Source organism: Miscanthus floridulus, chromosome 2 (assembly GCF_019320115.1).
Source record: "Miscanthus floridulus cultivar M001 chromosome 2, ASM1932011v1, whole genome shotgun sequence".
NCBI classification, from domain to species: Eukaryota; Viridiplantae; Streptophyta; class Magnoliopsida; order Poales; family Poaceae; genus Miscanthus; species Miscanthus floridulus.
In genome coordinates, this window is record NC_089581.1 from 104,278,034 (window position 1) to 104,350,122 (window position 72,089).

The window sequence follows — 72,089 nt, forward strand, 5'->3', positions numbered from 1 at the left end:
TTCTTAGAAGATTTGAGCTCCTTGAGTTTGGATGACATAGCATCATTTGCTTCTCTAAGCTCAACACTAGCCTTTTCCGTTATGTCACATTTAGCTAAAAGAGAATCATTCTTAAGTTCTGCCTTATCATTCTTAGCTCTTGACTTTCTAATGATCTTAGTGTATTGATTTAGCAATTTAACAAGATCATCATATGAAGGTGATTCAAATTCATCATCATCACTATAACTATCATCATTGCTAGCATGTTCATCACCACTACTTTCATCATCATTTGATACCTTTCGTTCACCCTTGGCCATAAGGCATAGGTGTGTAGAGGATGATGGCGGTGGTGTCGGTGAAGATGATGAGGAGTCAATAACAATAGCGGCCACCTTCTCATTCTCACTATCATCATCGGATGAGCAACTTGATGAATCAATATCCGTGAGCCAATCACCGATGATGTATGCCTTGCCATTTTTCTTATTCTTGTGGAAATCCTTCTTCTTGCCATCCTTCTTCTTGTATGGCTTGGTTTTCTTCTTCTCATCTTCATCTTCATCACTTGAGTCATCTTTCTTACCCTTGTTCTTCTTCTTGTATTTGTCTTTCTTTGGCTTGGGGCATTGATGTGCTAGATGACCAAGTTCTCCACAATTATAGCAATCCATCTCGGAGATTGACTTCCTTCTATTGCTAGTGAAGAACTTCTTTTTCTTGCCATCAAACTTGATACTGTTCTTGTTAAGCTTCTTTAGCATCTTGGCGGTTCTTCTCACCATGAGAGCAAGACTTGCATCATCAATTTCATCATCACTTGAGCTCTCATACTCAACTCTTGCTTTGCCCTTCTCCTGGCTAGCCTTGAATGCCAAGTCTTTGTCTTTCTTCTTGGTAGAAGAAGAACCATCTTGTGGTGTGATGTGCATATACATCTTGTAGCATTGATCTTTCCCAAGATTTGAGTTGGTGTAGCGGTGGAAAGATCACCTTGAAGCACGATCACAATGTGTCCATATTTGTCAATGGGTAGGACACTCAAGATCTTTCTTACAACATCGGATGGTTGCATTTGTGTTAGTCCAAGCCCATTGACTTCCTCTACAAGAACATTTAAGCGTGAGTACATTTCATTTGCACTTTCTTTAGGAAGCATCTCGAAAGAATTAAGCTTTTTCATGATAAGATGATAGCGTTCCTCACGCTCACTCTTAGTTCCCTCATGGAGCGCACAAATGTCCTAACCATAGTGCATGGGCGTCCTTGTGGTTCCGCACACGGTTAAACATATCTTTGCAAAGGCCTCTAAACATGGTGTTTCTAGCCTTTGCATTTCATTTCTCATAATTGACCTCATCGCCTTGAAGATGTGCGGGATCCCTAGGTTTTGGGAAGCCTTGAGAGGTGGCTCTAAGAATTCCAACATCTAGAGCTTCTAAGTACGCCTCCATGCGGATTTTCCAATAAGGAAAATCATCTCCCTCAAAGATAGGAGGAGGACCATCCTCGTGGGACATCTTTCTCTAGGCAGTTAAGCCTAATTACGCGAGCATGAGGCTTTGATACTAATTGAAAGGATCAAGATGTCCAAGAGGGAGGGTCAATTGGGCTAATTCTAAAATTATTTGCAATAATTAAATCCTACACTTAGCCCACTTCACCCCTTGTGCCTAGAATATGATTCTAATGATCTACTGCACAAAAGTTTAGCACCCTAAGTTCCAATCCTACTCTAGCATGACAATTCTAAGAATGTAAAGACAAGAATTGAATTGCTCAAAAGTAAATGCTCAAAGTAAAATGGGGAGAAGGAACGCGACGATATTTTACCGAGGTATCAGAGAGTCGTCACTCTCCACTAGTCCTCATTGGAGCACCCGCGCAAGGGTGTAGCTCCCCCTTGATCTGCGCAAGGATCAAGTGCTCTCAATGGGCTGATTCTTCGACACTCCATCGCGGTGAATCGCCCACAACCGCTCATAACTTGAGTTGGGTCATCCACAAGCTCCGTCGGATGATCACCAAACTCTCGATCACCACCAAGTTGTCTAGGTGATGGTGATCATCAAGAGTAACAAGCATGAACTCTCACTTGACCACAACAAGCCTAATGAGAAGGGTGGATGCACACTTGCTACTCTCCTTGCACTAATAAGGTCTTAATCTTGGATTCTCAAATCTCAATCACCTCACTAGGCTCTTGCTCTCCAAAGCACTCTCAAGGGTGTTCCTCAGCTGAACAAATGGGCAAAAGACCTCCCTTGGTTGAATAGAGGAAGTATTTATACCCCCTCATTCAAAACAAACCATTAGGAGGTTGCATCAGCATTCTGCTGGGTGACCGGATGCTCCGGTCAAGGTGACCGGACGCTCCGATCAGTTCTCCCCGCCACAGAGCCGTTAAGTTATGATCGGACTCTGACCTGTGTCCGGTCAGCACTGACCGGACATGTTCGGTCACGAAAACTGCTCTTTGGACCCTTACTGATGTTGACCAGACGCTGGAGCCCAAAGTCCGGTCGCTTCGCTGTTCAGCGTCCGATCGGTAACCGAAACCTAACCAGCGTCTGGTCAGCACTGATCGGACGTGTCCGATCAGGATTCTCCCTCTCTGGAACCTTACTGGAGTTGACCAGACTCTGGCACCTAGCGTCCGGTCACTTTTCACTCAGCGTCCAGTCGCAACCAGATGACTTCTCCTTGATCAAATGAACTAACCGGACTCTACTGCCAACGTTCGGTCACAACCAGTTCAGCGTCCGATCAATATTTGACCCTCCATTCACTTCCAACTCAACAACATATGTGAATGAAGTTTGCTCCAATTGATCTTAGGGCTACTTCGGAGCTACCTAGCACTAGATTTGACAAGTGTGCACCACACCTAACCCACTAGACTCACCTAGGTCAAGCTACTAGTTCATACCCCCCTTAATAGTACGGCCAAAGGAAAAAACAAAGTCCTAAACTACTTTAAGTGTCTCTTCAACACCAAACGACACTTAGAACTAGTCCATCCTTAACCTTATCGTCCATCCTTTAAAAACCGAAACGATTTCCATTGTAGGGGCATGACAACCATGATTGCCCAATCAATTGTCATTACCATGACCTAACTTAATTGCCTCTACAAAACATACGTTAGTCATAGTAATCACGTATTGTCATTAATCACCGAAACCCAACTCAAGGCCTAGATGCTTTCAGTTAATAAACTTTATCTAAATATATCCATGTGGGGTCGTGTTTTGAAGTATTTATTATAAGAAACATAATGGTACAATTGGAATTTAATTTAGATACTCAGTTTAGTAGTTATGATTTTTTTAATTTGTACCACACGCAAGTCAATGAATGGAAAAAAAATAATCTGTACTTACTCGGTCCCTCACTTACTGTGCTCCTAAATGTGATTCCCCGCGCAGCACGCGTTACAGCCTTAGCCAGCCTAGGATTCGGCGAGAATAATTGTGGCGGAAAAGCGGCCGAACGAGTGTTACCATCTGATTGGTTGGAGTCTAGCACACCCCGTGGATGGCTGCCTGTGTCTTGCCTGGGATCCGTTTGGATGCAGCCCTGGCCACCTGCCTGGTCCAGGCATCGGAGTGCATGCCCAGCCATAAAAAAACGAGCACCTGGCGCCGCAACACTTGCCCAGTTCAAGTTAATTAACTACTGCCGTACAGGTTGCTCGCAAACAATTCTAACCATGTTACTGTTCACCAACGCATGGAAGAGATCTTTTATTGTTCATCAATATTTAAGTTTATTTTTTGCAAAAAAGAGTTTATTTTGCAATCTAGATTATGACTATTTTATTTTGCAATATTAAAGCTTATTTAAAATTTTGTCTATCCTCATATTATTTAATCATAAGTGATAAAGTTACATTTTATTATACTAGAAAACATATTTCATCATCATAATAGTTTCTTAGGTCCAGGGCACCAACCAAGCACATTTTCTTTACGCTTACCTGGCCAGGCAAAAACCATCAAATTTTCAAGCAACTCCTAGGCATCTGTTTTTGCTAGGCGAGGTGCCCAGGCCTCCAACCAAACATACCCTTGAGGCTAGTATTGCTGCCTCGCGGGCAGCTTGCCTAGGAACCGGACCAAATTTGCCTCCAACTCTAACTTGCATTCCTACCATATACATCATTTTCTCAAAAAACCTAATTTCAAAACTGTAACACACTCGGTGTTACATTGTACAGTTTTTACTAAAACACTGCATAAGCATCATACTTGTGTGTAAATATGTATAATATAGAGTATAAATCCATGTACGACATTTAAAACGTTCATCTGAAACAAGAAACAAATGTTACATTTCATGTCACTTTATATCGTTTACTATTCTAAGTGAATTTTTATCGAACAAAAATGCTATAGAACGCTTATGCGAAACTTTGATAAAGTTCATAGTACGAACTTCGTAGGCAATGATAAAATACATGTGGTCGAGGACGGGGTCGCTAGCTAGTGTATCAAGTAGCTTGAAAAAAAGGAATTCGATGCGAAATCGTTTGAAGCTTAATCGTTTAGCGTAAGTTTGAAAATGAGTCGACGAAGCCATGTTCGATAATTTTTGTAGAACGATCGGGTTAAGAAGTGGCGATGTGTCTTGGCTTAGTTCGACAGCCCTATGTACCCGCTTGAGGATAGAATGACGGGTTTGGCTTTCGGATCATCGAATTGGTTTTTGTAGCAGCTTTAAAAAGCGTGCACGACACGTTTTCCACCTCCGGGCGCGGTCACCGCCTCTGTTCGGCCTGGCACCGTGGCACTGGCCTGCCCAGCGCACGCTGCCATGCCGACCGCGTCGCCATTGCCGCGCCTGTGCAAGCAAGCCTGCGTGCGTGGCCCTACGCTGCTGGCCACGGCCTCCTACCACCACACGTTGGCGCGTAGCTCACACCGTCATTGCTGTCGTTGCCACGTCCTGGCCGCCCGCTGCGCGCCTACTAACGCTCTAGCCAGCCCTGCCGCTAGTCCCACGCTGTAGCTCGCGCTGTCGTTGCTGCGCCTGGCATGCCACGCACATGCACGCAAGCACGCGCACCGCGCCGGTGGGCCTGGCTGCCGCCTCGCCGAACTGGTGTCGCCGCTCGCCAAGCACGCTCATGCGCACCGCCTGCGCGGCCACTATTGCCGTTGATGCCTTGTGGCTACACGCATGTGGGACGGCTGCCTAACTTCGCCATCATGTCCGTGTCCGCTGCCACGCTACGCCGCTGTCTTCCCTGACCTGCCATCCTCTGTGGCGCTCAGCATCGAGCCAAGCCATGCCTAACTTCCTAGTTCCTTAGTCACCATGTCACCGGGACCGCTCCTCCAATTTTGTCGTAGTGGAGCCATCGCAGTGCAATTAACTCCACCCTCGGCTCCGCTGTGTAGCCAGCCACCCAACCGACCCCACCTTACAGCGAACCTCGCCTTGCCGTGCTCCAATTTGGAGCTGCCGCTCCATCGGGTCCTTAAGACCGGGTTGGCATGCGCCGTCGGCAAGTCACTTATCTAGAGCATCTTGTGGTAATTTCTTGCACCACTGGCCTCGTCTCCACCTGCTAAGCACCCTGCGCACCTCAGCCGAAGCTCTACCAAAGCCCAGCCTTCCCTGACACGGCCATGCCATCACCGTGCGCCGCTGCACCGCCCGTGCGCACGTGGCCAGCTCGGCTCGGGCCGTCTCCGATCGAACCACCACCTCGAGGGGTTCCATGGTGAGTCACTTGATCTCACTAGCTACCCTTTTTGCCCTAGCTTTGCTGTCATTCACTGGAACGCCACCGCCATGGCTGCAGGGTCTCCGCCTCCGTGGTCCAACCTCGCTGCAGCGTCCTGGCTCACGCTTCCTTCGCTCGGCGCTTCGCGTTCACTGCTAGGTAAGGGTCAGCTCTGTAGTTAGGGCGGGGAAGGTCTGATGTGGCTGGCGTAGCCGCCGGTGCCAGCGCTGCCGCGCCGGAGCGCGCGCGGGTGTCGGGGGTGTCGCTGTTGTGAAGGTAGGAGTTTCCGAGGGGTGTAGCTGTAAGATAGTAGACTGGCGAAATAGTGAGCTTAGCGCTCATGTGATTATGGAGTAGTCTGAGGGCATTTCTGCATATTGACCGGCGCGCGTGGGTCCTCCCCACCGCTGGTCGTCGTCGTTCGGCTAGGGCACGCCCCCACGTGGGGCGCGCCGTGTGCACACGCGTTGCGCCAGGTTGGGCTGAGCCGCTCGCGTTGGGCCACGAGATAGAAATTAGTTTTCATTTTTCCAATAAATTCGTGAATGTTTATTCAATATTAGTTGAGCTGAACTTTGGTAAATTGTAGTAAATCTTGTAGATGTCCAAAAATAGTGAGACTAAGTTTGTTAGGTTCACAAAAATACCATCTACATGTTAGTGTAGTTAGATTACAGTTAGCTATGGCAATGGTAGGTTCATAAATTCAAACTAGAGAGCTTAGTATTATGTAGATTAATTTTTGTGGGAATTTTTGTGCAAATTGGTGATAGATATAGCTATGAGATTTTTACAGTAGGTTCATTAGATTATTATGTACTTGTTGTAAATTTTGTAGCCCTAGAGTAGGTTGATAAATAGAGTAGCTATTATCCTTGTTTTATCATATATAGAGTAAATCAGTATTAGGAGTAAGAATATCATTAGTTGCTATGGTAAGGTATGTCATGCTTCATACTTGTTAATGGTAACAGTAGGTAGCTTAGCACTTTAGTTGGTAGAATTCACTTAGTAGTTTCATAGATGTATTCTTATCTTAAGAGTTGTTGTTGCCTAATACAAAGTGTTGCATCATCATTTCATACATATAGATTCATGAGTTGGTAGAGTTCGTGCCGGTGGACGAACAGGAGTACGAGGAGGTCATCGAGGAGTACGAGGAGGAGATCCTCGTGCAGGAGGGAGCCTTGGAGCCTTTTGGTGCTGACCTTGCTGACCCGTCGCCTGCCCAAGGCAAGCCCCGGTGCATAACCCTTATTTTATGATCACTGAATATATATATATGATGTGCATTTAAGTGACATGCATTTTATGGAAACTAAATACATAAATATATCTACCCATGAGTCCTACTAGCATAGGTTAAGTAGTTGCTATGCTCGGGATATCGGTAGCGTGAGTAACCTGCCGTTACTCGCAAAAAGGTGATAAATATGATCGCTCATGATAAAATGGTGGAAAGGAAAATGGTGACCGGGCAGGGATATGGTTTGGGTACTAGTGGGTGTAAGGGGTTATGTGAAAGCTCTAGTTTGGTTTTGGTGAATTGATGAAACCCTAAGTGCTAACCTAGTTTATCAAGTGATCATGACATAGGTAGCACATTCCAAGTGGCGAAGCAAATGAAGATCATGACATGATGATGGCGATGCCATGGTGATGATCAAGCGCTTGGACTTGAAAAGAAGAAAGAAAAAAACAAAAGGCTCAAGGCAAAGGTATAAATGGTAGGAGCCATTTTGTTTTGGTGATCGAGACACTTAGTGAGTGTGATCACATTTAGGATCGATAGCCGTACTATTAAGAGGGGTGAAACTCGTATCGAAATGCGGTTATCAAAGTGCTAGTAGATGCTCTAACTCATTGCATATGCATTTAGGATCTAGTGGAGTGCTAACACCCTTGAAAATGTTTGTGAAAATATGCTAACACTTGGTGGTTGGCACATTTGAGTAAGGGTTAGGAACTTCACCGGCACCCTAGACAGAAAAGACGAAGGTCACTATAAGTGACCGAACGCTGGTCTCTGAAGGATCGGAGCGTCCAGTCAGTAGCAGCAAAAGAAGCGCAGCGTCGATCATCGACCGGATGCTGGCGCTGAAATGATCGGACGCTGGCTGGCGGCGTCTGGTCACACTGACATGGTCATGCACAGGGGAAACGCCAAGTGACCATACACTGGGTGAGTCCGGTCGAGCATGACCGGACGCGTTCGGTCATGAAAAGTCGTCTCTGGATGCTTACTGGAAATGACTGGACGCTGGGGTTCAGCGTCCGGTCACTTTGAGCTGCAGCATCTAGTCGTCTCTTGACCGTTGAGATCGAGCGATCAACATTTGAAGAGAGGGGACACATGGCACGCATCGCGTGACCGGACGCTAAGGTCCAGCGTTCGGTCGATATGAGCGTCCGGTCACCCCGTGTTGTGCCTAGTGAAGGGGTACAACGACTCTATTTCGTGGGGGCTTCTATTTAAGCCCCATGACCGGCTCAAGCTCACTCTCTTGGCCATTTGTATTGACATAGCAACCTTGTGAGCTTAGTCAAAGCTCTCCCACTCATCTCCATCATTGATTCATCATCTTTGTGAGATTGGGAGAGAATCTAAGTGCATTGCTTGAGTGTTTGCATCTAGAGGCACTTTGTGTTCGTGTTTTGCTACGGGATTCACTTGTTACTCTTGGTGGTTGCCGCCACCTAGACGGCTTCGAGCATCGAGGATCGTTGAGCGGAGGTTGGTGATTGTCTCCGGCTTCGATCGTGGTGATTGTGAGGGGTTCTTGACCTTTTCCCGGCGGAGAGCCAAAAGATACTCTAGTGGATTGCTCGTGGCTTGTGTGATCCTCATCTTGTGTTGGTTGTGCGGCACCCTATTGAGGGTTTGGCATGTGATGCCAATTAGCGTGTGAACCTCCAAGTGAGTGAATCGCCACAACGAGGAGTAGCTTGTCGGCAAGCAAGTGAACCTCGGTAAAAAATTATTGTGTTCATCATTTGATTCCGAGGTGATTGGTCTTCATTGTTATTCATTCTTGTGATTGATTGGCTCCTTTCTCAACACGGCAGTATAACCTTCTTGCTCACTCTCTTTATATTACCATAAACTAGTTGTCAATCTCTTTAGTGTAGCTAGTTGTGAGAGCTTGTTAGTTTGGTTAGCGTGGCTTTTTAGTTAGCCTTTGAGAGCACATTAACTTAGTGTAGTGACATAGCTATTGTGTGGATAGAAACTATATCAACTAGAATTGTGGTAGGTGGCTTGTATTTTTAGTAGGCTAGCGCAACACTTGCTTCGCCTCATAATTGTCTAACCGGTTTGCTAAGTGTTGTTGTAGAAATTTTTATTAGGCTATTCACCCCCTCTCTAGCCATTAGGACCTTTCAGTTGTGTCCTACGGCCAATAGGGCATAGCTTGGTTACACTTTTTCCCTGTCTGTGTCAATTAAGGACTGGTCATTGCATATGGCTCTAGGCAAGTCACAGACTTATTATCCCAAGCACATACTTGGGTATGGGTGCAGGGAAGGCTCGTTGCTCTCTTGTCGTGGATCCGACTCTTTTTGGACCGACTGATTGGAGGCGGGGATGGTGGAGGTCCTTGCACTGCACTGAGTCCAGGACTCAGGAGTGGGGGCTTGGAGTCTAAGTTTGGACGGGGACCGGGACACCCAGAATAGGAGGGTGATGGCTTGGTCTTACTTGTGCCTAGGGTACAAACAGGACGTGTGTTTTCGGGGGCATTGATTCATGAATCGCCGAAAAATCTGGTACGGCTTGTATGCAGTTTAGCACCGTAGTAAGAACTGAAAGAGGAAAGGTGATGAAATGGAACTGATTGCTCAACTCTTGCTTGAAAGTAGAACATGTTCTTATATAGACTGGATAGATAATAACTTAATATGGCTGATAATAATAACATAAATAAGGACTTACTATTAGTATTGCTTTCTGCTAAAAGAAAACCAGCAAACTATAAAGCTTATCATATTCCTTGGAGTCGGGAAATTATTCCCCCTAGTCGGATAAGTCTTGCGAGTACATTGTGTACTCAGGGTTTATTTACCCCTGTTGCAGGTGATGCATGAGAAGTACCTTTGTGTGGAGGATTCTTCTGGTGGGCTCAGACGGATCCTCGTTCTTATCGCTAGATGTTTATTTTAAATTCCACTGTTTATCATTCCGCACTCTGACATTTGGTAATGTAATAATGTACTTTTTAAGAAACTCTGATGTATGAAATGGACAAGTATTGTAACTCGTTCTCATTATTGGATCCTTGGGAAAAATATGGATCTTCGGGTTCTCCCTTGGGGTGTGCCCGACGGATACGGCCCGCTGTAGCCTGCTTTTGGGATGCTTAATGTCTGGTGGAAAACGAACACCTCCGTAAGCGTGTTATTTCGGACGTTTCTGCCACAAAAACCTAACCCTAGCTCCAATAAAAATGCAACAAATTTATATAGTGAATCATGACACACAGTTAGTATTTGGAAGGTGTAGTACTGACCTTAGTTCACGGGAACCTAATCGTGTTGTTCGGTTTAGTAGGGATTGGAGGGGGTTGAGGTAAAATCCTTCTCTTGGAAAGGGGATTAACCGAATAAGGCCTAAGAGATTTGGAAGTATTTTAATCATGAAAACATATTTGTATTTAGCTCTTTTGGAACGATAATGCTCTCACGGGGACGTCCGGATGGACAGACACGGCTTCCCACTCGCTACGGCGCCGTCCGCGCTCCTTTAAAAAAATCTCTCTACCTAGGGGTGCTCAGCCAGGAGGGGGTGCTCGCCAGGGTGCTCGTCGAGCAGGCCACTGAGCTCGCCAAGGTGTTCGCGGCCTCTCGTAGGTGCTTGCCTAGGCCGCCGTGCTCACCCAGGGTGCTCGTGGCCTCGCTAGGTGCTCGCCCAGGGTGGCGCAGTGCGTCCGCTTGTAACACCCCAAAATTTGCCACTTTTGAAAATAGAGTTAAAATGATTTATCTGTGAATTTTTGTGTGCATGAAAACATAGGAAAATAAAAATTTTCATTAATTTAAAATTTATTATAAGGTAGAAACGTGTTTGTTGCATTCATGCCGGTCGCACCTTGTGTTTCTATGTGCAACATGTGTGTTTTTATACGTTTAGGAGACGAATATCTATCTCTAGGAATTTTCCAGCTTCTTTCTAGAATTTAATTCCTACCTCCTTCACCTTAATCTTTATGTTCCAAGTTCCCAACAATATTTTCATAAGCTCCAAATACTTTATTTGAGTCCATCATGTTCCAAAGTGTCTCTGAGAATTTTCCTCAAATTTTCGGAGGTCTCGGAGTATTTTTCGTGGCTTAAATATTAATTCTGGACTTTTCTAGAATTATTTTATCCATGAAATTAATTAATTCCGAAAATAATAAATCTCTCATTTATCCCAACGCTCAAAGCCCATGTGCAATAATCCTGATAAATCCTAAAGGCCCATGCATTTATTTACTAATGGGCTTTAATGTTTATTTAGGCCCATAAGTGCAGGTGGATGGTGTAACATCAATTAGTACCATATCGCTAGTTGACGTGGATGTGGGGAGTTTTTCTTCCTATATATATCAACCAACCCCTTGGGTAAAGCACACCAAAACTACCATATGGGGAGCCCTTAGTTTGGGAAATCCCTCGTGTAGTAAATTATATTTTTCTCATCCTTCTCTCGCCGTCGCCCGTTGCTGTCGCTATCGCCGTCGCCGCCGCGCTGCCCAGCCTGGCCATACTCTCCTTGGCAACAAGTAAGTCCGCCGCCGTCCCTGCCGTTCTCCAACTCGTGGCTACATCCTGTCGTTGCTCCGTGGCCATGCAATCTGCTACTCATTGCCGAGCCCTAAGGTATGTGTTCCAACTAGCCAGCAAGCCGTCATGCAGATGCCCTGCAAATCTTTCTAGCTGGACATCATGTTCATATATTCACCTCAGACACGACGGAACAGAGTTGTTCGCTGGCCAGTTCCAACGATGTTTGCACGATGTCTTATGCGTTCTATCACCGCCTGAGCTTCTCTACAAAGATGGACGCCCAAGCCTAACCAAAGCCCTTGCTGCCGATCTGGTGTCCGGTGCCCCGACGTCTACAAGTCACAAGTCATCAACATCATTGATCCACCAGCTGACGGGCACACCTACGTGAAGAGTCGTACCTCCATCGTCGGGCATGCAGTGCAGGCTCCATCAAGCTGCCGAGAACCACCAACGTGAGCTCGCCGAGCCGCTGCCGTTCGTTGCCGGCGTGGAGTCCGACCGGCCTCCAACCAGAACGGCCACCACTGTTTCATCTGCCGCACGTACATCTGCCTCCGGAAATCAGCTTCTGCATGTCGCCGTTGCTTGCTATGCTGCACGCCGGCCATCTACCTCTGGGCACCAGCGTCGTCCTTGCCAGCTGCTACCATCCTCGAGCAAGCCAGGCTCATGCCTCTATTCTCGCCATAGCAAGCACACATGCAGATGCATGCTTACGTGCAAATCTGCATATGAGCGGAGCACAACTGGCCACCGTTTACATGTGAGTATACTAGCTATCTACAAATCATACACTCAATCGCCGTCTGCATCCGTATAACCTATTCCTAGAGAAGATCGCGATCATATTATTTGTTAGCAATTTTTAGTCCGCCTATTCCAGCTCCGTACAAGCTCAACACTTCTTTTTTTCTATATTTATCCAAGTACTGGACGTACTTTTCCTACTCACTAGCACTGATCTTAATTGGACGTGGCCTCATGTCAGTCCATCCAAATTACGTTAGATTTTTGTTGGCTTAATCTACGCACTAGTACTGATGTCTTCATGTGCTATACTTGTGAATTTTATAATATTAAATTGATTAATGTTTATGCAAACATGTTTTTTTTAATAAAAGCAAAATAGGATAGTATCGATCTTTTGTAAGTAACTGTTAACTTGATTAACGTCAGATTAAATATGTTTTTGTTTAGGCTAAACATGGTCATATAAACTCATTTAGATGTTCTCACATGTTTCTTTTCTTTTGCAAAGATAAAGTTTAACTTGTTTAACAAATTATGTGATAATATTTATATGATAAAATATGATTAACCTCAACTTGGTTTTTATATTAAAATATAATTTGTCTAATCTAAATTAATGCTACTCACATGGTTTTTCCTAATTAACATAAATCAAGCTTATAGTCTTCTCTTTTCTTTTATAAAACCCTGCAGTCGCTTCTTTACAACCGTAGTTCCGATTAGCGTGCTTTTCGCGTCTATGTGTTCGTAGCGAGTCGTAGATTCGTTTTACAAACTTTTCATATTGATTTTATGTTTGGTGTACTGTTCTAATTTAGATCTATTGTTTGCTTCGTGTATGATTGTATGGATGCTTGTGTGGTGCTATATGATCATGTCCAGTCGGTGAGATATACGTGGTGATCAAGAAGAAGAACGTTGAAGATTAAAGTTTACCGAAGGATCGGTGTTTAAGGCAAGTATAGCATGGGATCTTCCTTGTTTCCTATTCACTGTTAATCATTTAATTCATACTGCATGTGTCTACCTTGACTGCCATTAAGGAATTCCTAGTACTTTGTACCTCGTACCTTGATACCTTTGGGGTATTGCATTGGGTAGTATGATGCTAGTGCTCAATTAAAGACTATGATCTTGTAACTTGACTAATGGTATATGCAATAAACATTTAAAAGATGCTTTTTAGCAACATGGAATAAGGGGGCTAGAGCATTGGGCTGTTTTTATGGTGCTCTAGATTCCTCTCCCTAAGGACTTATCTGTAAGTGATCATCCGGGACTTACAGTACAGCTGTGAGGGCTACATGGCTCTGGCTTTAGCTCAGTATGAGGACCTTTTCTAGCTTGTTAGTGATTACCTTTATGGCGCAAGAGGGGTGTGTTCCGGGTTGGATATAGTGCGGCCTCTGTCCGTCAGTGTATAGGCTGCGTGTCATTGTGCCTATCGGAAGGGGAGCTCTACATTCGCAGGCCACAGAAACCTAGCGGCCCTAACTTGTTAGACGAACCTTTGAAAGGCTTCATAGTGAACCTTGCCGACCTTCCTTGGTAGTAGGTCAAGAGGTTGGCCACCTCGGGCGAAAGGGTAAATCACGACTCACGGTGAAAGTGTACAACCTCTGCAGAGTGTAAAACTGGTATATCAGCCGTGCTCACGGTCATGAGCGGCCTTGGAACCCTTATGGAATAGATGATGATCACTAATGATATGGATGATGAAGATGCTCGTTAATGATTACTGTTTATGCTATTCATTATTCATGTTTACCTGATCATGTGTTTACATGGGCTTGTGGATAAACTTGTTGCCACCCAATTGCTAAAAGATGACTCATTAAAAGCTAATCGCAGTTAAACCAGTGTCAGCCTTTTGAGCCTCATGAACCCCATGTTATATTTGTTGAGTACGACATGTACTTACGCTTGCTTTATTTTACACATATTTGGAAAATCCCGGATTGGTACCAGATTGCTAGAGTTTGGAGGAATTAGGCTTGTGATCAACCAGTCAGTTGTCCCTGTGGATTTGGAGTCTTCGCCTGAAGATTGGAGTTGTCTTTCCGCTATCTATACTCTGAGGTTATATTCTTTATACTAATACGTTATGTATTTAAGCATTGTCTTTTGATATTACCATTATTTGTAGCTATATGTGAGATTTGACTTCCTGGGCTCACATATGGTGTGTATCTGGTTTTGTTCTTAAAACCGGGTGCTACAAGTGGTATCAGAGCAATGCTGACTGTAGGACGCAAGCCTAGTAGAAACTGGTCGTTTTAAGGTTTATAAGTTGCTACAAAAACCCTTGCTCTATGAACCTTGATATTTTCTTCTCTACTATATCTCTATCCTTGCTATTCATCTCTATCTTGGTGCTTATTTTAAAGTCTTTGTTCTCATCTTCACTCCTTGATTTGATATGCTTTTAGAACTGTTTCTCACCCCCTTCTTGCGTAATCTAAAGATGAGTTTGAGGATTGTTACCCCTAATACAACAAGGATGATAGTATCGCAAGTTGAGTCAATGATTGAGTTATGCACCTTTATTGCTTGTTGAACTGTTATAATGCTTATGATTGTTTTGCATCTTTGTAATGATTGCAATGATCTTGTTGGGTGTTCCCATAATTTCATTTAGTTTATAGGCTTAAGGCATAAGGATCAGTATAATAAATAGTTGGGATATGTTTTTTTTTTTTCTGTTCTCCATATCCTGTCTTTTCAGAGCAGTCTGTATTCTTCGGCTTATATCTCTATTCGTGGATAACCAAAAATCATGAGAAAATTCTGGACAACAGTAGACTTCAATATGTTTCTCTGAGCGTAAGAATCACCCTAATAGCTATTTTGGTTATGGAGATATGAAAATCACAAGGCGATGCGTCTGTGTTGTTTGGAACCTGGAACAGTTTCTGTTGTGCACTATTTTTGACCAAGTTAACTGCAGAATTTAGAAAAGTGTTCTATAAGGAAGTTGTGGAGAATTTGATAAGCTTTCCAACGGTATAAGCTACAACTTCATTGGATTAACAGAATGAGAGTTACAATTGTTTTACTGTGCTGTTGTTTTTCTGTTCGCGAGGAATTCCAGATTTCTTGTTCCTGCTCATATGCGAGAGTATCATTGGGATGTCAGAATGACTTCATACTAGTTAGCTTATCTAAAAGAATATGCAAACTATGCTTGGTGTTCCCTAGTTTATTTTACTTAAGGTGGGTAGCCAAGTGAAAGAATTTGCAAGATGAAGTGTCCTACGTTCTAGTTTGCGCAGCAGAAGCGTGGTGGTACCCAAAGATATGAGAGAAACTTAGAGTTTCAATGGGATTTGGTTAAAGGTCCAAGGAAGGTTTATCCAAGATCATCAAGATTTTGATAGAGCTACTGGAGAAGTTATCAAGTTAGTTTGGATAAAGACCTCAGCTAAGTGTTGGAATGAGTCCAAGAAGAGGTTGATGTAAAACCTATGTATTAGCTTTGCCAGATCTAGACAAGAGTTTCATATCTACAATGATGCACCTTATCAAGGTGTGGGATGTGTCCTTATGCAAGAAGAAAAATATAGTACCTTGTTCATTAAGTCAACTAAGGAAGCATGGGTTGAATTACCTAACGTGTTATCTGGAGTTTTCCACTATGGAGTATCTTCTTGGAAGTAAGAGTGACATCTAGGAGGATCACAAGAATCTACAGGACATCTTCACTAAGCTGGCCTTGAGCTTGTGATATCCTCATTGGAATGATATTTATTATGTCTTGGAAAAGTGCTATCATTAGGAGAAGCAAAGTCATGGCCGATGCCGTTAGCAATGGAGAGTCATGCTAAGAAGGTTCGGGTGACACCAAGGACTAAGAATTGTATTCCAAGTTTGAGCAACTTAACTGGAATCGTTAATGTTTTGAAGATTGGTACTAGAATTTTCTTCTGACCAAGAGATTCGTCAGGCTTCGTTAGAAGGTGAATATTTTAAGAAAAAGAATTGATATAATGGACTAAAAAGGAAAGGCGGCCTAGTGATTGGAGTTTACCTGAGAGTTGTTTGGAGTACCTGTTAAAATCTTGGAGTTAGTCTGACAAGTTACTTGGAGTAAGATTTACAGGTATGCAAAGTAAAGTGGAATCTTTATTATGAGGATGGAATGACACGAGGAAGTAAAGAATTCAAAGACAGAGTATCCCTATCTCTTAGTCGACGTCTTCCGAATCTCGAGGACGAGATTCATCTTAAGGGGGGTAGAATTGTAACACCCAAAAATTTGCCACTTTTGAAAATAGAGTTAAAATGATTTATCTGTGAATTTTTGTGTGCATGAAAACATAGGAAAATAAAAATTTTCATTAATTTAAAATTTATTATAAGGTAGAAACGTGTTTGTTGCATTCATGCCGGTCGCACCTTGTGTTTCTATGTGCAACATGTGTGTTTTTATACGTTTAGGAGACGAATATCTATCTCTAGGAATTTTCCAGCTTCTTTCTAGAATTTAATTCCTACCTCCTTCACCTTAATCTTTATGTTCCAAGTTCCCAACAATATTTTCATAAGCTCCAAATACTTTATTTGAGTCCATCATGTTCCAAAGTGTCTCTGAGAATTTTCCTCAAATTTTCGGAGGTCTCGGAGTATTTTTCGTGGCTTAAATATTAATTCTGGACTTTTCTAGAATTATTTTATCCATGAAATTAATTAATTCCGAAAATAATAAATCTCTCATTTATCCCAACGCTCAAAGCCCATGTGCAATAATCCTGATAAATCCTAAAGGCCCATGCATTTATTTACTAATGGGCTTTAATGTTTATTTAGGCCCATAAGTGCAGGTGGATGGTGTAACATCAATTAGTACCATATCGCTAGTTGACGTGGATGTGGGGAGTTTTTCTTTCTATATATATCAACCAACCCCTTGAGCAAAGCACACCAAAACTACCATATGGGGAGCCCTTAGTTTGGGAAATCCCTCGTGTAGTAAATTATATTTTTCTCATCCTTCTCTCGCCGTCGCCTGTTGCCGTCGCTGTCGCCGTCGCCGCCGCGCTGCCCAGCCTGGCCATACTCTCCTTGGCAACAAGTAAGTCCGCCGCCGTCCCTGCCGTTCTCCAACTCGTGGCTACATCCTGTCGTTGCTCCGTGGCCATGCAATCTGCTACTCATTGCCGAGCCCTAAGGTATGTGTTCCAACTAGCCAGCAAGCCGTCATGCAGATGCCCTGCAAATCTTTCTAGCTGGACATCATGTTCATATATTCACCTCAGACACGACGGAACAGAGTTGTTCGCTGGCCAGTTCCAACGATGTTTGCACGATGTCTTATGCGTTCTATCACCGCCTGAGCTTCTCTACAAAGATGGACGCCCAAGCCTAACCAAAGCCCTTGCTGCCGATCTGGTGTCCGGTGCCCCGACGTCTACAAGTCACAAGTCATCAACATCATTGATCCACCAGCTGACGGGCACACCTACGTGAAGAGTCGTACCTCCATCGTCGGGCATGCAGTGCAGGCTCCATCAAGCTGCCGAGAACCACCAACGTGAGCTCGCCGAGCCGCTGCCGTTCGTTGCCGGCGTGGAGTCCGACCGGCCTCCAACCAGAACGGCCACCACTGTTTCATCTGCCGCACGTACATCTGCCTCCGGAAATCAGCTTCTGCATGTCGCCGTTGCTTGCTATGCTGCACGCCGGCCATCTACCTCTGGGCACCAGCGTCGTCCTTGCCAGCTGCTACCATCCTCGAAAGCCAGGCTCATGCCTCTATTCTCGCCATAGCAAGCACACATGCAGATGCATGCTTACGTGCAAATCTGCATATGAGCGGAGCACAACTGGCCACCGTTTACATGTGAGTATACTAGCTATCTACAAATCATACACTCAATCGCCGTCTGCATCCGTATAATCTATTCCTAGAGAAGATCGCGATCATATTATTTGTTAGCAATTTTTAGTCCGCCTATTCCAGCTCCGTACAAGCTCAACACTTCTTTTTTTCTATATTTATCCAAGTACTGGACGTACTTTTCCTACTCACTAGCACTGATCTTAATTGGACGTGGCCTCATGTCAGTCCATCCAAATTACGTTAGATTTTTGTTGGCTTAATCTACGCACTAGTACTGATGTCTTCATGTGCTATACTTGTGAATTTTATAATATTAAATTGATTAATGTTTATGCAAACATGTTTTTTTTAATAAAAGCAAAATAGGATAGTATCGATCTTTTGTAAGTAACTGTTAACTTGATTAACGTCAGATTAAATATGTTTTTGTTTAGGCTAAACATGGTCATATAAACTCATTTAGATGTTCTCACATGTTTCTTTTCTTTTGCAAAGATAAAGTTTAACTTGTTTAACAAATTATGTGATAATATTTATATGATAAAATATGATTAACCTCAACTTGGTTTTTATATTAAAATATAATTTGTCTAATCTAAATTAATGCTACTCACATGGTTTTTCCTAATTAACATAAATCAAGCTTATAGTCTTCTCTTTTCTTTTATAAAACCCTGCAGTCGCTTCTTTACAACCGTAGTTCCGATTAGCATGCTTTTCGCGTCTATGTGTTCGTAGCGAGTCGTAGATTCGTTTTACAAACTTTTCATCTTGATTTTATGTTTGGTGTACTGTTCTAATTTAGATCTATTGTTTGCTTCGTGTATGATTGTATGGATGCTTGTGTGGTGCTATATGATCATGTCCAGTCGATGAGATATACGTGGTGATCAAGAAGAAGAACGTTGAAGATTAAAGTTTACCGAAGGATCGGTGTTTAAGGCAAGTATAGCATGGGATCTTCCTTGTTTCCTATTCACTGTTAATCATTTAATTCATACTGCATGTGTCTACCTTGACTGCCATTAAGGAATTCCTAGTACTTTGTACCTCGTACCTTGATACCTTTGGGGTATTGCATTGGGTAGTATGATGCTAGTGCTCAATTAAAGACCATGATCTTGTAACTTGACTAATGGTATATGCAATAAACATTTAAAAGATGCTTTTTAGCAACATGGAATAAGGGGGCTAGAGCATTGGGCTGTTTTTATGGTGCTCTAGATTCCTCTCCCTAAGGACTTATCTATAAGTGATCATCCGGGACTTACAGTACAGCTGTGAGGGCTACATGGCTCTGGCTTTAGCTCAGTATGAGGACCTTTTCTAGCTTGTTAGTGGTTACCTTTATGGCGCAAGAGGGGTGTGTTCCGGGTTGGATATAGTGCGGCCTCTGTCCGTCAGTGTATAGGCTGCGCGTCATTGTGCCTGTCGGAAGGGGAGCTCTACATTCGCAGGCCACAGAAACCTAGCGGCCCTAACTTGTTAGACGAACCTTTGAAAGGCTTCATAGTGAACCTTGCCGACCTTCCTTGGTAGTAGGTCAAGAGGTTGGCCACCTCGGGCGAAAGGGTAAATCACGACTCACGGTGAAAGTGTACAACCTCTGCAGAGTGTAAAACTGGTATATCAGCCGTGCTCACGGTCATGAGCGGCCTTGGAACCCTTATGGAATAGATGATGATCACTAATGATATGGATGATGAAGATGCTCGTTAATGATTACTGTTTATGCTATTTATTATTCATGTTTACCTGATCATGTGTTTACATGGGCTTGTGGATAAACTTGTTGCCACCCAATTGCTAAAAGATGACTCATTAAAAGCTAATCGCAGTTAAACCAGTGTCAGCCTTTTGAGCCTCATGAACCCCATGTTATATTTGTTGAGTACGACATGTACTTACGCTCGCTTTATTTTACACATATTTGGAAAATCCCGGATGGGTACCAGATTGCTAGAGTTTGGAGGAATTAGGCTTGTGATCAACCAGTCAGTTGTCCCTGTGGATTTGGAGTCTTCGCCTGAAGATTGGAGTTGTCTTTCCGCTATCTATACTCTGAGGTTATATTCTTTATACTAATACGTTATGTATTTAAGCATTGTCTTTTGATATTACCATTATTTGTAGCTATATGTGAGATTTGACTTCCTGGGCTCACATATGGTGTGTATCTGGTTTTGTTCTTAAAACCGGGTGCTACACCGCTGGGGCACCGGCGAGCTCCATGTGCCGTCGCCGACCTCCGTGTCAGCATCGAGCTCCGTAACGACAAGACCTCCATTCGTCCAAGCACCAGATGACATTGCGTTGAAAACGCATGTTGCAACCGTATGTTTTAAGTGTTTCGGATTTTCCACATGTGTGTTGCAAGTGTTTCACATTGATGTTGCAAAAGTAGATCGGGATATTGCATATGTTGCAATGGTTATACACGCATGTTGCAAGCGTGTATTGCAAGTGTTCCAAATGTTTCATCTGTTTTTCAAAAGCATATTGCAAGTGTGTTTATTTTGGATGTTGCTATCTGGATGTTGTATATGTTTTGCAATGGCTTTTCAAGTGTTTTTTCATATGTTTTTGTAAATGTTTTAGACGCATGTTTCAATTGTTTTATTTATCTTCAGACGTATGTTGCAATGTTTCATCTGGATGTTTTAAAAGTAGATCGAGGTGTTACACATGTTGTAATGGTGCTAATGGCTTGCAAACAGCGGCTTGGCGCAGGGCTTCGGCTCCTGCTTCACGCCTTCCTCGCGTGACGCGCCTCGCCCTCTCCTTCTCCCTCCCGTCCTCGCCACGGCTCGATGGGGAACGCTACTCGACGAGGTGACGAGCATGCGAACACCCGCGGAGGTGGTGGTCCGGGTGGGCCAACGGCTGCGCGATGCCCGCGTGGTGACCCTGGGGTCTGCACCGTCCGCTCGCTACGCGTGGGAAGCAGAGCAGTCACAGGTGTCCGGTCCGGACGTCCAGTCTGGATGTCCGGACGCTAGTTATGCCGCTTTTGGAAGACGTGGGTTTGAGAACAGGAGAGAAGATCGGGTCTATGCCAGCCAGCTCGGTGCGGTAGGGTAGGCCCATGCTGGTGGCATGGACGCATCCACAGCTGTGGCAAGGCTGCCTACTAATGAGTTGCCATAGGAAAGAATAGGCCGAAACAGAATATGTGCACGGTCGCGAAAGACATGTAAACGAAATTCTGCACTTATAGCATTCAGTCTCAGGACGTTGCACCCTACCATGAGGGCATGTTTGGATACCAGTAGTTAATTGTTAGCTAGCTAAAAATTAGCCCTTACCTGTCAAAATTAGAGGCCTAATAGATGAGCTCATTTTTTTTCAGTCAAGCCTCTAACTGGTTGTTAGACAATTTCAACTAATTTAAGCTAATTTTTAGCCCTAACCACTAACCAGTAACTATCCTAGCCATAGCTCTTCCAAACAAGTAACAAGCCCATAGTAAGAAACACGCGCTCCAGCTGTATAGGCACTAGTTGAACATATTTGAAACTGAATTTGCGTACAGGTCCTGTGGCAAGTGCATGCGTAATAGATGTACGAACTTGAGGCACTGACACGGGTAATCCGGTTAAGCATTTGGATTTTAGACAAGTAAAAGATCTGGTTCGTTCCAAGACAATAACCTAACAGACAGATCAAAAGGCAAATCAACAACTAAGAAGCCAGCACTGTTTGGCAGCTGAAACTTCACAGAAATTTTCCAAATGAGTTGGCGATGAAAGCATAGAAATTCCTTGTGTTGTTGCGCAGGCTTTTCTCCTGTTCTAGACTAAACTCTTGTCTTCCAAGCTCAAGAAAGAAACGTGCTTCACTTCAACTCTCCACAGTTGCACTACCACTTGACTCAAAAAATTCTCCCGTCCCGTGCCTTACACCAGACAGAACGCTGCATGCTAAACAGGCTACAATGTTCGGTCCTTAATCTACTACGAATAATCATTGGGAGGTATCCAGTTGATAGCTTACTCTTCTTTAACCAGCACAGACATTCTTGTCAGACGGCCACAATGCTTCACTGCTAATCTTCATCAGGGGAGACATTCATGGATTCCATAGCCTTCCTACAAAAATCAAAAGAATGAAACAAATGTCAATTTCTCAATCATTGCCCCTAACCAGTAACCGCAGAACCAACTATAAGTTAGAAATGGTAGCATGTAGAAATGCTGAAAACAGAATCATTGCTCATTTGTGTGAACTGTCAATGCAACTGATTGTTACTACATCAGGGAAGACAAATGCTCAAAGAGAAAATCAGAAAAATTACCTTAGCTCCTTCTCAATCTCATCATTGCCAGGATCCAATTTTTGTGCGTCCAGGAAAGCATCATAAGCTTGCTTGTACTCCTGGAAACAGCAAATTCAGGCATATAATTAAGACAACCACAAGTCCACACCTCACCTAATGTGAAGTATATGAACAGCTATTTAGAGATTGAACATAGTTGTTCGTGTTGTACATGCTGTGTAATTATCTTGTATGCCAAGCCAACCCCCCAAGGGCGTGTGGCATTCTGGCCATCTCTCTTCTTTTATACTGGCAAGCTGAGAAGTGAATCTTACCTTGAGTAGCATGTGAGCAGCTGCCTGCCGATAGCAAGCTTTTGCCCAGTCAGGCCTCATCATCCTGCACTGGTGAGCATCTGATAGAGCGCCTTCACCATCACCCATTCTCAGTTTACAGAGGCTTCTGTTGGAATACAGTGTTGCTTCTGGTGCAATGTCTATCCCCTACCATCAAGCATAACAGGTTATACATTTATATCTTTCAAGCTCAAATGGTAACAAAATAGTCAAACAAAAACTAGCTGCTAACAGTTGTGTAGACTACAGGATTTTAGCATTACAACAGCAGATTTTAGCATTACAACAGCAGAGACCTATCTACAAACTTCTTAGACTAGCATTCACATTCACTGCCTTTTTAAAAATAATTTGAAGAGTGTATTTCTGAACATTCTTAACAAGATAAGGGCTCATACTCACATCAACACTAGTTTAACAATTGGATCTAACCATAACAGCGTGAAATAATCATGCTCATAATACATGATTCATTTGCAATACAGTTCAAGCATTGTTCTCCCTATTGAGTGCCAGAACATGACATGTTCTTCAACAGGTGAAAAATTATAGAAGAAACCAAGTTAGCAATCAATATAATGTTTTCTTCAAAATCATCACAGGTAGAGGCACATAATTACCATATCATAGAACTTTAATGCCAGGGTATAGTCCTTCTGCCTGAATGCCCGATCTGCCTGTGACTTGATCATAGCTCTTCTTCTATCAAAGTGCATTTTATCCTAATATAGACAAGAAAAATAACGATATTTTAATGAAGTTCAGATTAAGTATTTGAATTTATAATAAAAAAAATATTTCTTCCTCGAACAGCGCAAGAGAACTGCACGTCATTTCATTAAGGTAGAAAAAAGTTACACGGGTCTAAGAGACCCAACTCACACACACCACACCCCGGACACTAAGTTACAGACTCGCCACAAAAAACTGTAGAAGCGACCAAATGCCTCTGAGCTTTAAGCTCCAGTAGGCAGCGACCTGAGAACAAGCTCATGGAGTTTCGAGGCTCCAGCCGAGCACTAGAGTCCTCCCTCCGAGCTAACAGCCCTAATGACTTCCTGAACGCTTGGCCTCTTGTTGTCAAAGACACAAGAGTTGCGATGCTTCCAGATCTCCCATGATAAATTTAAGCTATCATCATTCACGCCAAAATTCTTCATAGATTGGTAGCTACGTCAAACACTTATGCAGCAATGCAAGTGCACATGCTCGTAACTTGAGAGCTAAGCCACTAGAAGCTCCTACCTTCATCATCCACAGAAACCTAATAATATCTAAAACTAGAAAGGGAAAGAACAACTGCAGATAAATTTTCAGCTTGGCCTAAGTTAAACTTTCTAATTCAATCACAGATAGCCTAACTGACATTTGGTGCGGTGCGGTGTGTACTTGACACAATTATTAGTTATAGCAGCCTTGGAATATTTGGAAGCAAAAACATTGATGTGGATACTATTTGCCATAATAAACCTGAAAGTCAAGATCTTATGAGGGACCAGACTCAACCATTGAGGGATTACGAGGGAAATCATACATAATTGATGATTTGAAAAGTAGCCCCATTGAGGAAGGGAAAAGATTATTTCTCTAATCCCAAGTAGTACAGCATCGCACAGCCCATACAAAGCATCCTAGCAATATATTGTACAAGAGCATCCTAGCAATACAATAAAAATGGTCTAGAAAAAGATATGCATAACATACCAATGGCTTTGTATCTTCAAATTTTGCATGAGAGATTACTCCATCAACACTCCAGTTTCGGACATTTGGGATCGGCGAAGTCAAGGGCAGCAGCATCTCTACTTCTTCCTTGCACTCACGCAGCGCAGCAAGCTCTATTGGAAACCTTCCCAGCTGCAACAAGAGGGAAAAATATATCATTCCTTTGAAAATTAACAACATAATTAAGTCACAAAGACCAGGGGCATACATAAAAAGACATGTAAAGAAAATTGAGATACTGTGTGAAAGAACCAGGATCTGGATTATATTAATACTAACTTTCAACAAGGATTCAATCCAACGAGCATATAGGGTATGTTTATTGTTTGGATTGATCCCCATGTGTGCTCGACAAAAACATCAGTCATTGACTCCACCACAACCGCTTGTTTGGATCAGCATCAATCTTTGGCATGCCCACGCTTAATCATGCACAGCATGTATTTCTCACCAAATACGGTACAATCCCTTGCCAATCTTTTGGCGGTGTGTGGGAGCAAACCAAATGGGGCTGTACTCTTAGCAAAGTAAACAAGCATATGCTCCAAATTTGTTGTATAGAAATTTGAACCATGCAAACATACATACTAAGTAACCCATGACATCAAAGAGAATGCATGCTTCCATTAAAATTTCTACTAACTATTCATGTATCTGTTCGAGTGTACTGCACTAACCAGATGAACCCAAAAGCTTAAGGGCGCATTTGGTTCACGCTGCACCGTCCAAGCCGCAATTTGGGCATGCGTTTGCTTTGCTGCCGCAGTTGCAGCATGCCGCGGTCTCGCCATGGCACTCCAGTTCATTTCTTACGCCAAATCTCGCCGCGGCTCTGGCGGATGTTTTCAGTGCCGAACTTTCGGCGGGGCCGCAGCGTAGGGGCGGCATCCGTAGGCACCAGCCAAACGGGCCCTAAGCCTTTGGGAGAAGGTAGGCAATCCACTTATACACTTCAACACCCCCACTAAAGAAAACAATCCCTAAAGCATTGCTTGACTTGGCATGGTCCCCGAACTTGAACTTGAACTTTGGACATTAGCTTATTTTATGATATATTGTTAAGAATCACAAAACCATAGACAGGTGAAAATAATTTCAATACAAACCTGATGGTGCCACTTTTTATTAGTAAAAATACATATTATTCGTAAATACAAGGTTTGATTTTTGACATGAATGTCACCTTGCAAAAAATAAACAGGGAACAATGAGACATTTCAGTGTTAGATGTGTAAGTGCACAACTGCACATGACTAGCATGGCTAGCTTAAATAGTACATGATGATATCTCATTATCCAAGAAACTATAATTTAAATATGGGCATAATAATACCATGTTTCACAAAGGAATAGCATTGATATAGTCAGGGTTGACCATATGGTCAACAGTGCCATCCATATTCTGCGACTTATCAGACAGTCAGACTAACATATATATAATCTTATTCTTGCACGGCAATAACAAAGCACATTCTTTCCAGAAAACTCGAGATCTGAACCAACAGCATGCATACAGTGATATAAGCTAATAGAACTGTAGATCCAAAGCACCATCACTATATTCTAGGCATAAGTGTTATGCCTTGTCAAACCAGCCACCTAAAACAGCTCCCCAACAAAATCAGAGAAGTTAAGGAATACTCAGTGTAATTAGAGCAAGACCGGATAGCAGATTGAGGAGAACCTCAAGAAATATGCAAAACACATACATCATCAGGAATATTAGGGTTTGCTCCAGCCTTCAACAGTAATCGAATGAAGTCAGTATACCCTCCATAACCTGTAGCAAACACTAGAGGAGACGCATAGGAACCTTCGCCATTAACATCCGCACCAGCCTGCAAAAAGGATTGTGCAACAGAAACTTTTAAAATGTTGGCACGGATAATTTCAGTAAACAAAATGACAACAGATGGCATTAGTAGAATAAAAAGAGTCAAGAAAATACTGGCCTTAATAAGTAGCTTCATGCACTTCAACGAACGGTAGATAAGAGAACTCATTAGTGGTGTGGCAATGCCACTAACAATGGTGTTGGGCTGAAAGCAGAATATAAGCAGTTCGCCTCAATAATTTGCCATGGAAATCCAAATTCACATTCATACTAGTCATATGTAAGAGGAAGTAGTGAGATAATACAGTTCTTATGTTCTACCTTCTACCTACTCAGAAGGGGGACGGGGGGTAAGAAACAGTGAGGCTGCATACATTTGCATAGTGGTCCAACAAAATCTTCAATGTCTTATCCTGTTCATTGGTAGCAGCATGGTAAAGTGGTGTCCCACGGCCACAGTCTATGTCAACTGGTATTCCTTTTGAAAGAAGGAACTCCGTTACCTTACAGCTTCCTGTGGTAAGCAAGATGCTCCATAAGTCATGAGCAATAGAAGTAACCAGAATATATAAGAATTACCAAACATCCAATAATGACCAAATTGCAGCACTATAAGTAATCATGGTACAAAAAAACAGAGTTTGATCAACTCTGGACAGTAACATATAAAAAACAAACTAGTAAACTGGATTGGTCACATGAAAATGGCACCAGCTGATTTAATTGAAAGCACTTCCATATAAATACAGAAAAAAAAACCTTGATGACACAAACCTGCACATACAGCATGGTGTAGAACCGTGCATCCTTTTGCATCTGCTTTCATTAGATCAGCACCATGATCAAGCAGATACTTCACAGTGGATATATCACTTGACTGTGCAGAGGCCATAAACGGTGTTGCACCTACGAAGAAATGCATAAAAGTACAATTTACATATCGCATACTACCAAGTGCCAAAGGTTTACACATATCAGAGCATACAATTTCCAGAAGGACAAGAGCTAAAAAGAACCTTCACATGAGCCTACACTTGCAGCCATATTTGGATCACACCCTAATTCCTCAACCAAGTACTTGCAGACCTCCAGATGGCCCTGGCATGCTGCACAGTGCAGCACCCCAAAGCCATCCTTGTGAAAAGACAATACTGCTGCTCGATCACCATTTTCGGTGCCAAGGTTCCTTATGATACCTTTCACACAATGACACAAAGCAAACACAAACAAGTCATCACATTGAGGAAGTGGATACCCAACACATAAAGAAGCAATCACCAAAAAAAAAAATCTCACCAGTGTAAAGGGGAAAACAGAAGTAACATGGATGGACTTGTATATGTAGAACAGGATAGCATTCGCTCTAACAGTTATATACAATCAAGGAGTTATTAAAATAAAGGAACTAAGGTCTAAGTGTGACCTTGCAATAAATCATTAGGTAATTGAATAGCTTGGAGAACATCTACACCACTAATCCAACCCGCTTGTCAATGCAGGCCCTACGAATGATCTAATGAATACAGACATGCATAACATCACCAATAAAAAACACCACAGTTTAACTTCCAAAGGAACGAAGAGGCAGATGAACACAGTATTACAGACCTCCCACTTTCGACAACATAACTAAAAGTTACAGTTTTCTAGAAGAAGTGATATGATCGGGAGAAACAAGCACCAAGTGTCACCATGAACAGGTGAAATAATCAATCAAGGCTACAACGGTTAACGAGGGCAACACAAACCAAACATGGAATATCTAAGCGTCCCTAGCGGCTGGTTAAAACCAAGTTAGGTTTAGAGCAATTAGGGACAGGGGCATGCAATGGCAAGGCTTGTACGGAAATCAATCGATGTGGTGAAGACTGAAGAGGAGAGAATATTGCTACTTTGCTAGTAGGATGTTGTACTACCTTTGATGCGGCTGAGGTTGCCGTCCAGCGCAGCCTTGAGAAGAGCGTCGGCACCTGCACACACGAACGGAGCGAGAGGGTTGGCAGTCAGAAATGCGCATGCGCTGCAGATCAGTAGCAGGACTGCAAGAGAGGGACATGGAAGGGGAGAGAGCGTGGATCGCGTACTGTTGCCGTCGAAGGTGGAGGGGAGGTACACGAACGGCGGCGCCATAGCCCTCGCCCCGCCGATCTCCCGTACTGCCCCGCTCTCCCTCCTGAGTCACCTCGATCGTGCCGTGAGACGGTGAGAGGGAGGGAGGAAGAATGCTTCGCGAGGAAGGAGGGGGAGTGGGGTTTTCGCTTCGCTTGTCTTGGGCTCGCGGCCTTGCCTTGCTTGCTTTGGTACGGTGAAGGTGGACCGGGTGCTTGTGCACCGGGCGCGGCTGCTCCAGCTTTTCCCTTTGCGCCCTCTGGCAGGCTCGGCGCACCAAAGACCCGGTGCGGCAGAGGCCTTTCGTCCCTCTCGCGGTTCCGACGGAGGACGAGTGCGTGCAGGTCCATGGCACGGCTGGCCCGCGAAAAGGTAGGGGCCTTCTGCAGTGACATGCGGGGAGGCGAGTAGAGCCGTCAGAGGTGGGTGGCGGCGGGGCGGCGAAGTGCTGCAGGCTGCTGCAGCAGAGGTTGCTTGCGCGGTGCGGAAGCCGGAAGGCACAGCAAAGGGCTGTTCGATTATTCGTAAACGATACTAAATTTCCAGTTAGGAACAGTGTTTTTCTCTCACACCAAACCAGGTAGCAGTAAATAATCCATGATCATTTACGGCCTCCCGAACAGGCTGCAGAAACCTAGACAGCGCCGGCCAGTGGATAGACGACGCGTGGTGAACAAGGACAACGACCCAACACAAAAAGCTGCTACGCCGCGTGCTGCGCTCCGCTCCCTCCCTCCCGGCCTCCCCTCCTCCCTTCCCGAGCTGCCGCCTACCGTGCATCCCGATGTTCCCGTCGTCAGGCCGTGCAGACGAGGAGTGCTAGCGCGCGGAGTGATCTCCAACGACGAGACGTCATCAAAAACGCTGTCCAACGGAAGCCCAAACAGCCGACTGATTTTGCGTAACGGCTAAAAGGAAAGGCAAATAAGCGTCTTCGGCAGCCGGACGACGCAAATCTCTGCCGCAAGACGACGCAAGAGCTCGAGCGCGAGCTCCGCCGGGCCGCGGGAGCGAGCTCCGCCGAGGCGCGGGCGCCACCGGCCGGATCCGGGAGAGGAAGGGTTGGGGAAGAAGAAGGGGAGGGAGGGGGGCCGGATCCGGCAGGGAGAGGGAGGGAAGAAGGCAGGCCACGTCCGCGGCGGGCGCCGCTTGCTCCGAGCGCCGCGCCAGCACCAGCACGAGCGCGCGCCGTCGCCCCACGTCGTCGCGCGTCGCCATGCCCTGCAGCCGCGTGGGAGAGAGAGGAAGAGAGGATTTGCCTTCGCTGTTGTTGGAGATGGAAGAATCTGGGTAGCTCACTTTGTTTCCTGTAGGTGACCTAAACGGTGAAATTTGGATCGTCTCCGTTGGAGATAGCCTTAGCAAAATTATATAGAACCTAGCGATTCAGTTAGTATAAATAAATAAAATAAACAAAGCGTCTGGTTCTCTGTAGCTGCTCTACGCCTCGCAGCTGTGTTTCATCTTCTTCAGCTTTCTCGATGAGCAAATGATTCTTTTATCTAGCTAGGAACCGGTAGCTAATTCAAGCATCGGTGCAAAAAATTTCCTTGCTAGCACCGGTGCTGCAATGTACTGCACTTTTGTTGTTCTCTCTCCTTTCTTTGCACCATCTTGGCAACAACTGCAGCGTTCGGCTGGCTCTATCACTTACGAAATCACTGTTTACGTCCTGTCAGAACAATATTTTTCTCTTACAACAATCAGCCGGAACAGTATTTTTCAGTCCTGCCGAAGATGCCAAACATTAGAGCTGCCCCTCATCAGTGTTACTTCAGTAGTTGATACGTGTAGTAGTACCACCACCGTACGCCGGTGTAAGCAATCAAGATCATCAAGCAAAATAGCGGTAGCATGGACCATACTCCTACTCGTGTTCAAGTTTCAATCAGGCCAGTCAAAAAAAAACTCGACGCGGTGATCAACTCACGCCGAGATGAAGTGCCCAACTAAAATTAACACGGCGCATTAAAACCGGAACTGAATTCTAGCTAGAGTTTTTTTAATCTAGATTTTTTATAATAGAAATTCTTGTTGTTTGGATCCTAGATTTTAGGGAGTTATTAGAGACATTTTTTTTTGGTCTACAATGCCCTCAAGCATTTTTATTGCTGCGCAGTTTGGAATCTCAGGCAAGCCTTCAAAGAACCAAACGTGAGTGAACTCTAGGCCCAAACGTGAAGAAGTCCCAGTAGATAGGCCAAAATCTACTTTCAACTAATGTGGAGCTCCTATCTCTCAATTATAAAATGTAACAGTTTTAGTTTTGCCTAACTCTAACTTCTCCAACTTTAACCAAGTTTATAGAAAAATACACCAACGTTCAACGTATATACCACCAAATCAGTTTAATTCAAATCAAAACTAAATATGTCTTGATGGCGCAAGTATTTATTACTATTGTATGTGTAATATATATTTTGTAATTTTGGTAAAGGTTACTACGATTTGGCATAGGATAAAACTAACATAATCTAAATTTTGGAATGAATGAAGTAATAAGAGGTAACCAAGTTTGAAATGCCAAGTAATGCTTGTATGACTTCATTGCTGTGGCAACTTTCGGCGTGTTTGAGTCCCTTAATCTCTTCCTTGTTCCTTTGCCAGACTAGGAAAATGAAAAGGGCTTTTTGGTTGGTCTTCATGCTTCCTTGATTTCTATACTAACAAGGATTTTCTTCGCCAATTCAGACCAGTTAGAATCACTCTCCGTCATTAGCAAGGCTACTTTCCCGAGAGAGGTGAGCTGCATATAGGTGGACCCTTGCTCTCTCTTTCTCCTTGATATATTGGTGAAATTGACAGGGCTTCTCCACCTGCTTTAGGAGCTGTTTGGAGCCGTTTTCTACCAAACGGGGTAAAGTAAAATAGCTTCACTTGTGAAGCCCCTAAAAACATGCTCTCATAGTGATTTGGGGTGGGATGGAGACAAAAAAAGTGGCATCTCCCGGCTCTTCCTCCAGGCCCCTAAAAACATGCTCTCACAGGAAAGCCATTTTGCCAAACGGTTTACCAAAACCACTTCAGCTCCACCGGTGGAACTGTTCGTGGAGCTGAAGCAAAAAAAAAAAATAGCTTCACTAGTGAAGTGAAGCCCTGCCAAACGGGGCCTTAGTCTAAATCTACAGGAACAGAGAAAAAAATTAGAACTAATGACTCTTGTTTAGTTGCACGAAGAGATATATGATAGTGCAAAAAAAAAAATGACAACTTAGCAGAGCACTAATAAATTCATCTATCCAACGGAGTCTACTGTACGTCTTATGGAGGAAAAAAAAACACCTCCAATAATCTATCATGCGGAAACCGACTACACATGAGAATAGAAGTGGAAACAATATCTCTCTTACCGGTTTTGGCATCTCTAGGTACATAACTTTATTTTATATCTAGATATATCGTATATTGAGATAAATAACAAAAGCTATTTACCAAAAAAAAGTCAAAACCGATAATTTGGAAGAGAGTAGTACTCTTTAATAATACCAGATAAATAAAGAAAAAAAACATTGTACCATGCAAAAATTCTAGTGCCATGTGTTTAGATAAATCCGTGCAACTTATCGCGTGGATCGTGCCGTTCCGACGGCATGTGAACCCTTTGCATGCAATGCAAACACACAACCCACCCCAAAGCCAAGTAGCCAACCAGCGGTACGGCGAGGCCGCCGCGAGACGCGCCCCTGACCGACCGAGTTGGAAAGGAAGGAGAAGAGTACCCGACCCAACCGATCCAGCCTCCGGCTGCCGCCGCGCCGGGCTGGGGCTCATACCACACCGCGTCCAGCGTATATATAAGCCAGGACGCCCTGCTCCGCCGCCTCGCCTTCTCCTCCTTCTCCGCCGCTCCACCTCCAGTGCGCGACGTTGTAGCTGGGTTGCATGATCCACCACAGCAATCTTCTCCCCCTCGTCTAAACCCTCGCGCCCAGCCCTGAGCTCAAAACCCCTTAGCCCGTCGATGGCGGACGCGGACGCCGCCGAGACCGTCGGCGCCGCGTATATGCCGGTCGAGCCGCCGCTGGTTTCGCCGGACGCTGCAGTGCCTCCACCGATGGAGGCAGAGACCGTCGACACCCTGCCGCCTGTGGCCGCTGACGCCATGGAGGCCGCCGTCGCGGCTATGTCGGTCGCTCTGCTTCCTCCACCGCCGGAGCAAATGGTAGCGACTCCTGAACCTTTCTCCTCTAACTCCGTGAGGAGCCCTCCGATCAAGGGCTTATGCTTAGATTTCTTTTGTGCGATCGCTGGGGTTTTGGGCTCTTTCGCTGTGTGTTTTGCGAGTGCCTAGCTTCACCGTTGCAAGTTCGGTTCTATTAATTGCCCTGCACCTTTCCAATTGGGGGTTTATCACTGGCATTTGATCGAGGATTGGCTGTGTTCTAGCAAGGAGGCAAACCTGGTTAGTTTTTGAAATTGTTTAGAGATTCGCGTTGCCTTGCTGCAATTATTCCAAGTGTGTCAAGCGCGAGTTCCGTTTCAATTGCTTTTATTGTTTGTATACTATGTCAGTTTCCCCTGGATTTCGTAGATCGTTATATGCCACAACCAAGGTTTGTTAGGGTCAGAACCCTCTAATAAAGTGGTCTGTGTCATAATTTGTTAAAAAATCTTGAGTATGGTGGTTTGCTTTGGGCATCCGAACTTGACAACTTGTTAGAGCCAACGATCTTGCACTGCGCAGAAAACTATATAGACAATTATGCAGGTTGTCCTGTTATTGCTTCGCCATGTATTGCTGTCAAGTTCTTCGATCTCACCTTACCGTTCATTGTAGAGTCAGTCTGTGATGTGTGGTGGAGAGGACTCAGAGGAGGAGTGTTCGCAAGGTGAAATCCATGAGGTATGACTCAATTACCCAATGTGTTGAATGTAATTGATCAATTGCACCTCCTCATGTTCCTCTTTCTGTTAGATCATGGCTGAATTTGATTGATTGAAATAGTCCTCTACTTTTTGTAGGCTGTTGAAAGCATTGAGGTTCTGCTATCTTCTCTTGCTGATAATCAGAAGCCCTGTGACATGGTAAATAGTCCTTAATGGTTTCTAACTCTACAATATAGGTGATCGATGGTCTAGTTATCAACGAATTTCTCCAATTTTGTCGTGTAGATGGGCTATATCACAGAGAGGAATGAATGTGAGCAGGACAGAGAATCTCTTCCAGAGGTATAGCTATTTCTGTGTGCATCAGCGACCTCTTTACTTGCTTATTTTTTACTGCTAGACTTGATCAAAATCGTATTTTTTAGCTGCTAGACATAGATGGTGGGGAAAACTTGGAAGTTCCATCTATTTCCTCTTCTATTGATCAGGAATCCTATCTTCTATACCTTCCTTTGATTTATATGGTTATATACTCTTGAAGTCCAATGTCATTATGAAAGCTTTATATTCTATAGAAGTTACTAACTTCTCTTTGTACTAGCTACCTCCATCCTAAGAAGGATGCAATTCTACTTCTATCCTTAGTCAAATTATCTAAAGTTTTTTCCTTCAAAATTATCTAAAGTTCGACTAAGTTTGTAGGAAAGAGTATTCATATTTATGGCACAATATAGTTATACTATGAAAATATATTCCCTGACAAATATAATACTAAATATGTTCCAAATTATAGCACATTTTGGCTTTTCTAGATACGTTGTTTTTACAATGTATCTAGACATAGTGTATATCTATGTGCATAGCAAATGAAACATATCTAGAAAAGCCAAAAAGCCTTATAATTTGGAATGGAGGGAGTAACACCTAATTGGTATCATAAACATCAATATATTTTTGTATAAACTTGTTTATGCAAGCGGTAGAGTCTTACCGCCTGTGACCGGAAGGTCCCGGGTTCGAGTCGCGGTCTCCTCGTATTGCACAGGCGAGGGTAAGGCTTGCCACTAACATTCTTCCCCAGACCCCGCACAGAGCGGGAGCTCTCTGCACTGGGTACGCCCTTTATTATGCTAGAATTGCAATCTTTTCGGGATGGAGGGAGTATATCTATATGGTGAGAAATCCCTAGTGGATGATATAATCAATATGATGGTGAAATGTATAAATTTAATCCTACTTTTTTGTTTGAATGTTGTTGGATTAAAATTTAGTTTCTTTATCTAGAGGTCCGACCAGCTGTTGCCATTCCTTCCTATGTTTTGTTTGTGACAGAACAGTGATTGTGGTGATAGTCTTAGCTGAAATGATTATTGTATCTTTGAATGGGAAATGATGATTTTTTTTATTGACATTTCTATTGATATGTAAAATTGATTGTGCTATGGATGATGAGCATTTATATGAGGAAATGTTTTTTTTGGTGGGCCATGAATTGGGAATTTTGAATTCCATGCCTATTTCTGTAGTATTTTGCTTGATTATTTAGTTTCTCAATAGGTCAAATGAAACTGACCATGACCATTGTTAGTGGTGTTGCCTTCTAGTGATAGTGAATCCTATCATACAATAACTTTTCTCAAGCTTATTTCTTGGTATATACAAGTTCTTGTTTTCCAGGTTACTTCTGATTTTGTCACCATTTTCATTATTTACTTTCAGAAGCTGCCTGAGGTGACCGTTCAGGCTTTGGGGCATTTACTAGAAGAGGAGCAGCCAGCCATGGTACAACAGACTATAATATATCATCCCTTCTATCACAACTGTAACCATGTACTTCTGACTCATCTATTTCTGATAACATCAAGGAAAGTGACAAACAAATACCACCTCCACCACCATGTCCTTCAGAAGAACAGCAAAAACCTAAGGTGACAATTATTTCAGCAAGACTTGTTTCTCAAAATATGATAGCGTCTCCTTCCAATCGAATCACATTTACTCCTATATTTTTGGTTCTCAGTTGGGCTGTGCTAGAAATGAAGATACCTTGATATGTTTCAGTTCAGTATTCTACTTGTGCTGCCTTTCACGCAAATGATCAATGCATTGGTCACAACCATGCAGTGGAGGAGGGAAGGGGTACCTAGAAAAGCCAAACCGTCTTATACTTTGGGATGGAGGGAGTAGTATAATTAGCTAGTTAATGATGCTATTTGTGTTTTGATTCCTTATCCTTCCTCCCAGTGGCGAAGCTTGACCATAGTAGGGGGGCCAGTCTATATAATTGAATATTAAACACTAATGAACAGTACAAAATCACTGTTTAGACAATAGAGTGAGCAGGGGTGCCCATGGCCCAGCTTGGTCACTAAGCTCCGCCCCTGCTTCCTCCATATTAATCTCTAATAGCATCTTATATAATTAATATTTAGGTCTTTCTATGATTTTCTACATCACTTTTGTTTTTATTATTATTGCCTACTAAAAATATAGTTTGTTCCCACAGTGTTCCCTCTAATTAGCTAGTTAATTGTAATTAGTGCTTTGCTTGTTTGCTCTCTCTGAATTGATCTCCAATGGCATCTACTTCCTCCATGCCAAATTATAAGACTTTTTTGGATTTTCTGGATACATAACTTTTACTATTTTGTTTTTCTCGAGAACGCAGGGGAGCTGCACATCATTAAATTAAGAAGATAATAAAATAGGATAAAAACCCATACAACACAACACACACAAAACCACACACACACTCCGCTGCTGCTGCTGCTGATGCTAGGAAACTAACGCGCCCATGACATAAAGATCACGACCAAAGTGGATAGGGCGCTAACCACCCGGAGCGAGGGCATCCAAGAAGGATAATCCTCGAGCCCCCGCCAAAGACCACAACCTTCTTTCATCTTCAACTACAGCAAGTGCGCCTGCAACACTTGGGGCTGCGCCATCAAAAACACATTTGTTGCGGTGTGTCCATAAGGTCCATGCTCCTAGGATTATGAGAGTTGGTTCCTTTCCTTAACATGTCACTAGCAGCATTGCTCACTTTCTCCCACCAAAAATGGAAGGATGTTTCCGTGGGTTGCGGGGAAAGGCTTGGAGTCCAATCCGAGAAAAGAAACGGAACCAAAACTCTCTTGCAAAGACACACTGTACTAAGAGGTGATCAATAGTTTCCGCCTTGTCATACAAAGGACAGTGCTCAGGATGAGGGAGCCCACGGCGTGCAAGGCGATCCACTGTCCAACATCGGTTGTGAGCTACGAACCAAACAAAGAAGGGATTTTTTGTGGGGTCCACATATGATGGGCAACACATTGCTCTTTTGTAAGTTTGCCTTGAGCCCCATTGCTTCTCCAAACAAATTGAGGATACCCATGCACTTAGAAAAGCCAAAACATCTTATAATTTTGAACGGAAGAAGTATATTATTTAGGATTAGTCTTTCTGTTATCTTCCTTATCTCCTTTGTTCCTGTTATTACCGCGATTCTTTTTTCTAGACTAAGAATTAGATTGATCGGGTGAAGGTTAGGGCTAATTAATTTTGTTCCCCTTTTCTCTTTAATATTTAGTGTTCTTTTTTAGTTTTCAGCTTTTTCTTGTATTGTATCATAAAAGTTTATCTGGTCATTATCTATCCTCTTGCCATGTGCGTATTTCATCATGCATGATTGTTGTCGGTTTGAATGCCCTCCCCCCACCCCCATATCCAAATCCTGGCTCCGCCCTTACTAGGTGCTTTCATGGTCTGACTTGATGCACTACCTTTGGTACCTTCGTTTATGTTTTTTGTTTAAAAGTGTGCTGCTGGGTGTTACCGATGTTATTTTAATTACCAAATCAGGATTTCACTATTTGTTTAATTTCCTTACCAACTGTACTTCCATCATGTCGGCCCTGTTATTTGCTCCCGTGTAGTCGCTAAAAAAACTAGAGCTTGTGATTACTATTGTTAGCTATCCCAAAATGACTAATTACAATACAAAAAGGGGGTCGCGTCAGCCTCGTCATTCCTGTTTACATATGGAAGAACCATCCACTGAGAGGATCTTTTTCTTGCAAATTGCAATGATCAGATTTGCTCTGCAGTGCATACTTGTTCTTCACTTTTCTAGGAGAGTGACATATACACACTTGCATGGACAAACAAATATCATTTATATGGTGTTATATTCTGTTCCATTTGTTTACAGGACAATGGTGATCTTTCAGACGACCCCCCTAACTCTAGTGACCAAAGTGATCATAGTGATGGTGAACATCATTACGACATTCCAATATATAATCCATACAAGAATGACCTGTTTCGATTTATGCATGGAAGAGAGAGAAGAAATTGTGGATATTCATGTAGTTGCAATGCCAGAAGAAACCACAGGAATGATGACTATCCATTTATGTATGGCTTTAGAAACCTATGGAATCCCATGGTGAGTTTGTAAGCCATCTACTATTTTAACTATTCTCTACAAGTCATTCTTTTAGCATCTCAGAATAAATTGTAGTTTCAATTTGTCATTTAAACCTTCTTCATGTATATTTGCAGTCTTCCTATTTCAGATTAGACACTGCAATTTTCATTGTTTATATTTTTGGTATTTTGATATCCTAGTCATTCTTTCCCATTTGGATTGTTTGATTTACACATCTTCATCTCTTCCTTCTGAGGTTTTGCCATAGACTTCTCTCCATATTGATGATCATTGTTGTTCCAAAAAAAATACTGATGATAATTGGAGTCGTTGGCCCTCTCCTGAACCTGACCAGAGAAAGGAAAGATACAATTCAGTAAGCTGGGCTTGTGTTGCACTTTCATGCATTATAGTTTTTCCTGTCTTGATACTGAGCATTGCAAATTTCATTATTTATTTTTGATCCTTTGACATCCTAGTAGTTTCTATCCATGTTATATATCTGTTGTTGACATCTTCCATTTTTGTTATGTCCTAGAGGAGTTGTTGGTCTTGGCCCTCTCCAGAACCAGACTGTGAGAAAAGCTACACTGTGGTAAGCTAGACTTCTGCTGCTGTTTTATGGCTACTGCAGTTCTATTCCACTTGAAATCAAGATAAGTTATGAACTGAATTGTGTTTTTGCACAGGGTGCTGGGCTAAGCAATCCTCATTTGTGGACATGTTTTCTTAATTGCGTACTCCAATGTATGGTTCACACTGTTCCTCTTGTATTGAAGCTTTGGAAAGCTGATCATCCAGATCCATGCCCTCGTAAGGATTCTAGTTCAGTCATCATGAGATTGTTGAGCATCTTGTCTCCATTCTTACGTGTTATGTGATTTAATATGGGATTCTGTAGGTGCTTCTATTGGATTCTGTTGTTACTGCTCCCTAAAACAGCATGTCAATGAATCTATCAGGCTCTCTGGAAGTTCTTTCTACCCTGAGATTTTCATTAATCGCCTGAAATGTACGCTTTTTGAACCAACCTTTCTAGCCGCTCTAGCCAACCTCTTTGCCCTTTCCTTTGCAGTATTTTCCCTTGTAGTTGTTTAGTCTTGTGGAAATTTGAGACTTTTGGAACTACTTGAAACACATGATTCAACTGTACTTTAATGGGATGATGATAGTTTGAACTGAATATATTTCTTCACGTGTGATTGGCAGCAATTTCGTCAGATTTTAAGAGTGGAGTACAACAAGATGCGCAGCAGTTCCTCCGCTGTTTGCTTGATAAATTGGATGAGGACTCCATTGCTCCCAGGTCCTCTGAAGAATCCTCCTCTGAAGAAGAATCCTCTTCGACTGAAGAAGGTAGTGTGGTAAAAGAAATATTCAGAGGGTGCTTGAAAAGCCAGGTGGGTTCTGTTGATCCTGACGATCTCAAATGCTTTGTTATTTAATGATTATACATTTATATACTTACTTTTCCCTACTTTTACTTAGTTGCGATGTCCAGAGTGCGACTGTTGCTCAGATAAATCTGAGCCTTTTCTCGATCTAAGCTTGGATTTGAACATGGTGGAGACTCTAATGGATGCTTTGCAATCCTTTACAAATACTGAGTTAATCAAAGACTTCATGTGCGATGGATGCAAAACTCGTGTGAGAATGGAAAAACACTTCAAGATAGAGCAGGCGCCTGAAGTGCTTGTAATCCATCTCAAGCGATTCACTAATTCTGAGTCTAAGATTTGGGACAAGGTCAAGTATCCGTTGGAGCTGGATATAAACTCCTTCATGAGTTCTTCGGATGATGTGAGCTGCAGTTTCTTATAATTTTATTTTAGCCCCCAACCATTATTTGGCTCACGTCCAGCTGTGTTGCAGACACTGCAGAAGTATGATTTGTATGGAGTTGTAGAACACCTCGGTGCATATGGCAGTGGTCACTATGTTTGTTATATCCGGTCATCTGAAGCTGATTGGTACAAATTTAACGATGACAAGGCAAGAGAATTTACCTCCTGTCAGTAAAATATTATTTTGTTCTCTAAGCTATCGTTCAGTTGCACGGTTATAACCATTCAGTTGTGCAGGTCTATAAATGTTCCATGGCTAGCTTTTTGGAAAACGCAGCATATCTTCTTTTCTATGTGAAGCAAGGTTCATCCCCGTGGTTCTCTACCTTACTTGAGAAAGAAGACAAGTGTCCACTGGATGGTTCAGTTAGCTTGGAAGAACAAGGCGAAATTGCTCTCGTCAACAAAGAAGAGGAGGCGGCATCTTGTCATGGGCAAGGAAATGGACCTACTCTCGTCGACAAAGAAGAGGAGGCGACATCTTCTCATGGGCAAGGAAATGGACCTACTTTGCCAGACCTATCTGAACAGTTACAAAGGAATGGAAATGGCAATACCTTGTCGGATGCATCAGATAAACTGGAAGAAGGTTGCAGGCTGGGTGAAACATCAACAGGAACACAAGGACTAGCTGTCTTATTGGATCAGGCGACAAGAATGGCCATGCCGATGGGTGTTGGGAGCCATCAGGTAAGATGAAAGATGTCAGCCCAAGGGGATCACTGAGCAGGAAGGAAATGAAGCCAAGCACATGTGGATCTTTAGAAGTTGATCATGCAGTTACACATGGAGGCTCTCTAAAGAATGAGAATAATTGCCATTTGCTCCAACTTTCACATAAATGCAAAGACAACTGTGACTCTTTAGAAGTTGATCATGCAGTTACACAGGGAGGCTCTCCTCGAAAGAATGAGAACCATTGCCATTTACTCCAACTTCCACATAAACGCAAAGACAACTGTTGTCACAGGAATCTCTCCTTGCAAGGTAAGGATGACCTCATTCCTATGTTAACGGAAATCAATTGATAGTTCTTGTAATACGAAGTGTGCTCAGTGCTAGATTTGATTGCTACTCCCTTCATTCCAAATTACAAGACGTTTTGTTTTTTCTAGATACATTGTTTTTACTATACATCTAGACATAATGTATATCTAAGTGCATAGCAAAAACTTTGTACTTAAAAGCCAAAACGTCTTATGATTTGGAATCGAGGGAGTACTTTGTAGAGATAAGATGAGTTATAGTAGACTTAACTCTTCTTATCTTGCTTTTTCTAGTAGATGAAATCGGGGGTTGTTGTGGAGCACCATCTATGGGGATGTGCACTTCAGGCAAAGAGAACGAAAGAGTAGAGTCCATGTTCAACAATGAGTTGAGAAACGACAATAGAGGCACTATAAAGGGCGTGCAAACAGCTCTAGCTGAGTCCAATCGTCGCATAGACTAGGAGCATGGAAATACCCCAGTGCTTTTTGTAATGCAGCCACTCACTATTTTTTGAGCGCAACTCTATATATTTGTACCCTGGCTGTTGCTCACTCTTGAAACCTTGCGCCCTGGATGTTCTAAAAACACAGAATAGAAAGAAAGCACCATGTGTAAAACAGCATTGCTGCTATCAATTTGCCATGCAACAAGTTATGCTTGACATGCCTGTGTATTTTATAAATTATCTTTCTCGTGCCTTCAAGTTTAATATGACTAACAGATACACCTTTTGTATACACAAAGCCTTTTTTTCCCTCGTGAAACACGTAAACCTTCTTTCTTACACTTGCTTGACAAGAAGCGGAAGTCTGCTGATGGTGGTGAGTCCAAGGCATCAAAGCACCGCACCGCAGCAAGGCAGTTCGCTTTCTGTAGGTGGAGAGGTACAGTAGGGAAATCGAAGACGAGGCGAAGGTGATGACAGATGGAGAGTTAGCGACTGACCAGCAACCACGACGTATATAGGTAGAAGAACCGGCGAAGCTTATACGATAGTATAGAACAATAAGATGGTGTGTTTGGTTTGAGGAATGAGTTAGTTCATCTACTCATTTCTCACTTTTTTTTGTTTGGTCTGTGGAATGAAATAGGTTGATGTTGATGTATCGTCACATCATTTCTCCAATCTAATAACTAGTACGAGGAATGAAGTCATTCCACCAAATAGATTCACGATGGACCACCTCATCTAGAATGGAGTGATTCCTTAAACCTAACACACCATATATGTAGTCTTTTGCTTCCACAGCATTAGTTGTGCGTACTCCCTCTCATAATACTTGACCTTCTAGCTTTCTAAACTTATTCCACTCCATGCTTGCAAGCACCATTGTTGTTAGGGGCTTGTAATCTTCATACCAACTATATTTGTGGTATGGCCGCCTAGCCTATAATGGAGGGAACGAAGCCCATGACGTTTGAACTGATGAAAGCGATAGTGAAGACGTCTGAGAGCGGTCATCTTAGAGATCCACTTGCACGTGGGTAAGGGTTGTGGGCATCTACAGAGTTATTTGACCGAGAGCTTAGTCCCAGTGAAGGGCTTTAACAAGGACTAGAGGGAAGTGACAAGTGAGGAGCTCCCTAATATCTCAGGAAAAATCGACAGTCAACAGGAGTTTGCATTCTCTATCTTAGTTAAGCTTTCGTATTACTTGCATTATTTGGTTGTGTGATTTCCCTTTCTAGTCTAGCTTGCTAGGTTAGTTGATATGATTGGGATGTAGAGTGCAAAACTCTCTTATGGTAGAGATAGTAAACACTTAGAAAACCCATAGTGGACATCTGGATAGATATCCTTTATAGGTTTTGAGAAATAGTTTTTAGTTGGCCATGTAGTTTTTAAGTTGCCTAATTGAGCTCCTCCCCCTCTTATACGTCACCATCCCTTCACTTAGGGCATGTTTGTTTCCCTGGACGTTCCTAGCTTGGTCGGATGAGGAGGACCAGGGTACCAGAAGATAGGCCCACTAGGTGCAACACCTACTTGTTTGGTTCTATTTCTATGCAGAGCCATGCTGGGTAGGGATTCTGTTTGTTTGGCTGCACAATTAGATGTGGTCACTCCGAAGAAACATTTGGTAGAGTTACCACCGAGCTGTTTCCTTTCTTCTTTCAGACATTTTTACAAACAGTTTGAACGCACAACGTTCCATGTGAAAGGATCGAGGATGCTACCTAGAGAGGGGTGAATTGGCGTTTCTAAAATTCAACCCTTTAAAATACGAAAACGATTAGTGTTGGAGTTTCCAATTACTTGGAAACCCCAAAACAAAGAAATAAACCCCTAACGAGTTAACCAACAGAGTAAGCAAGGTATATAGAATATATCTAGGAGCTACAACCCACTGAGGGTGTCATCATGCCATAACTTTCAATCTTCAATGAGTGAGGGTGTCATCATGTCAATCTTGATTTTCTCCTTGAGCATATGACTTGATTTCATTCAATGAGTGTGAGTTAACTTCAAATTTATCAAGTCACTCCTTTATTAATTCATCTAGGATTTGATCCTCTACTTCAATGTGACCGTCATGGTTTGATTAGTATCTAGACTAAATGCAAGTACTTCCTTCTTCACCTTAGCTAGGTTCCTCGGCCGTCAAGTTGTCGCTTATCCTTCACCCTTGGTTGGTACCTCGAAGCCTTCCCTTGCTATCTTCACCGTCTCAAGCCATCAAGTCACACTTGGTGTTGAATCATCCATTTAGATCATTTGTATAAATGTCTTTCAATGTAGCAAGCTTTAGTATGTGAGACCATTCCATATGCAATCCCTTATGTATCATTAATAAGTTCTTCAACGTGCTTGCTTTCATATAAGCCATAGAAATCCCACAATGAGTAAGCCTTGCATGAATTACATTTGCATTGCTGTCTTGTGTTTGAACTAGATTGTTTACAACAACACATCATTTTGGCTTTCATCAATTAACTATGAGATAACCTATTTCCTGTCTAACACTTAGCAAACAGGTTAGACCTTTAATCACGTTGTCATTCGATCATTCAAAATCCACTAAAGGGCTTGATGCACTTTCAATCTTTCCCCTTTTTGGTGATTGATGACAACTTGATTAAAGCTTACAAAAAGATATTAAACATTAAAGCTTTTGGGTTCAATGATTTATGAGAGGCTCCCGCTTAATAAGTGCTTATGAATGGAATTCATAAAACGACCTTAAATATCAATTGCACATATTAAAACACATAGGAGACTCCCTCTAAATCATTTCATCCATGGGGTGCAAGTGCGTGTGACAAAATAAAACCGTGATGCATATGACAAGATATATCACACAAGAATAAATATAAAAGCATCACACCAAACAAATTCACTCTAAACATGCATAGGCCTTAAGAAAGTAAATGCAACAAATATATATCACACGCATAGCACTCATCATAAATTTTCTTAGGTCCACAAACCACTAAGATAGAATATATTACAAGATAAGGATCATGTCACATGAGTCTCAAAAGTTACATCCATTAAGTACAAGTCTCATCTCACACATGATACAAAGATAAAAAGCTCATATAATCTATCTCAACTCAAAATGATACAACAATGAAGCTCTCAAGATACATGAAACACATCTGAAATTTTAATCTGTCTCTCTCTGAAGCTTTAATCAGTCTCTCTCCCCTTTGTCATCTAGCACCACAAAAGGTCTGACATAGATAATCCAAGCACAAAGGGAGCTGCAAGCTATATCTAACATCTGTGATCACTCCTTGTCATCGTCGTTGCCCTATCCACCATCATCTCATCCACTGAGCGTGGAGCACCAGGTGGACAAGAAGCATCTGCACCATACGGATCATAGCCACTAGACCCGTAGTAGCTATATCCACCTATGAGGTAACCCCACCAGTCTGAAGCATACTCGTCTGCAGCACTAGGACATGGCTGAGAGTGAGGAGGCACCTGAGCCTATGGTGGCAAGGTGTCGGGGTGCTCTGGTGCCTGCTCCTGCTGCTACACATGTCACTAAAGAAACTAAGCAAACTCTCTATCATGTCTGCTCAGTCTCTGATCCTCAGTCTCGGCCTCACTAGAGGGAGGGTCATCATCTGAAATGGGAGACCTAGGAGGGTCAAGCTCCAAGTTCTCAGAAATTAGCTTGAGAGACCTGAAAGGTCCTAATGGCTAGAGGGGGGTGAATAGCCTATTAAAATTTTCTACAACAACACTTAACAAACCGGTTAGACAAATATGAGGCGAAGTGAGTGTTGCGCTAGCCTACTAAAAATGCAAGCCACCTACCACAAGTCTAGTTTATATAGTCTCTATCCACACAATGACTTTGTCACTACACTAAGTTAGTGTGCTCTCAAAGGCTAACTAAAGATCCACACTAACTAAACTAACAAGCTCTCACAACTAACTACACTAAAGAGCTTGATAACTAGTTTGCGGTAATGTAAAGAGAGAGAGAAAGATAGTTATACCACCATGTCGAGGAATGAACCAATCAATCACAAGAATGAATACCAATGAAGACCAATCACCTTAGAATCAAATGATGACATAATGATTTTTACCGAGGTTCACTTGCTTGCCGACAAGCTAGTCCTCGTTGTGGTGATTCACTCACTTAGAGGTTCACACACTAATTGGCATCACACGCCAAACCCTCAATAGGCTGCCGCACAACCAAAACAAGATGAGAATCACACAAGCCACGAGTAATTTACTAGAGTACCTTTTGGCTCTCCATTGGGGAAAGATCAAGAACCCCTCACAATCACCACGATTGGAGCTAGAGACAATCACCAACCTCCGCTCGATGATCCTCGCTAAGCCATCTAGGTGGCGGCAACCACCAAGAGTAACAAGCGAATCCCGCAGCAAAACACGAACACCAAGTGCCTCTAGATGCAAACACTCAAGCAATGCACTTGGATTCACTCATAATCTCACAAAGATGATGAATCAATGATGAAGATGAGTGGGAGGGCTTTGGCTAAGCTCACAAGGTTGCTATGTCAATATAAATGGCTAAGAGGATGAGCTAGAGCCAGCAATGGGGCTTAAATAAAGAGCCCCCACGAATAGAGCCATTGGCTCTCTGTACTCTGAAAAGTCAGGGCGACCGAATGCACCGGTCAGATCGATCGGACGCAGGACCCCAGCGTCCGATCATGCGATTCATGCCACATGCCCCCTGCTTCAAATGCAGATCGCCCGATCTCAACGGTCATCAGTGCACTTAAGTTGTGACCGAACGCTCTATAGTGTAGGACCGGACACAAGACCCTAGCATCCGGTCACTTCTAGTAAGGTTCTAGTCGCGACCGGACGTGTCCGGTCACACCCGATCGGACTCGCCTAGTGTCCGATCACTTACCCTCTTCTCTGTGCGCCGCAACATCCATAGGACTGAACGCTGAATAGTGTTCAGCCAGAGTCTGGTCGCCTGCATTTGGTGATAGGCCGAGAGTACCACTTTCTTTTATAATTGACCGGACACTGGTCTCTAGAGTCCGGTCACATATGACCAGACTCGCTCAGAGTCCGGTCAGTCTCTGCTGACTGACCGACGCCTAGGTTTAGCCACCGGACACGTCTGGTCCCATGAGGACAGCGTTCCGAGCACTCTATGAAACCCTATCTTTTCTATATAGGGCACCGGTGGCACCGTCGGACACTCCGCCGGTGAAGTTTAGAACCCTTGCTCCCAAGTGCTAAACACAATGTGTATCACCTTTGTGCATGTGTGTTAGCATATTTTCACAAACATTTTCAAGGGTGTTAGCACTCCACTAGATCCTAAATGCATATGCAATGAGTTAGAGCATCTAGTGGCACTTTGATAACCGTATTTCGATATGAGTTTCACCCCTCTTAATAGTACGACTATCGAACCTAAATGTGATCACACTCGCTAAGTGTCTTGATCACCAAAACAAAATGGCTCCTACCACTTACACCTTTGCCTTGAGCCTTTTGTTTTTCTCTTTCTTCTTTTCAAGTCCAAGCACTTGATCATCACCATGGCATCACCATCATCATGTCATGATCTTCATTTGCTTCACCACTTGGAATATGCTACCTATCTCATGATCAGTTTGATAAACTAGGTTAGCACTTAGGGTTTCATCAATTCAACAAAACCAAACTAGAGCTTTCAAGTCCGGGTGTCCTTCCTCCTAGCCTCTCTGTCCTTCCGCTGTCTAACCTCACTGTCCTTGCACATCCCAAATATGGCACTAAATATCTTGCGAATAGGAGAAGGAAGGCTACGACGGCGAGACAAAAAACATGAAGGAGCACGTGGTGGAGAAGGTACTCCTGCTGCTGCTGCACCACCTACAGGTGCATCTGCCTCTACTACTACTGCTCCTACTCCCCCTGAACTAGCTGGGGGTACTCCAACCTCTAGCAAATCAACTACTATCTTTAGACCCTTGTGAGGTCTATCATACTCAAACTAGTGCCCTATCACCTTCTCAATCATATGCATGATGCATGGACCAAAGCAACAACCCTTGATGGGCCTCTCATCGACACACTAGATCTCACACCAGATAAAATCAATGATACTGAAGGACTCAGCATCTGGTGCCATCCTATGAAGAAGGTTCCTAGAGTAATATGCAATTGTACCCTTATCACCACCCTTGCAGTCAATCGTCTTCTTGAACATCCTGTCCAGGTATCTGTAGGTGGGATGAAGGCCATCTTCAAGGTCCTAATGGCTAGAGGGGGTGAATAGTGTATTAAAAAAAATTCTACAACAACACTAAGACGAGTGATTAGTAAGTAAGATGGCGAAGAAAATTTTGTGCTAGCATTATACTTGTGTTGCAAGCCACCTACCTAATTCTAATTTCTATGATCTCTAGTATATCACACAAGAGCTATGTCATTAATTTACACCTAGGTGATCAAAACTAACTATAGAACTACAACTAAAGAGCTACACTAGCTACAAGCACTACACAAGGTAAATACAAAGTAATGTGGGAGAATGGTAGAAGTGATATACCCTCGTGGCAAGTGATCAATCAATAAATACCAATGAATACCAAGGAGACAAATGATGACACACTCAATTTTTCCTCTGAGGTTCACTTGCTTGCCGGCAAGCTAGTCCCCTTTGTGGCGATTCACTCACTTGGAGGTTCACACGCTAACAGGCATCACACGCCTAACCCGTAACCGGGTGCCGCACAACCAACACAAGATGAGGATCCACAAGCCACGCGCAATCCACTAGAGTTGCCTTTGGCGCTCCATCGGGAAAGGCACAAGAACCCCTCACAATCACAATGATCAAAATCGGAGACAATCACCTTTGTAGGATCAAGATGGCGGACTAGAGGGGGTGAATAGTCTTTTTTATAATTAATCACGTTGGCTAACCGTAACAAATGCGGAATTAAAAATATCGGTCTAGCCAAGGCTACACCCCTCTATCTAAGTTATCAAGCACCTTGAAAATATCCTAAACAAGCAACTAAGGTGCCGAGCTAGCTAGAGCTCACCTAATCAATTCTAGAAGTAAGGTCACACAAACCTATGCCACTAGTACTTCAAGTATGGGGGAGCTCCTACACAACTAGTAAGCAAAAGCACAAAGCTCCTAAGCTCACTAGCAATGCTCAATAACAAGGCAACTAACGCCAAATTAGAGAGCGCAAATTACTTAGCTACACAAGCTAAGCAATGTGACTAATAAGGTTACTAAAACCAAATTAGCCACGCAAGGGAGCTACTTCTATGCTACACAAGCAAGAAGGTAACTTGTAAGCTACTAAAGCTAAACTAGTCACAAGGGCAACTACACAAGCACAATGTAAATGAAAGTAATACAAGCTTGTGTTGCGCGGAATGCAAACCACCGAGAAGATGAAGACAATGTTGACATGGTGATTTTCTCCTGAGGTTCACTTGGTTGCCACCAAGCTATGTCCCCATTGTGTCAACCACTCACTTGGTGGTTTGGCAGCTAATTGGCATCACCCACCAAGCCCGTACGTCGGGCACTGCAAGAACCTACCCTGAAAGTGAGGGTAGCTCAATGACACACTCAACTAGAGTTGCTCTTCATGATCCCCACGAGGTGAACACAACCCCCTCACAAATTCTCCTCTAGAGGACTACACAATCTTCTCATGTGCTTCAACAGAGTCACAAGCCACCTAGAAGGTGGCAACCTCCAAGAGTAACAAGCACCACTGGCTTGCAACTCAATCACTTAGTGCCACTCGATGCAATCTCTTAATGCAATCACACTAGAATCACTCACTCGCAATTGATTCGCACTCTTACAAGCACAAGTGAGTTAAAGGCTCTCCTATCACACCCAAAGCATGGACACTAAGTCCCAAGGGTGCCAAGCGAGTGCCAAGGCCGGCCACTAGCTCTATGTATAAGCCCACAAGCAAATAGAGTCATTACCCCTTTGAGTCAGCTTCTGCGGGGTCACCGGACATGTCGGTGTGGCACTGGACATGGGGTGGCGGTGCCCCTCCAACGTTCATGGGCACTAGACAGGCAGCAGTGGCACTGGATAGGGGGTGGCGGTGCCACCTCGACCAACACCCCAAAACCATGCTCTCTAGAAAAATGGGGCGGTGCACCAGATAGGGGTGGCGGTGCCCCCGACGGTGCACCGTCACACCTGGGGCAGTGTACACCATCACTGGCAGTGCCAATCCTAGCTCCAGCCCTTCTCAACCACATCTAGGTGGGCACTGCCCTAGGGTGGTGGTGCCACCGGACAAGGGGTGGCAATGCCCCCCAGAACACCTCCCTCTTGGCCTCCTCTACCAGTTACCACCACACGGGTGGCAGTGCACCATCACAAGGGTGGTGGTGCACTGGATAGGGGTTGCGGTGCCACCAGGTAGCACCTCGAGCCTGGTTTCACCTTCTCTTCTTTACCAACTTCTTCACCTTTGCAAAGTGTTAACACCAAGTGAACAACACCTTGTGCACGTGTGTTAGCTTTTCACAAATATTTTCCCAAAGGATTAGCACTCTTTACACCACGCCACTCGATTCTAACATGTATGCAAAGTTAGATCGCTCAAGTGGCACTAGATGACCGATATGCAAACAAGTTTGCTCCCCTTAATAGTATGGCTATCTATAGTAAACCCGGTCATGCACTTCTCTACACACCTATGACCGGTGAAATAAAATGCCCTAGGTTATACCTTTGACTTGCACATTCCATTCTATCTCCTCCAATGTCGATGCAACACATGCACCAACATGATCAGCAATGATATGATCCACTCCATATCATCACGTGACCATATTGGTTCATCGATCTTGACTTCACTTGCTCTTCACCGTTGCTTTGGTCCATCGACGCCAAGTCATCACTCAACTTGCCCTTCACACTTGCAAGTGGTCCGTCGACCCAAGTCATGTCTTTGATCTTATCCACCATGATCACATGACTCAATGTCATGTCTCATATGCAATAAGCTCCTTCATCACATGTGTGAGCTTTGCAACATCTCCAAGCTATTTCACCTCTATGGCATATGTTGCTCACACACATATACCTGTGGACTAATCACCTATGTATCTCACATTAAAATGAATTAGTCCACCTAGGTTGTCTTTCAATTACCAAAACCAAACAACAACCTTTCAACCTTCATCCGCTCGATGATCCACCAATCACCGGGCCATCTAGGTGTCAGCAAACACCAAGAGTAACAAGATCTCCACCAGCCCAAATCGCCCAACTAGTGGCACAAGATGCTAGAACACTAAGCAATGCACTAGAGGCTCTCCATCTTACTCAAGATGATGAAATCAAGTGTGCAAGTGAGTGGAGTGGTGTGCTCAGCTCCCAAAGGGTGTATGCAGCTGTTAGAAGTGCCAAGAGAGTGGCCAAGGCCGGATACAATCTCTATTTATAAGCCCACAAGCAAATAGAGTCATTATCCCTTTGGAGCAGATTCTGCGAGGGCACTAGACATGGCGGTGGTGGCACCGACCTAGGGGTGGCGGTGCCCCCCACGGTTGAATCCGATGGCAAGTTTGACTGGCCATGGTCACCGAACAGGGTGGCGGTGGCATCGTCCCTAGGGTGGCGGTGACCACCCGGCCAACCCACCGAGAAACACAAGTCTCTAGAATTTTATGGCGGTGCACCGCCCTCACTGTGGCGATGACTAGGGAGGTGACCAAGTCAGTTTACCCCGCTCTCTAGGAAAATGTGGCGGTGGCACCGGTCAGGGTGGCGATGCCATGGTGGTGCACCATCCCATCTATGGCGGTGCACACCGCCCCTTCCGCTGCCAGCCCTAGCTCTAGCTCTTCTCGGCCATGTCCAGGTGGGCACTATCCTAGGGGTGGCTGTGCCACCGGATAGGGTGGCGGTGCCCCACCTGAGCACCTCCTCCTAGGCCTCCTCAGCTAGTCACCGCCATAGGGGTGGCGGTGCACCAGACAGGGCATGGCGGTGCCCCCATGGCAGCACACCAAGCCCAGCAATGCCTCCTTTTCTTCACCTTTTTCACCACCTTTGCAAATGTGCTAACACTCCAAGTGTTTCACCATCACGTGCAAGTGTGTTAGCATGTTCACAATCATTTTTCAAAGGTTATTCACTTCTCACCGATTGTGCACTAGGCGTAAAATGCAATGCAAGCATTCCAACACCTAGTGGCACTAGATGATAGAGTTGTCCGATAAGAGCTCCCCGCTTAATAGTACGACCATATATCCTAAATGTGATCACACTCTCTATAGTTTCTCGATCACCAAAAACAAAATGGCCCTATGGATATCACCTTTGCCTTGAGCCCATTTTATTTTTCTCTTTCTTCTTTCCCAAGTCCCGAAGCTTGATCATCATCACATGTCCACACCACCACCATGGACTTCATTTCATGTGGCCATCTCCATCCATGAGTGCCACCTAGATCCACTTGGAATGGACTATCCTATCTAGTCACACACTTAGATGCAAGGATTAGTCCAAATAGGTTTCATCAATTAGCCAAAACCAAACTAGGGCTTTCAATCTTCCCCTTTTTGGTAATTGATGACAACATTCACAAAGATATGAAATAAATTCAAATTTGAATCCATGTTGCTTGCCCAAGCATTTTTACCATGTGTAAAGGATTTGGACAAGTTTCATGAACCCCCATTGGTAGCATTAGCTCCCCCTACATATGTGCTAAGAGTTTGGATTGAAGCTTACACATATGCATAGATTTGAGTTGTGGGAGAGTAATGTCTACCAAATGATGCTAAGGTATAAGAGATGAACCTTTGAAGCATGATACCAATTGGAGTGCACCAAATATACCATCCTTAGTACCATTGCTAGTTAGATACCACTTGCAAAGACAAGAACTAGATACCTTGTGAGATCAACATTAGAAGCAAGGTTCTAGTACCACTTGTGAACGCAAAGCAAGGCATATCTAACTACCACCTATGCATGCTAGTTTTTCATTTCATCAATCAAACCTACAACTAGCATACACCACACAAGCATGGAGTTTTAATTTAAAAATTTGTGCCATGCAAGCAAACATATGAAACACACATTTAAATACATCAATCAAGTTTATGAGCTTGCTCCACCTACTTGTGTGCTCAAATTTTAATTGATCCCCTTACTTTAATATTTCTCCCCCTATGACAAAGTTCTCCTCCTTTGTCATCCAACCTTATCTTTATGCAATTTCTCTCCCTTTGTCATCAATGACCACAAAGATTCAATTTTAGATAGGTTAAGATTATCAATGTCAATCAATGGGTGAGGATCCTTTTTCCAAATTTGGTTGAATCTAGAACACTTGCCACAGATATTTAACTCATTTTGATCCAAGGACAAGCTTGTTCACACCTCGTTTCAAGGGTTATCTTGTACCATATTGAGTTAAACACTTATAGCTCATTTTCTAGATCAAACAGTAGGTTCACAAGCCCACAAACATGTCATATGCTACCACTAGATCAAGTCAAGCATAGAAGCAATAGTGGTACCATACAAAAGTCAAGTTCATTTGATTTTCATGAATGGGCCTATTTAATATGAGGAATGACTAGATGCACTAAACATGTCCTTAGCAAAGAATGTATGCATGCCAATCAACTTTTACCTTGGTTGCTCGAAGGAGAGACATGTCATATAAGTGGGGGTGCATCAACACATATTTGACAAATCCAATATGTTCAACTCATTCCTTAGCTTGCAAAACCTTTTCTCATCCAATGGCTTGGTGGATATGTCAGCAAGTTGGTGCCCACACTTTTAATGCAAATGTCCCCTTTTGTTGATGATCTATTATGAAATGGTTGCGGACATCAATGTGATTTGTTCTTGCATGTTGAACCAAATTGTTGGTTAGCTTGATTGCACTCTCATTATCACATAGCAATGGCACTTTCTTGAACTTGATTCCAAAGTCATTCAAGATGGCCTTCATCCAAAGAATTTATGCACAACAACTACCAGCAGATATGTATTCGGCTTCGGTGGTTGATAATGCAACACTATTTTGCTTCTTTGATGACTATGAAACAAGTGATCTTTCCAATAATTGACATGTGCCCAAGGTGCTCTTCCTTTCAACCTTGCATCCTGCATAGTCAAGGTTCCAATATCCAACTAACTCAAACTTTGCTATTTGGGATACCACAAACCAACATTTTGTGTATGGTTCAAGTACCTCAATATTCTCTTTGTTGCCTTCAAATGACTTTCTCTTGGTGAGGCTTAGAATCTTGCACACATGCACACACTAAACATGACATCCGACATTGACATGATCACATAGAGTAGGATTCCAATCATCGACCGATACAACTTTTGATCCACCATGTTGCCACTTGCATCACTATCTAAATTGCCATTTTCCCCACTGGTGTACTAATGGCTCTGCTTTCATTCATGCCAAACTTCTTGAGTATGTCTTTGATGTACTTGCCTTGACTCACAAATGTACCATTCTTTAATTGCTTGATTTGAAGACCAAGGAAGTAACTCAACTCTCCAATCATGGACATCTCAAACTCATTAGCTATCATCTTTTCAAACTCTTCACAAAAGTCTTGATTGATTGATCCAAATATGATGACATCTACATAGATTTGCAATACAAACAAGTCCTTGACAATCTCTTGGTGAAAAGAGTGGTGTCAACCTTGCCCATAATGAATCCCTTTGAGAGTAGGAAATCCCTAAACCTCTCATACCATGCTCTAGGTACTTGCTTCAAGCCATACAATGCCTTCTTCAACTTATACACATGGTCGAGCTTCTTTTCATCTTCAAAACTGGGAGGTTGCTCAACATAAACTTCTTCATTGATGTAGCCATTGAGAAATGCACTCTTGACATCCATTTGATAGAGCTTAATGTTGTGGGCACAAGCATAGGCTAGCAAGATTTTAATTGCTTCCAATCTAGCAACCGGGGCATATGTTTCTCTAAAGTCAAGACCTTCAACTTGAGTGTAACCTTGTGCTACCAATCTTGCTTTGTTCCTTACTACTATCCCATCTTGATCTTGCATGTTTCTATAGAACCATTTGGTTCCAATCACATTGTGGTTCTTTGGTCTTTCAGTTAATTCCAATACTTGATTTCTTGGGAAGTTGTTCAATCCTTCATGCATTGCATTGACCCAATCAACATCCTTCAATGCTTCATCTATCTTCTTTGGTTCAATGGATGACATAAATAAGAAATGTTCACAAAATGAAGCCAATCTTGATCTTGTTTGCACCCCTCTAGAAATATCTCTAATTATAGTGTCCAATGGATGATCTCTTGTAATGTTGGTTGGTTGGAGCATTGGAACATTGTTGCTTGCACTTTCTTGCATATTTGGTTGAGATGATGTACAGCCACTTGATCTTGCACATTGTCATGAGAGCCACTTATACTTGCTTGATTTGTATCAACTTGCACATTTGAGTTAGAGAGCACTTGCACTTGATCATCTTCTTCATCAATCACTTGCCTAGGCCTCAATTCACTAACATCCATGTTCTTCATGGCATTTGAAAGTTGAATGCCTCTAACATCTTCCAAGTTCTCATTTTCATCTTGGTAACCCTTGGTTTCATCAAATTCCATATCATGAACTTCCTCAAGAGTACCACTTGCCAAATTCTAAACTCTATACGCTTTGCTAGTGGTTGAGTATCCAAGTAAGAATCTGTTTACACCAAAATTTGGAAGAAGAATTGCAAGAACTCGAAAGCTCCCAAGATCGTGTCATCGAGGAGTCGATCGCGTAAAGGTCGGTACCAGCTGATTCGAATATAGTACCGGAATCAGCTCTCTTCAGATAGCGCTAGCAGATAACGATGAAAACTACGGTTGGCGTCAGGAAAAACATGTTGGACTCTACAAAAAGGGAAATATTAGGGTCCAAATATCTTAAATTAGGAATGTTTTCTCTTATGCCAAAGATTATAATGAGTTGTGCTTAAGTAGGATTCATGCGTGGGTTCTGGGTATAAATATTGGACCCCCTATTGTAAAGGACACATAATCAATCAAATACAAGTTACTTACTTTTTTTAGCTCTGGCCACCCCTTAGGAGTAGGAGTAGAGTAGATCTTGGTGAGTTCTTTAGAGAGCAGGGATGCATCGGTCTGGTCGACCTCCGGCTTGTCTATAAGTACTGTCATGGCTTATACTTATGTTCGTAGGCTGCATCGATCTGGTCAACCTCCACTGCGGCTCTAGTATAAGCTAGTTATCGACTCTTGTTTAGTTCAAGTATGGCTACATCGATCCGGACGACCTCCACTGCTCGAACTAGATTAAGGTCAAGTTATCAGCTCTATCTAAGGGTGGCATCCATCAGGTAGATTCATTAAGTTACCGATCTTGCTGATGTTTTTCATCGTTATTAGTTTACAACAACATCAATCCGCCTGGTCAAGATCGAATTAGATCGGCCTTATATCCTTTTAGTCCGTCGTTTGCTTTACTACAACACGATGTTTTCTTACTCTGAGCGATGGATTATGCTTCATCGGTTGTTTTTACTTCGATCTTGATCGTGCATAGTACATGGTTAAGGCATGAATAATCTTGAAGGGGTTTGCTAGCTAGTTGAATCTAGTTTATAGTTCACCATTATGGTTGTAATGATCCGGTCGATCCCCACTGATGGTGCTGTAGATTGGAGGATGCTAGCTAGTAGATTTGTTCCTAGTTAGGCATGACCTTAGCTGTTTGCTATGCTTGCATCAACTAAATAGTTGGTCGCCTGTGCATTAACACCTACGATGTGCGTCCATGATTCTGTTAATCGTTAATTGATCTGTGTGCTTTAAGGGCTTGATTCGTTGCCTTTTTCATAGCTGCATTGATCTGGTTGAACCCCACTGTTAGAGACAACAGGTTGAGTCTAAGGAGTCCATAGGTTTGTTCAAGTGAAATAGTCGATTATTCACACGCTGTAGTCCTTCTCACCTGAATCGGCTGTTTTAGCCTATTCATCCGAGCCTTCATGTATATCATTTCTTTTAGAAAGCCTATTGAAGTATGGATGTCTTTGCAGATTCTTCGGTTTTAGTTTGTTACTATCATCATAGCTACCATCGATCTGGTCGAACCTCACTATTGGTGGTAACAGATTAGATTCAGAGCGTCTATAGATCCGTTTATATTAGATAGTTGATTTGTTCGCATGTTATATCTTTTCTTGTTAGATTCATCGGCTCAATGATTCATACTGATAATATTCACCTAGCTGATGATCTTATTTACATATATGTATTGTACCTGTCAACATAAAATTAATCGCTATCCACTAGCTTTACAGTCCATAACAGCTGATTTCTATGCGGATCGACTATTCAGTTGCTTTTCTTGTATGACTGCTCCTAAAGCGGCACACTTGGAACTGTCTGGGCATAGACCGGCATGTTTCACCTTAGATTACTGATGGATTTTCTCTCCATGTCAATTGTAGGGTCAAATTGTCTGGTATGTCTCGGGAGGAGTATGCAGGACCGATCATACCTATGTTGAAGCTAGGCGGATCTCCAGCTCCATAGAGCAGACCCTTCTGGCTTGCTCGTGTGCTCGACACGATTGACATGTTTTGCGCCGACACATGTTCTAGCATGCCCGGTGGGACACCACAATTGTCATGGTGGTTTACAACAACAACGACATCCTTATGGTACCTTATGAAGACCTATCTGATGGAGATAAAGATGTCATCAGCAAAGCTATAGAAGAATTTCAGAATAAGTGTTTGTTGTCGTACACCAAGACACGTGACAATACAATTGTTTAGAAATATCCACTGCCAAGAGTTCTGTTGCATGGATAGATAGATGTAGATGAAGCTGAAGACATGCATTTGTTCTATAAACAAATCTGCTCATGATGGCATATCAAACCATAATGAAGTTTTCTTGAACACATTCCACAACACCATGAAGGAGGTGTTTCATGGGTTTCCAGTTGATTAGATTGGTCCAACTTATTACAACATTCCACACCCGTCGACTCAAGGGACTAATCAAACTGGTACCAGCCATAAAAAAGCAGCACCAGCTAGTAATGATGATATCTAGGTAGTTTAGAGTTCATCTAAGCAAGTTCAAGGTGCTACTACGAATCAGATACAGTATAATTCTTGATCATCAGTGTAGCATGGGCAATAGCCGATGGGGCAAGGTTAGAACTAGATGATTAATTTTGGCACATCAGGTCACATACCGTCGTCGGCTCAAAAAATAGTGCCATCGGTTCAAAGGATCCATAGAGATATAGATCCTAATGTCTATAACCAGAGACTTTAGGCAGCAAGCCAGCAGAGGACCTAGCAAATAGAGATTCCACAGGGATATCATTATGGCATAGATTACAACACCCCTCACATGATTCTGAATCCAGGGTATCAAGGTACACGAGATTTCAATCCATAGATGGGTCAGCAGGTGCAGAGTAATCCTAATTCAAATACTGATGAGTTGTTGCTAAGAATAACTAAGATGATGAAGAATCAATTCGGTTTGAAGCCAAAAGGGTAGAACTTTTTGTATAAACGCCCATATCTAGAATGGTGCGATTTGGTCGCTCTTCCTACAAATTACAGGCTCCTAGAGTTTGCTAAGTTCACTAACTAAGACAACACAAGCACAATAAAACATGTCAGTCGGTATCTTACACAATTGGGTGAAGCATCCATTGAAGAGACCCATCGAGTTTGTTTCTTCTCCCAGTCACTGTTAGGGCCAACCTTCACTTGGTTTTCATCACTACCAGTCAATTCCATTGCCAATTGGGCTGACCTAGAAGAAGTTTCATACATATTTTTACACTAGGACAAGGGAAAAGAAGATTACCGATTTGATAACTATAAGACAAAGAACTAATGAATCGGGCACTAAGTTTCTTTAGAGGTTCTGAGAGACTAGAAATCTATGCTTCTCACTAAACTTGATTGATGATTAGCTAGCTTTGGCCATTTAGGGAATTTTGCCAACATGGAGAGAGAAGCTGCTAGGACAAGAGTTTGATAACTTAGGTCAATTGGCTCAACGAGTGGCAGCGCTCAATAGCCAGTTCTAGAATATGCGCAGAGATACCTGATTCTAAAAAAGTACCACAATGGCCGAAGCCAATAATCCATATTCAGTCGATGATGGCTATGAAGACGATGAAGAAGAGGTTGCCACGACCGAATAGAATTGGGATAAAAAGACAGTATTGGTGCCAAATCCTTGGGGAAGAGGAATCGAAGAGAGCTATGACTTCGATGTCATAAAATCAGACAAGCTCTTTGATTTCTTGCTTGAGAAGGGACAGATCAAGTTGCCCGATAATCATGTTATGTTGCCCCCTGATCAGTTGAAGAATAAGAAATTCTACAAGTTTCATAATGCTACATCTCATTCTACTAATGAATGTAGAGTTTTTCGGCAACATATACAGAGGGCTATTCAGCAAGGAAGGCTCAAATTCGATACGCCTCAGAAAATGAAAGTTGATGATAATCCTTTCCCAGGAGATCAGAACATGGTCGATGCTAGGCTGCTTAAAGGGAAGACTAAGATCCTAACATCAACCAAATCAAGAGAAACTGGAACAGTCAATCCCGAGATGCAAATATTGGCTGATGAATATAGAGAAATTAGAAGACATCGCAACAAGCAAAAGAGCCGATATGAGCAGGGAGAAACGTCAAAAGATGGGGCGACAAAACCGCGTGTTATATCTCGAATTTTGTTGAATAAATGGCAATGGCAGAAGGAAAAGGATTATTGTCGTTGGTTAGAAGAGCAAGAATACCAACGTCAATAAGAAGAGGAAAGATATGAAAGAAAATAAGCCAAATCACATTGGAATTGTCCTTTCTTCAAACATTGCTGTAACGAAGGTTTGAAATTGCCTACCAGAAATAACTGTCCGGAGTGCAGCAAACAATATTGGGAGTTTAGGCAATCTCAAGCCAACCGCCGGTCTATCTATGCTCAAGATGCGTATCATCATAATAACATGGATCGGTGCTTAAAAATAGAAGTGTTCATGATTGGCTTAGAAAATGAGTTGTTGATCAAAACTGGGCTGATTATGAAGAAGAAAGTAATAAGGGAGAATATGTTTGGTAGGAAGGCCAATGGCGTCTAAGAGGTTTGACAAGAAGCCAGAAAAGAAGAGTGCAACACCAAAGGAATAGAGAGCTAGAACAGGCTTAGGTGTCTGGTAAACCTCAAGTATGGCATGCTAAGCAAACCGCCGATAGAAGGCAACCATCGGCTAATATTCAAATGACTTTTTTGTTGCCATCAGAGTTTAGAGCTCCAGCAGATTAAGAGGTTTACTCAGATTTTGATGAATCAGAGTATGAGGAGATAGTTGCTAAGTTGACAGTTATACAACATGCTATATTTGATAAACCAGTCAAGCATTGACACTTAAAGGCTTTATATATAAAAGGTTTTGTTGATGGGAAGCCGATGAACAAGATGTTGGTGGATGGAGGTGCTTCTGTCAATCTTATGCCTTACACCACTTTTCATAAACTTAGCAAGGGACCAGGAGATCTGATTGAGACTGACATGATGCTTAAGGACTTTGGGGGTAATGCGTCTAAGACCTGGGGGCAATGAACGTCGAACTGACAATCAGGACTAAGACTCTGCTCACCACATTCATCATCATCGATGGAAAAGGTTCATACAATTTACTCCTTGGTCATGATTGGATTCATGCAAACTACTATGTGCCATCAACCATGCATCATTGTTTGATTCAATGGCATGGAGATGATGTTGAGCTGGTTCACGCTGATGAGTCTATGAATATCGCAACAGCCGATCCAGTCTTTTGGGAGCTAGAAGACTTCGAATGCTTTTTTGGCAAGTTATGGGAAGTAGGCTTCATTAGAATCAATAATGAAAGCCAACAACCGATCCAAGCAGTTGGCTTTGAAAATTTGTTTTAATGGATAATCCAATAGATGGTACAGATGACAAACTAGGACGTGGCTTCATGTCGGCCGATGAATTAGAGGGGCTAGATATTGGTTCTGGAGATAGGCCTAGGCCGACGTATGTAAGTACCAAGTTGGATCCCGAGTATAACCAAGAATTAGTCAATTTATTAAGGGAATTTAAAGACTATTTTGCTTGGGAATACTATAAGATGCCTGGTCTCGACCGATCGATTGTTGAGCATCAATTGCCAATCAAGCCTGGATATCAGCCATTTAAACAAGCTCTGAGGATATTCAACCCAAACTTACTTGACGATATAAAAAAGGAGACTAAAAGGTTACTAGAGGCAAACTTTATCTGACCGTGCTGATATGCGAAGTGGATATCGAATGTTGTCTCTGTGTATAGGAAGAATTGAAAATTGAGAGTTTGCATTGATTTCAGAGATCTAAACAAGGCCACCCCCGTGGATGGTTATCCAATGCCAATAGCCGATATGTTGGTAGATGCAGCAGCCAGGCATAAGGTTATTAGCTTCATGGATGGCAATGCAGGATATAACCAAATTTTCATGGCTGAGGAAGACATAGCAAAGACCGCTTTTAGGTGCTCTGGCGTAATCGATTTATTTGAGTGGGTTGTGATGACCTTTGGTCTGAAGAATGCCGGTGCAACTTATCAGAGGGCAATGAATTATATCTTTCATAAGTTGATCGGTAGGATTATTGAAATCTATATTGACGATGTGATGATAAAATCAAAGGGGTACAAGGAGCATCTAGCTGATTTATGGGATACTCTAGAATGCATAAGAAAACATGGTCTAAAGATGAATCCTAATAAGTGTGCCTTTGGAGTATCAGCTGGACAATTCTTGGGTTTTATGGTCCACGAGAGAGGAATCGAAGTTGGTCAAAAAAGCATAAAAGCAATTGATGAGGCAGTTCCCCCGACTACTAAAACAAAGTTACAATCTTTGCTTGGTAAGATTAATTTTATCAGAAGGTTCATTTCAAATTTGTCGAAAAGAGTTTTGCCATTTTCTCCCTTGTTGAAGTTGAAAAATGATCGAGAATTTAAGTGGGGTGACGTACAACAAAAGGTATTTGAGGAAATAAAAGAATATATGAAATGTCCACCTGTGTTGGTCCCTCCTCATCAAGGTAAGCCTTTTAAGTTATACATATCAGCCGATGACAAAACAATTGGATCGGCCTTGATGCAAGAGTTTGAAGGAAAATAGCGAGTTGTTTTCTTTCTCAGTAGAAGGCTTCTAGATCTAGAAACAAGATATTCTCCTACCAAAAAGTTATGTTGTGCTTATATTTCTCTTGCACTAAGTTGTGACACTACTTTTTATCGGCTGAGTGTACTGTTGTTTCCAAGGCTGATGTGATCAAGCACATGTTATCAATGCCAATACTGAATGGGAGAGTGGATTCTTGCGTTGTCAGAATTTAACTTGAGGTACGAATCAGCTAAAGCAGTCAAAGGACAAGTAATGGCCAACTTTGTCACCCAACATCATAAGCCAATTGTTGGCTATGTGGAGCCAGTACCATGGACACTGTTCTTTGATGGGTCATTGTAACACCTCGGGTGTTTTAAATACTAAAACCTGCCACGTCATCATATGCATTGCAAAGCATTTGGCCTTAGTGAAAACTTTGATATGCATTCACTAAAACAAGTTTACATTTATGTTATATGTGTTGCCTTGTATGGTTTGGATCAAGTTCAAAGTTTTGTTTGGATTTGAATTTCCGAAAACCCTGATTTTCAGCGATTTGTTTTACCCCGAAAAACCTAATTCAAAATCGAAGTACATTTTGGGGTTGAGCCTAAAAGCAAAAGTGTAGAGCTTGTCAAGTTATACAAAGTTTGTTTTTGGAGTTTTCAAAGTTGTTATGAAAAATTTAAAGTAATTTGAAAAGGTGAAATTCTTTAAATGTCCCCTATTTGAATTCAAATTTGCATTTCAAAATGTAGACTGAATTAGGGGGTGGTTATAAAGCAATGTTGTAGAACTTTGGATTTTGAACAACTTTTATTTTTGGAGATTTTTGAGTTGCCAGATAAATTTGGGAGTAATTTGGAAATTTAGACGAATGGCAATTCTATAAATACGTTGAACAGTGCTCGCCGCTTACGCTACACCGCCGGCGACCTTCTTCTCGGTTCTAGGCGCGCACGTGGCCGTCCTCAGCTTCATGCTGGTGCGGGGAAGGTGTCATCATGGCTTCCTCTTGCTTCCTGGTCGTCCTTTAAAGGCCGAGACACAGTCGCCGTCGTTCTTTTCTCCTCCTCTGCTTTCCAGTCACCACCGCCGCTGCTCCATTAAGCCCTCGCCATCGATTTAGCGCCTATGCCATCACAGCAAAGCGCTCAATAGCTTTGCCAGTTCCTTGCGCGCCTAGCCAACCGACTGTGGTCACTTGATTTCATCGGGAATCATCACTCGCCGTCTTTCTTCCTCACGGCCGGCAGCACCGCCGTCGAGCCCGCATCACCGTGGCCAGCGTTCTTCGGTGCATTTCTGCCCTTGATGAGCATGCCTTTAGCTTTGCCATGATGTCGTGGTGCTTTGTGCCCGGTTGGTTGACCGTTTTGTCCATTGCAGCCACCGAAGCATCGCCGTCGTCGAAGATTGCTCCGCCGTGATCGCTGTGATCGTCGACCCACCTATCCGTTGTTCCTCTGGCTTGTCCATCGTCTTCAACGTGTTCGGGGTGAGCTTCTGGTTCTTCCTGAGCTGTTTGTTTAACCGCTACTGCACTTGTTTCGCCGGTGTAGCACCGCCAAGCCGTCGTGCCCGCCATGGCTGGTGTCAAGCTCGAACCTCACCGTAATTAGTCCTGCTGGTGTCCCAAATCAATGCGCCTTGTCTTGGTGAACGTGTTGGTGTCTTCGCCGTCGCCGTTGGACTCACCGGCGGCAAGTTATCGCTGGTCAGTGCGTCGTTGCCGTGGTCAGCATCGAAGGTTGAAGATGACATGTGGGGTCGGGTGTCAGTGACTCAGCGGTTTCAAAATGAATTTTCTGTTTTTCAGATTTGAATGAATAGTGTATGTTTTTGTTATTTTTGTGTAGATTTATGTAGAGCTCCAAAAATTATAAAAATTTTTGTGTGACTTCTCTGTGATGTATATTATTTAGGGAAAATATGAACTATTGATTTTTAGTACTTTTTGAATGTGATAAAAATTGCTCATTTAATTACTAAATGAGTTTCCATAATTTTTTCTAGGCTTAATTAATTATCCAAAAATTATGAAACTTGTTTTGCCACTTAGTTATCATGAGATGAGCATTTATAAAAATTTTGAGGTCTATTGGAACAAGTTGATTTATTTCATAATTCTTAATTAATTAATTAATTCATAAAAGTAAATAGTAACCTTTAATGATTTAGGTTTTGATTGAATTTTGGATTGAGTGATGACCTTGGGTCATTAGTTGATAATGATCCTTGGCAATGGAATTAAGTGTTACAAAAAAGGTTTAGTTAGTTTAACTTGCAACTGTACCGCGAAGGAAAGTTGTATTCGAGTTGTTAATTTTGCATCCATCATCAAGCATCATGTTTCGTATCCCGCATCATGTTAAACATGGCAATGTTACTACGTGTAGTGAATGAAGGTGAACACGTGGTAGTTAGTCAAGTTGCGGATGAGGTTATTCCGTCTGTTGAGGTCGGATCTGATAATTGTGGAACGTCACAGGAACCTAACTTTTCCGTCAACGAAGGCAAGCCCCAGATGCATTTAAACCTACCTTGTGATTTACAAATTGATTTCGCTTTTGCTTTTCTTTACTGCATTAAGTGATTAGGAGTTAAGTGAAAACCTAATTGGTGCATTACCAACCTTGTTTTTCCATATCTACCATGTTACCAGTTTTACTTCGTATATACCTAGTTATGCTTAGCTATGCTTAGAACGATGAAAGTCGGGTGATTACCTGTCATCTGCAAGTTTTAAATGGAACTTTGGTTACATATGTTATCATGTGATATGGGAATGTGGAATAATAAATCTAGACCGGGCGGACTCGATGTGTGAGAGCCACAAGACATGGAGGTCTTGTGAGCGGGTTCTTTCCGCCTATGTCGGTTAAGGTCACTGTTCGCCTAAACGGTCGTTTAGCCCATTTAAACACCATGTAAACGCTATACGGTGGTCCACTGTTTCCGTTTAATTACCCGTTTACTCCGTTTAATTGGCCGTTTAGCCCGTTTAATGGGACGTTTTGCCCGAATAATGGCTAAACGGTAGGTGACCGACTGTTTACCGTTTAGCGTTTAGGAAAACACTAGTTAAGGTCCGTCCGTTGTTGAACTGTGTGCGGTGAGACTTTGTAGTACTAACCACATACTCCGGTAAGCCTTAACTTGGCTATTCTATTACGAGAATGGCTACTCGCGCACTGGATTTCCATGATTTTTCTAGGCTTATTTAATTGTCCAAAAATTATAAAATTTGTTTTGCCACTTACTTATCATGTGATAAGCATTTTCAAAAATTTTGAGGTCAATTGGAACAAGTTGATTTATTTCATAATTCTTAATTAATTAATTAATTCATAAAAGCAAATAGTAACCTTTAGTGATTTAGGTTTTGTTTGAATTTTTGATTGCGTGATGTCCTTGGGTCATTAGTTGGTAATGATCTTTGGCAATTAATGTTAGTATTCCAGAAAGGTTTAGTTAGTTTGACTTGCAACTGTACCGCGAAGGAAAGTTGTATTCGAATTGTTAATTTTTGCATCCATCATCGAGCATCATGTTTTGTATTCCGCATCATGTTAAACATGGCATTGTTACTACGTGTAGTGAACGAAGGTGAACACGTGGTAGTTAATCAAGTTGCGGAGGAGATTAATCCGTCTGTTGAGGTCGGATCGAATACTTGTGGAACGTCGCAAGAACCGGACTTTTCCATCAACGAAGGCAAGCCCCGGATGCATACAATCCTATCTTGTGTTTTACAAATTAATTTTGGTTTTGCTTTCCTGTACTGCATTAAGTGATTAGAAGTCAAGTGGAAACCTAATTAGTGCATTACCAGCCTTGCTTTTCCATATCTAACTTGATTACCTGTTTTATTCGTAAATGACTAGTTATGCTTAGTCATGCTTAGTCGGGTGATTACCTGTCACCTGCGAGTTTTAAATGGATCTTTGGTTACTTATGTTATCATGTGATATGAGCATGTGGAGTAATAAATCTAGACTAGACGGACTCGGTGTGTGAGAGCCACAAGACATGGAGGTCTTGTGAGCAGCTTCTTTCTGCCTGTGTCGATTAAGGTCTGTCCATTGTTGAATTGCACGAGGTGAGACTTTGTAGTACTAACCATATACTTCGGTAAGCCTTAACTCAGCTATTCTATTACGAGAATGGCTACTCATGCACTAGGAGTGGAGAGATGGCGGGAATAGCGTGTACCCACATGGCCATGGGCTAGAATGGTGGAGTACTGTATTCTTGGGTGGTGCGGACCCGTTCTTGTTTTAGAGGATCTGAGTGCAGGTTGATATATGTAGGTCGGGGACCTACATATGTCGTGTGGTCTGGAATTCCTAGCTGGGTTTATAATCGATTCGAATCGTCGTTGCTCCTCGGTTATGGAGACTCAACTCACTATTCATCATCATAGTTAATAACTAGAACTTGAGTAAGGTTTGAGAAAGAGATTGATATGAAGTTCATGATCTCATTACGATCATGGTAGATTCATATGTGGTACTTATAAAGTTTTACATGTTGAAGTAAAGAATTTTGTTAAAGAGCTTTTACTCAAAAGAACTTTGATTATTGCTAAAGCCATACCTTGAATCCCTGAGCCTGCATTCCTGAGTCTTCTTAGTTTTATTTCGGTTAAGTCTTGCTGAGTACTTTTGTACTCAGGGTTCGTTGACCCTTGTTGCAGGTGAGTCTCATGAGCAAGTCTGTTGTGGACCTTGCTGCATGACTGTTGTTCAGGTCGATGACGATAAGTGAATGTGTGATCCTTGGGCAGGATGTTTATTTTGTGTGTTATGTTTATGTTAATTATGCCACTCCACTACTACTATGGTTTGTAATAATTATCGAACTTAGTTTGTAAGGTTTGAAACAATTGGTTTGTAAACTAAGTTATCGTAAGACTTCCGCTATTTTACTCTGATGTATATATTTGAATAAATGTTGTAATACTGCAATGACTCTGTAATGTGATCCTGCTCAGAAATCATGGATGATTCAGGGTTCCCCTGAGGACACTCGACAAACTTCTTAAGTTACCAGGAACATATGCATAGTTGTCAAAGGTCGTTGGACAGTGACAAGTGCATGTGGGTCCTATAATTTAGGAGGTTCTGCTATAGTCATCATGCAAGCAAGGTGGTGGCATTGGTATTATTATTATTATTTCACCTCAGGGGGCAAGTTTCGAGTTTGCTCTTCCAACTGAACCAATGATTACTAACAACCTAAGCAGAATGTGAAGCTATTCTTAAGGGACTTCAACTTCTTTATGAAGTAAAGGCCGAAGCAATTGAAATATTTGGAGATTCATAGTTAATTATTAATCAGTTGGTCAGCCTATATGAGTGCAAAGAAGATACTTTGAGAGGATACTATGATGAGTGCCAAAAGTTACTCAAGGAATTTCTTCATGTCTCTTTTCAACATATTCCGAGAGCATAGAATCAAGAGGCTAATCGTTTAGCTCAAAGTGCATCAGGTTATCAAGTGTTTCAAGAAGTCTTGGGTAGTGAAACCTCGGATGACTGATTGGAGAGTTGAAATGTAACACCTCTAGTGTTTTGACCTAGCACTAAAACTTGACATGTCATCATATACATTGCTAAGCATTCATAAAGTAGAAATTTTTTGAATGCATTCACTAAATAAGCTTTATTTCATAAGTTCTTATTTTATGTGATGTAATGTGATCCAAAACTCTAAATAAAGATCATGACCACAAGGGTCAAATTTCATGTGATCATGTGAGACCATGTGTCAATTGACTCAAATAACCCTAATGGGCCATGTTACTGGTCAAAAATCAAAGTTAAGTAAAAAGGAAAACAAATTAAATTTGAATTCAACTTCAAATCATAAAAGTCCTTTTTGCCCCTTCTGTACTATTTCAAAATCCATTTGGAATTTGGGGGTGTGACAAAAAGCAAAGTTGAAGCTTATTTTATAAGGATCAACTTTGGTATTCAAAGTTTTTAAAGTTTACATATAAAATTTAGAGTAATTTTGAAATGATTCAAATGCTCAAATGCACCCCAAATTCAAATTTCAAAATGGAGGCAAAATTTGAAAATGTTCATTCAAGCAAAGTTGTAGAACTTTTGATTTTGAACAACTTTTATTTTTGGAGATTTTTAACTTCTTTAGAAAATTTGGGAGTAATTTGTAAAATCAACTCAGTGGCAATTCTGTAATTCTGGTGAACAGTAGCACGACCACCTCCCCACCGTCGGCGTCCTTTCTCCGGCCTTCCAGGCACGCCCGTGGCCGCCCTCGGCGTCGCGTTGGCATGGGATGCACACTGCGTGTCGATCCCGCGTGCTCCTGGCCACGCTATAAAGCCCCGACGACGTTATCTGCTTTTCTTCCTCTCCTCTGTTTCCTGATGCCGCCGCCTCAACTCCGACGAGCTCCCCTCGCCTCCTCAGCGCAAGATAGCCCCAGAAAAGTAGTGTCCCAGTTTCGCCTGCTCCTTGCTCCTCCAACCAACCTATTGCTAAAACTTGATTTCACCGAGAACTCCCTGTCCACGTTCTTCTTCCTCGCGGCCAGCGACCTCGACCGAAACTCCGTTTCACCGTGGACAGCATCATTCGGTGAGCTGTTGCCCTTGCTTGTTGTCTCTACAGCTTCGTCTCGATGCTGTAGTGCTTAATCCACTCTTGCTTGGTCATTTTGCCCACTGTAGTCGCCGGAATGCCATCATCGACGAGGTCCGCTCCGCCGTGATCACTGCCACCGTCGAAACGCGTCACCATAGCTTCTCCGGTCTCGCTCGTTGCTTCAACGCATTCGGGGTGAGCCACTGATGCTTCCTGGACTCTTTGTTTCACCGTTACTGGCCTTGTTTTGCTGGTGTAGCGCTGCCATGCCACTGCGTCTGCCATGGCCGGTGTCAGCCTTGTTCCGTGTCGTAGTCAACCTCCGTAGTGCCACAGATCGATGCGCCTAGTCCTTGTGAACGTTGTTGTGCCTTTGCCTTCGCCGTTAGACTCACCATCGGCGAGTTAGCGCCAGTCAGCGCCGTCGTCACCGCGGTCAAGGCCGAAGGTTAGGGATGACAGGTGTGTCCCGTATGTCAGCGACTGTATAGTTCAAATGGAATTTTTCTATTTTCAGAAATGGATGAATAGTGTCTGTTTTTGTTATTTTTGTGTAGATTTATTTAGAACTCCAAAAATTATGAAAATTTTTATGTGACCTCTCTGTGATGAATACTATTTAGGAAAAATATGAAATATGGATTTACAGAACTTTTTGAATGTGATGAAAATTGCTCAATTAATTGATAAATGTAATTTCCATGATTTGTGTAGGCCACTGTATAATTCCTAAAAATTATGAAATTAGTTTTGGTATACTAATTTGTCATGAGGAAGCTTACATAAAATTTTGAGGTCATTTGGAACAAGTTCATTTTTGGGCTTATTTCCAAATTAATTCAAAAATGAATAAAAGCAAATCCCTAAGTGTTAGATTAGTGTTTGATCTTGTTTTGGTCATGTTTTGTGACCAGTAGGGTTTCAAGATCAGTTTGGTCAAGTCACTTGTGTGGTCCTTGATGGTAGAATTGTAAGTTGGTTTTGTTGGCTTGCAACTGTACCGTGAAGGATAGTTGTATTCGAGGTGTTGTTATATTTCATGTACCATGAAAGCATCATGTTTACATTATCATCATGTTGAAGCATATGTTATCATTTTGTGTAGAATCCGAGAGTGAACCGATCCTAGTTGAGCAAGTTGTGGAAGGATCCCCGGTTGCCTCGGGATTCGATATTTGTGGTACTGATCCGGAACCTGAGATCGTCAACGAAGGCAGCCCCGGTTTATGCAATAAACCATTACCTTGTTTACTTTGAAAAGTTTATCACCTATGTTACCTATTGCATTAAGTTGATTTATTCAAATGTTACCTACTTGATGCATTGCCTACCTTGTTAATTGTTTACCATCCTTGAAGATGATTTCATTTACAAAGGCGTAGAATGCTTAGTATGCTTTATGGTACGCTTTCAAAGTAAAAGTTTTGATACAATCAAAGATGGCATACTGGCCAAAGAAAGAAGGAAGATAGAATGAACTAGAGACTAGTCAGGTGACTTATCTTGAATGTTGGGTAATGTTGCCGACTATGTCGCTTAAAGGCCACTCATTGTGGATCTTCTAAACAAGACACTTTGTAGTACTGGTCACATACTCCGGTAAGCCTACTTCGGCTAATCCAATACTAAGACGAATGCCCACGCATTGGGAGTGGAGAGATGGCGGGAGTAGCGTGTACCCTCATGGCTAGAATGTGGCTGGATTTGAGGTGTGCTGTACTCTTGGGTGGCGTGGAGATGGCTTAGTATAGGAGGATTCGGTAGTGAGGTTGATATATGCAAGATTAAGTTCTACATATGTCGTGTGATAAGGAATCCCTAGCTGGGACTTGAAACAATTCAAATTACCGGTGCTCCATGGATATGGAGACTCGATTCATTACAGAAGCAATGCAGGACTGGTGAATTACTAAAACATGAGAAAAAGAATGGAATAAGAAGGATTGGAATATGGGAAATGTACATTTAGTTTGAGATAATGAACTAAAAGGACTTAGGGGTAAAACTTGAAAATAGGATAAAGAATAGTAAGCATTTTGGCAAAAGAACTTTTGAATCTTGCTACATCCTTACCTTGCCCCAACACCTGCATCTCTAAAGTATTTCACCCCTGTTATGTCAAGTCAGTCTTATTGAGTACCTTTGTACTCAGGGTTTGTTAACCCTTGTTGCAGGTGAGTCGCATGCGTAGGCTTGTTTTGGTCCCTGCTGCATGTCTATGTTTGAAGTTGATGACGATGAGGAATAATGAATGGCCTTTGGACAAGGCACTAGTTTGTATGATAAATAATGTTAATGTAATATTATCCCGCTACTATGGTTGTATGACACTTATGGTTATGTAAGTTTGAAACAACCGATTTGTAATATTAAAACTTAAATCTTCTGCTTTATAATCTCTAGGTATGTATATTGAAAACGGTTGTAATCTGCAATGTCTGTGATTGGGATTCTGTTCGGAAAAGATTCATGGATGATTTGGGTTTCCCGAGGACACCCTGACAGACCTGTTAAGTTGTTGGGAACTCAGTGTACGCTATCAGAGGTCTATTGAGACAATGATAGGTGCACGTGGGCCCGATTTCTTAGGAGGTTCTGCCACATGAAATAATCGATTACCTTAGGAATTCAGTCACAGAAAGTTGCTAGAAAGCTAAGATATAAATCGACTAAGTATGTTTTACTAGGATGATCAGCTATATTACAAAACAGTCGATGGGGTGTTGCACAAATGCTTAAATCAAGAGGAAGCTAAGGTGTTGATGGGCGAAGTGCATGAAGGGATATGTGGGGCTCATCAATCGGCTTATAAGATTAAATGGGTTATTCGTAGAACTGGATATTTTTGGCCAACAATATTGAAAGACTATTTTGAATATTATAAGGGGTGTCCAGGACTGTCAACGTTTTGGTAATGTCTATAAATCGCCTACATTGGCTATGAATCCAATAATCAAACCATGACCGTTTTGAGGCTGGGAAATTGATTTAATTGGCTAGATTTTTCTACCCTCAAGTAAAGGACATAAGTTCATATTGGTAGCAACGGATTACTTCACTAAGTGGGTTGAGGCAATTCCTTTGAAGACTGTAACCTCAAACAACATGGTTGATTTTATCAAGGAACATATTGTGTATCATTTAGGGATTCCTTAAACTATCACTACCAATTAAGGAACAATGTTCACATTCAGAAGAGTTCGGAAGATTTTGCTGCTAGTATGGGAATTAAGCTACTAAATTCTTCTCCTTACTATGCTCTAGCTAATGGCCAGGTAGAGGTGTCCAATCAGATTATGATTAAGCTAATCAAGAAAAAGATTGGGGAGCAGCCAAGGAAGTGTCATTCAACGCTTAATGAGGCATTATGGGCATATATGATGGCCTATCATGGATCGACTAAAATGTCACCTTACGAACTTGCGTATGGCCATAATGTAGTCCTTCCTTAGGAAGTTCAAACTGGATCGATGGTGTGTTACATTGCAAAATGATTTATCAGCCAAAGTCTACAAGAATCTTATGATAGATGACTTGGAGGACTTGAGTTACCATCAGCTACATGCTCTTGAGAATATTGAAGCCAAGTAAACTAAGGATTACAAAATATTACAATAAAAAGGTCAAGAGCAAAGCAATTTTCTGAAGGAGACTTGGTCTGGAAAGTGAAGTTGTCGATCTGGTCAAAAGACAGCAAGTTCAACAAATGGTCACCTAATTGGGAAGGACCTTATCAGATTAAACATTGTGGACCTTGGCAATGCTTATATTTTGGAAACACTAAGAGGAGAGGAAGAATTTGGCAGAGTAATCAACGGGAAATATCTAAAGAAATACTATCCTAGCGTTTGGATTAATACTTGACAACCGATTTGTTCGGTCGTCAAGCTCTAATAGCCGATACCAGGAAGGTATCACCTCTAGTATAAAAATAAACCCGAAGGGGTAGAAGCCAGTATGATATGTATCGCCTATAAGAGCAAAGCAAACATGGACAGATTGATGCATGGAATATGAAGTACGAAGCAAAAGAAAAAAATCACTTGAGATGAAGAAATTGTTTGCTAATATCACCTATTACAAACTACAGGCCAGAAAACACTTTGTTTACTATATCATCGGCCTAGGAAGTAAGCACTACAGAGTTGGTGGCGTTGTGCCATGGCTGGAAAACCATGGGGAAGAAGTCATAGCTCGTGGCTAGAACAGGCTTGCGTAACAGCCAATGCCATGGCAGCACCATGACGAATGCCGTGCAGTGCAACATCCCTAACACGGTTTGGGATGTCGTGCAAGCAAACCACTGGAACAGCGCCTTTGGCATTGATGAATCCCACCATGTACTCCATAGCTGATCAGAGGCTTTCTAGCTGAGCCGATAGGTCTAAAAAGATTTAAAGGGGAGTT

At 42.6% G+C, this 72,089-nt stretch overlaps 1 protein-coding gene and 1 pseudogene across 2 annotated transcripts; one reads left to right on the forward strand and one right to left on the reverse strand.

The window, feature by feature from the left end:
- Positions 1-21,660: 21,660 nt before the first annotated feature.
- Positions 21,661-28,498, reverse strand: LOC136539287 (uncharacterized). 2 transcript variants are annotated; one of them, XM_066531234.1, is made up of 12 exons: positions 28,326-28,498; positions 28,158-28,211; positions 27,258-27,437; positions 27,016-27,147; positions 26,616-26,755; positions 26,360-26,446; positions 26,117-26,245; positions 24,387-24,539; positions 23,303-23,404; positions 22,662-22,829; positions 22,366-22,445; positions 21,661-22,159 (listed from the first exon to the last, which is right to left on the reverse strand). In XM_066531234.1, the coding sequence occupies exons 1-12, from the start codon at positions 28,369-28,371 to the stop codon at positions 22,117-22,119; spliced, it is 1,314 nt and encodes a 437-aa protein (XP_066387331.1). In that variant the 5' UTR covers positions 28,372-28,498; the 3' UTR covers positions 21,661-22,116. The 2 variants fall into 2 exon arrangements, with proteins under 2 accessions (XP_066387331.1, XP_066387332.1); XM_066531235.1 differs by lacking the exon at positions 27,258-27,437 and having other exon boundaries at positions 28,326-28,496.
- A 3,687-nt stretch (positions 28,499-32,185) lies between these two features.
- On the forward strand, positions 32,186-40,966 carry LOC136539288 (uncharacterized; annotated as a pseudogene).
- The last annotated feature ends 31,123 nt before the right edge of the window (positions 40,967-72,089 follow it).

Excerpts from the sequence above, each read along its gene's own strand:
- LOC136539287 (XM_066531234.1), bottom strand. The coding sequence starts at position 28,371 with ATGGCGCCGCCGTTCGTGTACCTCCCCTCCACCTTCGACGGCAACA. Across the intron at positions 24,540-26,116 it reads ACCCTAATATTCCTGATGAT|CTGGGAAGGTTTCCAATAGA; the intron begins GTATGTGTTTTG and ends CTCTTGTTGCAG. Across the intron at positions 22,446-22,661 it reads CTGCTCACATGCTACTCAAG|GAGTACAAGCAAGCTTATGA; the intron begins GTAAGATTCACT and ends TGCTGTTTCCAG.